Here is a 61485-nt window from a genome sequence, read left to right on the forward strand (position 1 = left end):
CTGTCTGAGAAGCTATTCATATGCTATAATCCTCAATTTGGTTGGAATAAAATTTTCCATTTAATTCTTAGATGAACTGATTAATTTTTTCATGGACAGATAAAAAGAATAAAATCTGGATTTCAAGATGAAATGTACTCTTGAGAGATGCTCTTTTTTGAGAAGAAAACTGACAAATGCAAGTTCTGATTTGGACAATCTGCTCCTCTCCTGTTTCAGATTCTAAGTATACTTAGCTCACCTTTTTACAGAGACAGGAATAAATCCTGAATAACCCCTCAAGGGTTCGGGGCCAGTTCATTCTGCTGATCTGTCTGTAACATTTTGAACAAGAAAAGCTTTTTCTGGCCTAAACTGAGTGGCACTGAAAACACCTGCGCTATAATGTTGACCTAATTCAGAAATCTTAAATGCATACATCTAGAAGAATGACGTTAATAAAGTCCACAGAACAAGAGAAGAAAACTGTCACTTTAAACACACGGTCAGTAAGGTCATTGTTTACTTGATCAGCCTACTCTAGGAAGCAGAATGACATATAAGTTCTACCTGGTGCAGAATTTCTCTGTCACAGCCCTTGGAAGAGTTACTGATCTAGGGACTTTATGAAGATGACAGATGAGCTGAGGATGACTGACCCGTATAAAACTGCTCTGGTACAGTTTTGCTTTCACATGACCCTTCCAAGAGCCAAAGAAGAAACAGCTTAGTGAAAGTCATTTTATTTGTTACGGGGATATACTTGAAGAAACTGCTCACCACATAACATGGGAAACTCAAATTTCAGTACCAAAACCAATTGGTTTCCCCTAAATACTTAATAAATTCTATAGACTCAAGTCACTACCTCATTCTTTGTATGGAGCCTAAGGAATTTCAATGCAAATCTTGAAGTCCACTGTTTATGTAGGCAGTCTTTGGTTTGATTTTATATCTCAGATTCACATTTTTAATTTCCCTTGATTTCTGTATTTGCTTGTTTTGGTCTTGTAACCTAGGATGTAACAGAGGGTAAAAGTGAAAGTGTTAGTCACTCAGCTGTGTCTGACTCTTTTGTGACCCCATGGACAGTAGTGTGCCAGGCTCTTCTGTCCATGGGATTCTCCAGGCAAGAATACTGGCGTGGGGAGCCATTCCCTTCTCCAGGGGGTCTTCCTGACTCATGGATTGAACCTGGGTCTTCTGCATTGCAGGCAGATTCTTTACCATCAGAGTCACCAGGGAAGCCCCCACAGAGTGTAAATATTTCCCCAACTGCAGCATCTTAAGCAAATAGGTCTGTAGTTCTAGTCCAGATTCTCTCCCAAGCAGCAAACATAAACAGACATAAACATCCATCTACATTGTGGACTTCACATGGATTTTCTGTGAGTCAAATGCATATCCAGTTCCCCAAACCTAATTCTTCTATATTCCATAATCTGTTTTGATAAGTGCCCCATGTACTTGGCCACCCAAGTCAGAATCCTGAGTACCATACTGGATTCTTCTTTCTTCCTATACAATTTGCTTCCAGTTGACCTCCAATTCTTATTATCTTGACTTCCAAAGATCTCTTGAGTCTATTCCTTTCTTTCTTTCCCCACACTGGTAACTAATTCAGGCCCTCCATCTCCCTTGCCTAAACATATGATAATCCTTAACAGCTTCCCAGCTCTCTCCTCTAACTCCCCTCCAGTCAACAGCACACACTCCTGCAGGAGGGATCTCTTTCAACACTCAAATCTGATTATGTCCCTGCCTGGTGCCATTTCTTCCCTCAATGGCTCCCTTGTTGAGATAAAACAAAATCCTTTAGAATGACTTGTAAATGGCCTTTTATCATCTGAACTTTTAAGCCATGACCTCTCTGCTCCTTAAGCACTTGTGTGTTCCAAACATGTCAAACTCTCTTATTTTGTATTTCTATGCACTTGGCTTCCTCAGTGGCTCAGCGGTTAAAAACTCTGTCTGCAATGCAGGAGATGCAGCAGGAGCTACAGATTCAATCCCTGGGTCGGGAAGATCCCCTGGGGAAGAAAATGGCAACCCACTCCAGTATTCTTGCCTGGGAAATCCCATGGACAGAGGACTGCCTGGCGGCCTACAGTCCATGGGGTCACAAAGAGTCAGGCATGACTTAGCAACTAAACCCATTTCTATGCACACTGTTTCCTTAAATTCCCTTCCCTTAAATATCCTTCCCTCATTGCTGAGCCAGGGATTCTTCTGTTCATCCTCAGGTCCCAGCATAAGCCTTGCTTTTGAGAAATCTTTCCTTGGAATTCTTTTCTGTGTGTTCCTACAGAATCTGTTAAATATATTTATTATCATGCTGCTTGGAAATTACTTCCTTATATATAATCTCTCCTCAAGACAATGACTTCCCTATATGTTCAATCACTATGGCTCACTTTCCTTTGTATCCCAGAACCTAGCATAGAACATACTCAGTTAACTAAATTTATTCGTGAAAAGTGAAAGTATTAAGTTGCTCAGTCAGGTGGACTCGTGGACTCTTTGTAACCCCATGGACAGTAGCCCGCCAGGCTCCTCTGTAGGCAAGGATACTGGAGTGGGTTGCCATTCCCTTCTCCAGGGCGTCTTCCTAACCCAGGGATCAAACCTGGGTGTCCTGCATTGCAGGCAAATTGTTCACTATCTGAGCCACCAGGGGAGACTCTTTATCAGAGAAAGGTAGATAGAATTGCTATGATTAATGACATCAGATGCTAACTTCAGAAGACTGTACTTTTAAAACCACAGACTAGAGCAGGGATCAGTAAACTATGGCCAAGGTCAAATCTGACCCGTAGCCTGTTTTAAAAAACAATGTTTCATTGAGAAACAATGACACCTGTTTGTTTACATACTGTTTAGGCTGCTTTCATGCTCCAACATCAGAGTTGAGTAGGTTGGCAGAGACTGTATGACCTTCAAAGGCTAAAATATTTACTATCTGTCCCTGTACAGAATATGTTTGCTCATCTCTGAACTAGAGACACACTTACGGGCCAGATTCGGGGACCCTGGAGTGTGTCCTGCTGTACTTCAATGCCAATAATACTCCACATACAACTTTCCTTTCCTATTCCAACATACCTGGCTTCTATAATCTGAATTCAGATTATCCCTTGAATTCTGCATAACCTATCCAAGCTCACTTATTGAAGACCTTCTGCCTGTCTGACTATGGTATCTAACTAAGAGTGCAGAGACTGACTGTTCCTCAGTTTGCAGTTCTCTCTTCTCCCTGTTAGTATGCTACTATTATGCCCCTAATTAGTTACTAGTATGTCCCTAAGCTCTGACTGGGCACAGGACTGCCTGCTTAGAGACAGTGGTGCCCAGGCTCTCTTGAAGCTAGTATGGCCAACTGATGATGCGCTGGCAAATGGAATGTGAGCAGAGCGAGGTGTGAAATTCAGTTTCTGCTCTAGAAACTCAGTGATTTTAAAACTCAGTGATCTCACTTCCTCTACCCACCCTCCACTGGGTTGGAATATGGATGGGCCAACTTGGATCACACAGACAAGGAAAATGTGTGTGGGAGCAAAAGTACAAAAGGAACCTGGGCCACATTTTCAACCTCATAAAGCACCCCTCTCCTCGTGGACTGCTTTCAACTCAGACTTCTCTGGGAAAGAAGTAAACCCTCCATATTTTTCACACTACTATTATTTAAAGCAGTCAGTCCAACACCAGCACAGTTAAACTCGGCTTTTCTCCATGTCTTGCTTTTCCTGAATACTCAGCTTAGATTTCCTCTTTCAGAATCTGCCCTCAGCCAATCTCTATTCATCTCCAATCACTTGCCCTAAACCCTAAGTGCTACTCTGAAACTTCACCCTTTTGAAAGAACTTCATCTTTCCACTCTCTCCCCGCTTCTTTCCATCTCTGTTTTTTTTTTCTCCTTTTCCACAAAAGAAAAACACTTTTCCAGCCCTTCTGATGCATTCCTTTTTCTCCATTTTCTAATTTTCTTTTTTTGTTGTCCCAATAAGGAATTAAGCTATTGAGGACACAGTATTTCTCAGGGGACAGAAGAAAGTGAGAAGCAGAGTTTAAAAAGACTTATTTCTCTTTAGTGTGAAAGCAGGTGAGTCCATAAATACAGCTATTAATGTTTAACAGTTTCACAATTGCAAGAGTTAAGAATCTGAAATATGATGTATGTAATACATAAAAGTGCTATTAGCTCACCATGAGGGCCACTGAGCAGTAAGTGGTGAGTTGAGGGGAAGTATTCAGGATGTAGAAAACCACTGAATTGCATGGTTTTGACTCAAAGTCAAGAGACCAGCTGTTATTGTTTAGTTGCTAAGTCGTGTCTGACCCTTTGCAACCCCATGGACTGTAGCCCACCAGGATATTCTGTCCATGAGATTTCCCAGGCAAGAATACTAGAGCAGGTTGCCACTTCCTTCTCCAGGGGGCCTTCCCAACCGAGGGATCGAACCTGCATCTCCTGCATTCACAGGGAATTCTTTCCCACTGAGCCATGTGGAGAGCCCAAGAGGCCAGTTTGGAGGTGAGAAATCCCCAGTCTAGGGTGATAATGACAATAAAAACCAAGGGAGCATATTCACCAATGTTTTTTTAATACATATTTTAAAATTTTAATACAAAATTTTAAAGAGTATTTTCCATATACAGTTAGAAAATATTGGCTATACTTCCCATGTTGTACAATATATCCTCAAGCCTCCACCAGATGTCTAAAGGAAGAAAAGTTTTGATGGCAGATTGGATACAGAAGCTCCAGAGTTGTCAACATTTTCCTCAATATTTAGTCAGCAACACTACCAAAGGACTGTAGAGGGGGAAAGAAATTTAAAAGAAGAAAGAATAGAAATAAATAAATATATTCCCAGAGTGCAGCACAGTAAAATATATGCAAATGAAATCACAAGTATGCAAATAAGTGAACCTGGATGAAATGTCACAGCTTACATAAAATGGTTAACACAGTTTCCAAAGGGCACGTCAGGTACATGCTGATGAATCAAAGTCTGTTCTAGCATGAACAGCTTCGGATATGGGGCACTTCAGTGAATAGGTTAAGTTTAGCCTGCTTTTAGTTTCTGCAATCCTCTCTAAGCTCTTCTCCATGACACCAGGCCCTCAATTATTATTAAATCAATATAATGAAATAAAAGCCTTTCCTCATCCTGCTAATATTATGTGAATCATCCCTAACCTTTTGTCTCCTAGAAGCTTTCTTCATGATCCAGCATAGTTGAAACCAGAATCCTCACAATTTAAAAAGAAAATATATATATTTTTTTACTCTATTTCTGCAAACACATGTTCAAACCCTGGGTTGGGAAGATTCCCTGGAGTAGAAAATGGCAACCCATTCTAATATTCTTGCCCGGAAAATTTCATGGACAGAGGAGCCTGGCATGCTACAGTACATGCGATAGCACACAACTGAGCGACTAACACTTTCTGCACATTGAGTCTTACTTATAAACAAAAGCAGTGTGGATTGGTGGATAGGATGCTGGCCCTGCATCAGAAGACCTGAGTTAAGTCTGGTCCCACCATCTGCCAGCCATATGTAATCCAAATATCACCAGGTCCTGTGTGCTCAGGGCTGCAGAAAAGCCAAAACACTGCACACAATCCCAGTCTTCACTCAATCTCATCAGAAAATTTTTAAAGTCTTAGTATATTCTTAAGGTAAATTTAAACATCACAGTCCTTTTCAGACATCTGTCTCCAGTCTGCGTGGAGAATAACAGAAAGTCTCTGCTTCTTCACATCACTGCCTCTTACCCATGCCTTCTCCCCTAAGTGGAGCTCAGCCCTTCCATGAATGGCCCTTCTCACTGCTATTCTAGAGAATCAGCCCTCGAACTCCACTCCGCACACCAGATGGAATTCAAACCCCGGTCCTTGCTCTCCAAAGCCAGGCTGCCTCCACCGTGTCTTCAGACTTCCTGAGTTTAAATCTTGGCTTTGTCATTTACTTGCTGAGCTCAAATCCCCCATTATGTAAGCTCTCTAACATCCATTTTCTCATCAGTGAAATGAGGCTAACAGCACAGAACTTTCAGAGTTGTTGTGAGGATGTGATTACAAAATGCTTGTAAACAACTCAGCAGAGTAGCTAGCACACAGTAAGCCTCAATAAACATTACCATCACTTTTTAAACAGTATTTATTTGTCTACCTCAGGTCTTAGTTGCAACATGTGGTATCTTTCCTTGCGGAACATGGACTCTCTAGTTGAGGATAGTGGGCTCAGTAGTTGCAGCACAGAGGCTTAGTGGCCCCACGGCATGTGGGATCTGTTTCCCAACCAGGGACCAAACCTGTGTCCCCTGCATTGCAAGGCAGATTCTTAACCCCTAGGCCACCAGGGAAGTCCCGCTACTATTGCTTTTTACTAATACGTCCAGTACTACAGTCTGTCTTGTCTGTCTGTACACCCACTCCCCGGGCAGGCTCACCTACATGTTGTTTCCATTAGCATCTACACATGAAAAAGCCCCTCTCTCTACACCCAGTCTAGATGTCTCACCAAATGCTTGACCAGCCACTGACTGGACTTCCTCTGTGTGATAACCCATGTAACCCCTCACATTCAATAAACTCATGGCACATTTCCTCATCCTCCTCCCCGAAACCAGCTTCTTCTCTGCATCCCCGAGGCTGGAGATGGACAGCGCTACACGAGCCATGAACCTGGGCTTTGTCCTTGACCCTCCTGCCGCACTCTTCGGCTCGTTTCACCAGCCATGTAATTCTTTCTCCTAAACAGCTTTTTGTCTCATTCAGCCTCACCTGGATGTTTTCCGTGTTGCTGCTAATTCTGTCTTTGATTTAAAGTTTGATATCTTGTTCACCAAGGATTTTCTGCACCCTATTAAAATATTATTGAGCTTGATTACTGGAGGCTTTGGTGCGCCTTACATTTTGCATCCAAGATAAGTGCCTAACACGCCTTACTCTGCTCCCATCTTCCTCCAGGGCAGCCTCCCACAGTGTCCTACCAGAATGATATTGCTAAAACACAGGTCTACTCACGGCACACTCCTGCTTAAGTGCCTTCAGGGGTGGCCAAGCCTCTCAGTTCCACACTCTCTCCACTCCCGCCCCCGTGGACCCTGTGATTTACCAATACAAATCCATTTCTTTTCCCTACTTGCACATTTCTGTGCCTTTGGAAATGTGGCTGGTGACCTTTCTGGCAATGCTTTAGTTAACCTAGGATGGTTAGGAACTTGTTATACTTGCAAATAGCTGGATATTTATGCATTTGCTGATAAAACTTAAATTTCAAGTATATTTTATTAAAATCCTTCTAAAATTTATTATACTTCTCTGCAGTCTACCATATAATATATTCATAATTTAAGATATTCTCAATGGCTCAGCCTTATCATTCTAAGCACCAGTTGTGGCACTGTGCTATGATCCAGTGATGCCAACCTCAGGAGGCATTGAAATTTATATGTCATCTTGCCCTGAAACTCAATGCTCACATATAATTCACTCTTTTCCTTAAACTGTTGCAGTCTTCAATTTGGAGTGCCTTCTTGCTCCTCCCGATCTTTGCTCTCTGCTGTCACTAGTTCTGCTTCTTGTGATTCATTCCTAGTTACTTAGCCTTATTCCATTTCCCTTGTCCCCCCTCACTTTAACCTTGCTCTGTGCCATCGTCTCCACTAATTCTGCTTTCCCATTACTTCTTGGACTTGGCACTCACGGAGCTTGATAATTATAACATTTGCCAGTCTACGACTATCCTCTTCTCTTCTGCTCTGCTAACTGACTCACCCATTTTACTCTTTTAATCTTTCATCTCTTTTTATGTCCTTTTACTCCTGAGTATGCCATTATTCTGGTGGAGAGGTGCTGAATATATATCTGATGGTGGCTATGCAATTCAGGGGTTAACTCTCAAGCTATTTCTGCTATGGCATTTCTCCACAGACAGGATCACAGGCAGAGATTAAGAAAGAATTCTAATCCTGAGCATCTTCAGAACTTGACATCCTCAGTCCTAGCCCTGTGTCTCGTGCTCATCAGAGAACCCCAATGTTGAATTTTGTAGGTGGGGTGGGACGAAAAGACATGGAACTAACATGTGCAACCGAAGTGTGTGATTACTGAAGGGAATATTGAATCAATGGATCTTACGCATGTTTGAATAAATTCAGTATAAATCCTTTTGGTTCCTTGCTAAAACAGGAGAAGGCAGGGGATTACTCAGAACACCGATTACCCTCTATTTGGGGTGTATTAAAGGGTTCCATTGCTTCACTGGTGGCTCAGTGGGAAAGAATCTGCCTGCCAATGCAGGAAACACGGATTCGATCCCTGGTTCAGGAAGATCCTGTGGAGAAGGGAATGGCAACCCACTCCAGTACTCCTGCCTGAAGAATCCCATGGACAGAGGAGCCTGACAAGATACAGTCCATGGGACTGCAAAGAGCCAGACATGGCCTAGCAACTAAACAACAACAAAGGGTTCCAGCAGGTGACGAGTTAATTCTTACTACTGAGTTCACTTGTAATAATGAAATTATAAAACACAGAACACAGCCATACTACTGAACAAATGGTAGAAACACTGAGCTCCTCAGCAATCTGCACTGAGACAGAAACTAGTCAGAACACGATTTTTAAGTGAATCCTTTCCTAGTGACAGAGATATTGGAGAAAAACAGACGTGGAGCCCAACCTGAAAGGTACTGTGATTGCTCATTCTCCTGGTCATCATCTTCTTTAAAAAATAAAGCTGGGGCCATCGCAGAAGGTACAGGTCTTCTTAGATACTGAACACAAATAAGTCTTTTTGTCTGTTTCTACAGTATTCCCCACCCCGACTCTCTCTGTCTTTGTAAAGAAATGTGGCATGATGGAAATAACAAGAGCTTAGGAGGCAGAAAGATCCAGTGTGACCTCAGACTCATCATTTATTCTCTGGGTGGCTTGAGGCATGTCACTTTAACATAGCAAGTCAACAAAGGGTTCCTAAAGGGCACGCCAGAGGATGACTTTGGGGACTGAAGGAGAGAACGTGCTTGGGACCTTTAGCTCAGTGCCTGGCACACGATGGAAACTCAGAGAACATCGGATCCCCTCACAACTTCCTCCTCTTCACTTTCACATCGCCTCTGTCAGGGGCCAGAGTCTGGTGTCAAGGTAGTTACATCCATCCCGTACTAACACTTGCCCTCAAGGATGGAACTAAGGAATGTTTCGTGTTTCTTCACGACATCAAAATAATGGCCCAGTGAAAGAAAGAAACTTATAAGATCTCAATGGTATGGGATGACTATCAGGTCCAGATACTTGGAGTAGCTTCTTTTGAAAATTTTATTTATTAATATTAGCAGTTTTTTTTCCCCCCTGTTAGTTTCAGATAGGACTGGGATGTTTTGGGGAGCAGTGAGGCATTTAGCTGGCACAGACTTACCCATGGGGACATAAGGAGATGTCAGACTGAAATGCAATGGAGGCCATTTGAGGAAGACCTGAAACTAAGCAGAGAAATCTGTTACACTTTGGGAGATGAGGAGTAAGCAGCCACGTGTGTAAGAGGGAGAGGGTGTTCAGAGCCATACTGCAGGGCCGTTCCTCCCACTGTGATGTGTGTGTGATAATGAGGCGCGTTTGCCAACCTTGGCCTCAATGTCTCTGAAAGCAAGGAGCAGGAGCCAACCAACGAGGCTTGTGGCTGCCTGGGTGCTGTGCTGCGCTTAGTCACTCAGTCGTGTCCCACTCTCTGCGACCCCATGACTGTAGCCCACCAGGTTCCTCTGTCCACGGGGATTCTCCAGGCGAGAGTACTGGAGTGGGTTGCCATGCCCTCCTCCAGGGCATCTTCCCAACCCAAGAATCAAACCGGGGTCTCCTGCTTTGCAGGTGGATTGTTTAACAGCTGAGACACCAGAGAAGCCCCCAGCTGCCTGGATGCAGAGGTATACATCAAGGGCAGTTTACACATCAAAAATACCTGGGGCTTTGAAACCTTTCAGTGCTCCAAGTCACCTTCTTCACCCCAGGATGGACTCACCATTGTGCAGAGCTCAGTTCTCTTCTTCCTGGCACGAAGTCCAAGATCCAGCTTGTCTGGGAGGGTGCCCATTGCCCGGAGGCATTCGTGGTGTTCATTCATCTACTCCTGGATCAGTATCTAGATCCAGAGACTTCCCTCCTTTCAAAATTGTTTAAGGGAAAAACTGGAAGGAAGGAGCAGGAAGAGTCCATGGCAAACATGTGGTTAAACTCTCTCTGAAGAAACAGCAAGGCTATGTGCTCGGAACATACCTGCAGTGTTCTTCAAAGGCAGGCCAGTCAGGCCATAAATAATGGTCTATGCCCTTGTCCCATGGATGGGAAGGAGGGGGTCTTAGCACCCTGTGTGGTGGCTTCCTCAGCAAGAGCCCATGAAACCTTGCTGTTACCGTACATGACTGGCCCACTTGTCTAAGGCAGCCCCATACGCGTTTTATTATCCTTCTTTGAATCTCTTCCAATACTTTGAAGTCCTTGAAGTTAAAAACCTAAAAACTGCACACAGTGCAGCATGCACACAAAATACCTTTAGAAATTTCTAGTTTCCAAGGAACGTGGGCAAAGCCAAATCTCTCCACATGATTCTGACTATGTTCCTCTCATAGGATTTGTCCTGGTCATGTTATTGGACAAGTAATTACTACCATCATCATCTCCTCAGTTTTAAGAATTATAATAGCTAGAAAGTTAGCTTATTGTTTTTTGAGACAAGAAGTTTTGCTATCTAAAATAAATTGTGAAAACAAATCAGCTTATTAAAAAGTATAAGCATAGCCAATACGTAGTACTAAACCATTTCCTCAATGGGTTTTTTTTGGATGTATTTTTTTGAGCCAGGATCCTTTTTGAGCATCCACTGATTCTACAGGGCATCCTTGACAAGCAGACAATGTGGTCCCTCCCCTGGATTGCTATGACAGCCCTCTACACGCTGTGGCGGCGCGCAGCTGAAAAATTGGACAGGGTGGCTGAGTCTCTGAAAGGTGGATGGGTCAACCTTTTTAATTTAGTGAGTCACTGTGATTTAGGTCCTCGCTGAGTACAGCTTGTTCTATAATGGGAAGAAGCTCTGGAATTTCTTGCCTCTGCTCTGCCACTACTTTGGGGGGTAGCTACAGGTATTAGTGAGATAAACTAAAGTCAGATCCTTCAAATTGGGACATAAAGAATGTTCTGGAGGGTGTCACAGATAGTTCCCTGGGGGCAGGGTTCATCTCTACAGTAATGCTGAATTTAATTTTTAAGATGGCTTTCTTAAAAACATGTCTAAAGGATACCAAAACAACAAGCATGCATTATGCACTGAAATACCCACCACGTCTAGAGGTAAATTTATATACTCACACACACACACACGATTCTGTTCTCATAATCGCACTCCCAGCTGCTTGGTTGTCACTCATGGACAGACACTTCCAGGGAGAACATCTGGCAGCCTCCGTCCAGTGAGCTTTTTCTCCACAAGACTCCTCACACCTTTGTTCTCACGATGATTAAATTTTCAGTTACCGAAGAGGTCAAGCTCTCTTTCCATTCCAAACCTGCCTCAAATGGCCTGCACTACCTGAAATGCCTGCTCTGCCCGGATTGCTCCTTAACCTCGCTAGCTCTCCCCGTCTGCTGCTGAGAGCTCCGGTGACTTCTTCCTGCCCCCTCCCCCAGCTCTCTCTCTCACACACACATACACACAGCGTCTATGCACTGGACTAGCACCTCGATGCTTGCTTCTCCTGTAGCACTGAATACCCTTTATTGAGTGATCTGGTTACTTATCTGTCCTCTACCACCACTGGAATCAATCAGACCCCTATGGGGCCTTCCAAGGACAGACCCCCACCCCACCCCCCATGTCCTCTGCCTGCCTCTTGTCTATAGAAAAATTTAAGCCTACTAGGCCTTCCCAGAGTGCCAAAGAATAAGTTTAATCAGAGAAGTGAGAAAATGCAGAAACAAAGGAAAACAGTCAGGTAAGACAAAATAACAATAGTTTTAGCCATTAAAATCAAGGACTTTTAGTACCTCCTCGAGGGCTAGAGATAGTATTCTGAGCCATGTCCTTTAAGCTGTTTTGCAGATATCTACTGAAACCCCCACAGGGTGGAAGAAGTTAACTATACGCTGACCACAAGCACAGAGATCCCAAACTGCTTGGAACCAGAAGGTTGTTGAAGTGGGCTCTTGGTTATCTCAGAAGAATGTGCAAGAGTCGATCATGCACACCACAGTCCTCTCCACCTTGTCTTTAAAAACCTTTCCCTGAAAGCCATTAGGGAATTCAGGTTTTCTGAGCACTAGCTTCCCAGACTCCTGGCTTGGCACCAGCAATAAATGCTGTACTTTCCTTCACTACAACCTGGTGTCAGTGCATTGGTTCTACTACGGTGGGCAAGGAGACCCAAGTTTGTTTGTAATACCACCCCCGTCTCAGAGTATCAGCTCCACCAGGACAAAGCTGGTGTCCTTTTCACAGGGTGCTCCCATTCCTAACATGGTGCCTGAAAGATGGGTAAGTAAATACTGAGTAAATGAGTGAATGAACTCAATGAATGGGTGAATGAATTCTTGCTCTGACCCTTTAGTGAAAAGTTACCTCATATACCACTTCTAATCCCATCCCACCCTGAATTCTGGAATTGAAGGCTGGTGGGTGGAGAATTTGGTCTCCATATTCCCAGGGCAACATGCCATCCACAGTCCACCAGGATGAGAAAAAGCACCTCGGTGGGTAGTTTTTCTTTTCCTAGAGGCTTTCATCACAGTTTGTGGCTCATTTTATCAAGTCTAGGCACTTTTTTTTTTTCATGTGCTGTGGAGTCTCAATCCCTATGACACAAATCATTAGTCTTTCTGGTGGAATTTGATAGGGGTCATATAAAATCCTTCTCCTCATCTGCTAATAGTAATTTATGGACACTTACTTTGAGCAATATACATTGCAAAAGACTAGAAAACTCACCCTCTGGTTATGATTCAGCACTGTAACGCAATAGCTGGGAAACTAGACTGATAGTTTAATCAGTGGTATGTGATCCTTATTTGTGGTTGGCTGCCTCATCAATTTTCATTTGGGAGTTGAAATGGACTCTGAGGCAGATATGGCATTAATTACGGGGGAAATTGGTTGCAATATGCCTCGAGGTAAAACCCTTCTGATGGGAATCTGAGATTGAAAGAAAGCCAAATTATAAAAGGATGATTTACTGGAAAAGGCAAATGTATGCATTACCATCACTGCTTAGCAAAGAAAAAGGAGCTGATAAACCAGAAAGATTGTGGAATGACTGAAAAGTGAAAAAAAAATTCCTGGGTCTAACTCACTCAAAAAAAGATTTATTCTTTTGCTGAATGCATTATATTTCCCCAGATACACACGACATTTTCCAAGAGTGTGCTTCAATTAAAAGGCAAGTGAGCATTAATAACAGTTGGCATGGACCCTATTTTCTTCTAGATTGAAAATATATTTTACTAAGAACTGGATAGGGAGCATACAGGGACATCAAAGTTAAAATTCATTTTACCATTTATGGTATCTGCTGTGCATCAATTTTCTTCTTATAATATCACACAGGTTTTTTTTTTTTTCCTGAAGCTTCCAACACCTTCTTAGATAATGCCTTCTTTCTCATATCACCAAATATTGATGAAGGACATAGAGGCAAAATCACAGTTGAATGACTATCCCCTATTTAATATGAGAAAACTAAGATATGAGGACCTTAAGTTAATGCAGTTTTCAAAGCAACATATTGTTTTTCACTAGGTATATAACAGTGGGTTAGAAAGAAAAATTTTGGGAATTAATATTTCTTCCCTCATTGTCTACAGGCTTCCATGTGTGGCTCAGTGGAAAGAACCTGCCTACCAATGCAGTAGACTGGGTTCGATCCCGGGGTCAGGAAATATCGATCCCTGGAGAAGGAAATGGCAACCCACTCCAGTATTCTTACCTGGGAAATCCCATGGACAGAAGAGTCTGGCAGGCTACAGTCCATGGGGTTGCAAAAGAGTTGGTCACAACTTAGCAATTAGACAATATTAATAACCTTCATTGTACCCCAGAAAAGAAGAGCAGCACTTTATTTTTTAAAGCTGGGGTGTGTTTACTCATACCTAGGGGTGAGAAGAAGTGTGGAGCCTCTGTGTCACAGACCAAGAGCAACACAGTAGAGCAGTCAGGGACAGGGACCGAAGCCAGGCCATCCACACCCAAATTCTGCCTCTGCTGCTTACCAGCCGGCGACTTGAGCCCTGGCCTCCCTGCCTCTGTTTCCTCAGCTGTATGACGGGATAGCACAGAAGAGTTTATTACTCTAAGTATTCAGCTGGGTGCCCTCTTTAAATGGAGGAGTTGCAGGAACCACTTGAACTGGACAGCACAGAAGTTTCTGGACCCCCAGAGAAGTGCAGGAGTTCTGAGACCAAGAGTAGAGGTAGGGTTTCACAGGTTTCCGCTGGAGCAGGGAGACCAGGTAGTGCGCAGGTGGGAGACTGAAGGACCCCGAATCTGAAGCTCAGCACCTTGGCCAGGAGACCAGGGACCAAGAATTCCATGGCAAGTCTGTGGTCATGGTGGGTATCTCTAAGTCAGCCTGGAGTTGAGTGCCCACCAACACATTTGAAGCTAAAGGGAGTTTCCTGTCTCCATACAGTGCCTGGAAGATAGGTAAATTAAGTACAGAGCAGCATGGGCTGCTCCTCTAAGGAGGGTGCTTGAAGACATAACTGAAGAATCTTTTTTTGTTTGTTTTTAGAATGTAGCACAGCAAGAAAAGGAGATAGAAGTAGGGAAGAAAGAGGGGATCAGAGACATGGAGGGCAGATTGAAAAAATGTCTACAACATATTTAATTGGCATTTCAAAAGAAGCAGAAATGAATTTGAAAGAGGCAATAGTTGAAGAAATAATGAATGAGAACTTTCTAGAATTAATGAAATACATAGATTCTTAAATTCAAGAAATATTACTAATCCTGTACAGAACAGGAAAAAAAAAAGAAATCTACACTTAGACTAATCAGAGTTAAAAACTGCTAATTGTCAGAGACAAAGGAAACAATTTTAAAAGTAGTCAACGAGAAGACAAATCATCTACATAGGCACAACAATTAATCTGGCAGCTGACTTCTCAACAGCAAGGATGGAAACCAGAAGACAAATCGATAATACCATCAAAGTACCAAAAACAAAAATCTGTCAGCTAAATATGGTACCTAGCTAAGCAAACATTTTCTTTAAATCAAAATAAATCATTTCCAGCTCCCCAAAAAACTTGAGAGAGAGAGAGAGAGAACTTACTACCACTATAGACTCTATAAAGGACATTCTGAAGATTATACTTAGGAACAAGAAATATGGCCCTAGGGGTGAGGTCTCCTACTCAAAAGAAATGCTGGCAAAATAAGTGTATGAATGAATCTAAACAATTATTAATTATGCAAAATAATAGGGAAGTGGCTAACAGAGTTAAACTTTTAAATTCAATATTGGATAGCAACAACTTTTAAGTAGAGAAACACCAGCTTGACTCTCTCTAATGATTCTATTCTATGATCATCATATTCTATTCTCTCTGATCATCTATTCTATGATTCCTATTCTATGGCATTAGGCTTGCGCTATACATACACGAAACTTGACAACTACTAACTTCTTTATGATACATCATTTTCCTCTCTAAGAATACTGCATACCTTTTGAGTTGTTTAAGTCACCGTTTTTATGTCCCTCAAGGGTCTTACAAAGTTTTCTTTGTATGGAAATTATACACTTCTTGAGTTCATTCTTGGAAATTTATATTGAATGAGATCTTCCATTATTATCTAATTGGTTTTTGTCTGTAGATATCAAAGTTAATTATTTAAGTATATAACTCTGTAGCTGTCGTCTTTCTGAATTATCTTGTTGTTTGTAGTAATTTTTCCATTGATCACTGGTTTCAGAGGTTTACAAATCACATTGTATGCAAAGATTTTACTTCCTCTTTTTTCCACGTGTATCTCCTTTGCCTATTTGCATTATCTATTACATCAGTCTAAACAGTGTTAAACAATAATGGTGCTTGTGGACATTCTCTCATTTTTTACTTTAATGGAAATGTTATCTCTAGTGTTTATCCACTAAGTATGATGCTGTTTTGTGAATTGAGATGGGCACTTTTTTACCATATTAAAGAAGAATCTATACATTCCTATTTAATTAATTTTAATAGATCTCAAACTTTATCAAATGCCTTTTTAGTATTCATAAAAATTATCATAGTATTTTTCCTATGTACAACTATTAGAATGATGAAATCCATTATGACATATTTTTATACCATGTGTCCATGCATGCTTAGTCATGTCCAACTCTTTGTGACCCCATGGACTGTGGCCCACCAGGCTCTGGGATTTCCCAGGCAAGAATAGTGAAGTGGATTGCTGTTTCCTTCTTCAGGGGATCTTCCTGACCCAGGGATGAAATCTGCATCTCCTGCATTGGTAGGCAGGTTCTTTTCCACTTTGCCAACTGGGAAGTGCATTTTTATATCAAATTAACTATATAGCCTCCAAATACATTCACAAGGATGGTGTATTATCTTCTAAGGTGCTACTGGATTCTGTGTAAGTTTTATTTTATTTAGGGTACTTGTCTCACTATTAAAGTAAAAATCTGTGACTCTGTTTTAGTGCAATTTTTTCAGTATTTGGTGACAATGCTTTATTTGCTTCATTAAAAAAAAATTCCTTTGGAGAATTTCTTTTCTATGTCCTATAAAGTTGAAAATGCATAGCAATTATCCTCAATGCCAGATAACAACTTTTTTAATGAAGAAAGAACTTTCTTACCCCTTATTTCTTTTTTCTGCCAACTACAATTCTGGAAGAGAGTAAGTGGTAGAGTGAAGCAGGTGTGTGAAGATTAAACACAAATGGAAAATATAGAAGTTGATATCCTCTCTTCTCCTCTACTTAGCTTCCCATCCCAAAGCAGCAGTAGTAAGTTGGGAGAGGGGGAAATCTCAAACTTTAAATGAAGTTCAGAGTTTTTATTATTAAATTGGGCTGCACCTTTAAATTGCTGAACTGAGATTTTTCTTATGACTTGCAGTGATTGAGAACTTTTGATAGCCTAAGAGTTACTAGAAAAATCTAGGAGACTTAAGCAAGCACAATGAGTTGGTCTGAAGAGCCACAGGAGGAATGACCATACCCTGTGAAGTCCATCTTTTGCTATGTGACAGTTACATCTGCCTAGGACACTATAAAGAATGATGAATAAAAGCAGCTGAGGCTGTTTAAAGGAATACAAAAATGAAACAACAAAAAAAAACAACTTGATTTCCTCCCAGTGACTATCCAACATGGAGTTCTTTCCTTTTCTTTCCATTTAAAAGTTTTTAAACCCTACCTAGAAGAGACTCTTCTATTTCAAAAAGATTTTTGGCTAATGGAACATCATCTCGGTCAAAACAGACAGCCATCCAGGCTCCCAGGAGTTGGAAAGAAATGGCTGGTGGAGGTAACATATTGGTCAAAGTGGTGTCACTGTGCAGTCTAGGAGTGGAGACAGCCCTCCAAGAGTGGCTTAATGTAAAAGCAAAACAACTTGGCTCTTTCTTCTCTTGCTCTCTGATATTTATAATTCAGTTGTATCTCCCGAGGAACAACCAGAGCCACAAAGCAATAATTCTCTGACTGCTGCAATTACTAAGGAGGAGAGATTTGATAATTCAATATCTACAAGTATCCAGGAGAGTTACTGTGCAATATTGACAAAGCGCATGCTTTTACCTCCTTCAGGAGTTTGCTCAAATGTTACTTTTTCAAAAAAGCTTCATCAGAACACCCTAAAACTCTCAGCCCCCAATAGTTCATATCTCTTTTCACTGCTATATTTTTTATCTATCTATAATATTGTATACTTTACCTATTTATCTTGTCTATTTTCTCCAGTAGACTCCACAAGGGTAGGAATTTTTGCCTAGTTTATTCACTGTTGAATCCCTAGTACCTAGACCAGTGTGTGGTAGATGGTAGGCATTCAAAAAAAAAAAAAAATACTTGCTCAATGAATAAGTGAATGAACTGAAGAACTGAAAACATAGTAAGTCTATTAATGGTGATTTTTTTTTCCAAAATAAATTATGGTAGATCCGTAAGAGGGAAGTATAGAACAAGGACTCTAAAATCAGATTACCTCAGGACTTCGCTGAGGCGGTCTGGTGGTTAAGACTCCAAGCTCCCAATGCAGGGGGCATGGGTTTGACCCCTGGTTGGGGAACCAAGAGCCCAGATGCCATACCACCCACCAAAAAAAAAAAAAAATCAGATTATCAGGAATAAAATTTTGTTTCCGACACTTGTTATCTTTGTGTTATTGAGAAATTTACCTAACCTCTTAATGTCTCAGTATTCTCATCTCCAAAATGGGGATTATAAACATACCTACCCTTAGGAGTGGCATAACTATTAAGAAAGTCATATTAAGATATTTAGCACAGTTCTTGACATACAGAAAATATGTAAATAATGTTAACTATTATTACAGTGGAATACCATGCAACTGTGAAAACCATGAGGCTGATTTACATATATGGACATGGCAAGATTATAGATGTTAAAGAAAAAAAGGTACCCCAAAACAAATACATATAGTATGATCTTACTTAAGTGGGTTTTTTGGGGTTGGTTTTTTTTTATTTTTATTTTTTTTAGCTTTATTAATTTATTTTTTAATTTTTGACTTTGCCTCGAGGCATGTGGGATCTTAGTTCCCCCACCAGGGATTGAGCCAGTGGCCCCTGCCCTGGAAGCACAGAGTCCCATCCACTGGACCATCAGGGAAGTCCTGCACTTAGCATTTAAAAAAAAATCCCTCTATGTGTTATGCACATAGATTGAAATATATGAAAGAAATAAAACCAGACTTTTATCAGTGGCTGCCTATAATGAAAATGATATGGGTGTCTGTGAAGGGGACTTTAACTTTCTGCTCTATGGGACCAACATTTCTGCACTGTTTGAATTGTGTGACCAAATTATTTACAACAGGCACAAATTTATTCAGAGTTTCTGGTATATAAAACTTCAAAAATGGGGTGAAAAATTCCTTCTTGGCCTGTCTGCTGAGCCTGCCTCTGAAACAACTGCCCAGATCTGTGAGGTATGGTTTTAAGGGTGTTACAAAAGACTTCCAGCTTGACTTTTTATCCAAGTGTATTAATCTTTTAAAATCTGTTCCCCAGTTGATATGCAAATATTTAAGTTCCTTTCCATGAGTTGTATCTTTCCCAAGCATAAAATCAGATTTGTGTGAGAGTGAAGAATTTTAGATTTTTTTTCAAACTATACTCACAGTCTCCCTTCTCTCCAAGGTTCTGAGTCATTCTCTTAGATGCCACGGCCCTTGGTTTCTCTTCCTAACATGCGACCTAGTTACAATCAATGCAGCTGATTAATGAACTTAAACCAGTCCCAGTTTTTCTCATTTTCACCTCAATGTCACAAACACCTGATCAATGAGAGCAGAACATTTTCTTGAAGGGAACAGCTCTGTTGTGACCATCTCTTCTGTTGATAATGAATAACTCTCCTCTGAGAACCCAATCTTTTTCTGATTCTTCTTTCCTTTCTTTTCTCACATTCAATCCATCTACACTTGTTGAAAACTTATCGTGTGCCCAGCACAGACCTTGGGGCTGTAGGGACACAACAGTCAATGGCTGTTGTCTTTGATGTGCTCACAGTCTAGTGGGGAAATAGCTCGTGTGTGCATGCTAAGTTGCTTCAGTCCTGTTCGACTCTTTGCAACCCTATGGACTGTAGCCCACCAGGCCCCTCTGTCCAGGGGATTCTCCAGGCAAGAATACTAGAGTGTTTTGCCAGGCCCTCTTCCAGGGGATCCTCCTGACCCAGGGATCGAACCTGAGTCTCTTATGTCTCCTGCACTGGCTGGTGGGTTCTTTACCACGAGCGCCACCTGGGAAGCCCAGGGAAATAGAACTGAAAGCAAACAACACATTCTACAAAGAAGATCAGCCACTTTGCCCTGATAACATCTCTTGTATGCATTCCTTCTGCTGCCTCGCTTATCAAAGCCCTTCACCAGCAACATTCCCTAACTCATCTCTCTATTTTCAGTATCTCCCATTCTAACCCATCCTATGCAAGGCAGTTCAAGGAATCTTCTCAGATCATCATTTTGAGTTCACTCTATGATTTTACATGTTCTTACTTTACTCCAATGCTCAAAAATCTTTGTTTCTCATTACCAACATGGCAACATGCAAAATACATTACTTCAGGGTCTCAATAAGTAGCTGTGTCCTCTCAATAGGCAGCTGATGAACAAATAAATGCTGAATGAGTGAATCTGGACTGAAACTCCTATTCAGACATTTATTGTACAATTGTATGGCTCTAATCATACTACTCTATCCACATGGATATAAATCCTGTTCCCAAAGGCACATCACATTTCTGCCTCTGTCCCTTGCTAGTCCCACTTTTTCTGGGTTCTGGGAAGCACTTTCCAAGGCCCTCCTATCTGCCAGCACTCTCAAACTCAGCTCTGGACTCACCTCTCCCCCAAACACCACTCTCTTCCAAAACTTGTCTGAGCCACTCATTTGCTGCTTTGGAAGATGCTACTGGGAATTGTTATCTTTTGATAAATATGTCCTGTCTCTCCAAATGGGATCCCCATAATTTATCAGCATCTCTAAAACTGGAACTACAACTGTTAGCTCTCATATAATAATTACTTAGAGGGCTGCAAGAACACACTTGGAAGAGAAAACACCATTTATTCCCAGTAGATGCGAATGACACATTTCTGTGTCTACCGCAATTGCAGACTGAACAAGGGATCTGACAGGAAATCACGAGGCAGCAGTCCGCGTGAGCATGATAATGAACTGGGAACGTACTGATCAACATCTTCTTTCCCATCAACACGACAGAATTACAAATCTATTTCCAGGGACAGCTCCATCAAATCCACCAGCTGTCGCTGGACATTTCATCATTTATTTGGTTTGATTATTAAAGATTCAGCCGTGTTTAAATTGGGAAGTAGGAGAAAAGGAAAAAGAGCCCTCCTGGGCTCTGTGCTAAATTGAAAAGCATCTCCCAGATACAACTCTCTGTGACCTTCAAGCTTTGGAAAAGAATCAAGCAGAAAAATCCACATTTGTATCTCATTCCATAACATCGTTATCTATTCCACTCCAAAACTCAGGAGCCACCGGGCATAGAAATGGCCTATTTAATGCGTAACTACCAAGCAACTGAGAGGGGTCGGACCCACAGGCAAGTTGAGTTTTCCCAACGCCTCCACCCATGCAGACGCGAAGCCCTCCCTGGCCAACTCCATGTCCACTCTGCACCACAGCACTCTGGGCTCTTTGTAGCGGGACACCTAACAGAACGGGCTCATACCGTATACACCTGCGTACCCCAAATGGAACTGCTCAGGCGTGGAATTCCTCAAGATCTGGGCTTTAGCTTTGTAATCTCAGTCCTCAGAAGAGTGTCCAGCACAGAGCAGACTTGTAACGTCTGATCTGAACAAAAACTAGTGGCTTCTTATGATTTTCCACTTCCAACTGTCCTAACCCCATCTCAGAAAACACAGGCTGCGAGCTACATCTTCCCACAGGAGAGCAGGATGCATGCTGCAGCTGTACTAGTCTAAATAGAATTCTGAAGATCTCTCTTGTCAATTATCATATAACACACTGAATTAATCCTCACTGTAACCTGTGAGTTAGGTACCATTATTTCCATTTTACAAGTGAAATGACTGGGACTAATATTCATTGGAAGGACTGAAGCTGAAGCTGAAGCTCCAATATTCTGGCCACCTGAAGCAAAGAGCCGACTCACTGGAAAAGACCCTGATGCTGGGAAAGATTGAGGGCAAGGGGGAGAAGGGGGCGACAGAGGATGAGATGGTTGGATGGCGTCACTGACTTGGTGGACGTGAGTCTGAACAGACTGTGGGAAACAGTGAAGGACAGGAAAGCCTGGTGTACTGTAGTTCATGGGGTCGCAAAGAGTCAGATACAACCTAGCAACTGAACAACAAGAGAAGTCTGGTAGGCAGAATAATAACCTTCCAAAGATATCAATTCCTCATCCCTGGAACCTATAAATGTTAACTTATAAGGACAAAGGATCTTTGCAGATACCATTAAATTAAGGATTGTGAGATGGAGAGATTATCCTGGGTTTTCCAGTAGCCCTTAAATGTAATCAGAAGGGTCCTCATGAGACAGAAGCAGAGTGTGATTACACAAACACACACACACACATACATACACATACATATATATACACAAACACACACACACACACAATGTTCAATCTCCTTCCCACATCAACTCTCCCCTCCCCAGAATTTCTCCGAAGGTTCCACAAGGTGTCTCTTCTGACTCAAGCAAGGTGCTATGAACCACCTCAGGAGTATTAAGGGGCTCCCCAGGTGCTAAGAGGGAAAGAATCTGCCTGCAGTGCTGGACAGGCAGGAGGCATGGGTTGGATCCCTGGGTCAGGAAGATGCCCTGGAGGCGGGCATGGCAACCCACTCCAGTGTTCTTCCCTGGAAAATCCCATGGCTAGAGGAGCCTGGCGGGCCACGGTCCATGGGTTCGCAGAGAGTCAGACACGGCTGAGTGAGTGAGCACAGCACACGCAGGAGTATTAAAGCCGAGGGGAGAGGGTGGAGTCAAGCGTCCTTCTCTTGTTTGACAAGCTAAGGTACAGGTCCCAGGTGACACAAACTAGGGAGAATAGAGGATCTTTGGTCCTTATGCCATCAGTGCAGTAAACGATTTCCTGGCTGGGGAGGAGAAAGGCAAGATCTCATGGACGGGAAGCGAGGGCCACTGAGAGGCTACCCAGCTCTGACCCCCAGGAGCTTCGTGACAGCCGAGCCAACGCTCAGGCTGCAGCGGTCTGGGTGCTCCCCCTCCACTGGCAAGCTGAGTTAAACTCACGTGGCCCTTTCTCCATCCCCTCAGAGCCATCTCATGTGCAGTCACCTCCCCTCCCCTCCCCTTCCACGGCGTGGGCCACTCACACGAGTAACTGTGACCCCTGGAGAGGAGGATGGGGTGCTGACATCCGGAGGGAGAGGGCGATGGGGCAGGGAGAGCCCCGGGGCCTGAACCCGGGTGCCTGGTGGTCCTCCCCTAGAGTCCCTGACTCCTCTCACCCCCAGCCCCTCCCCTGTGGCAATCAGCAACCAATCCACTGAACAAAGAGGGCGTCCGGCGGACTCATCGCTCGCCATGAGCTGCGGAGGAACCTGACCCAATGGGAGCCCTCTGCGGGGAATCTGTCACAGGAGGTGATGCTGGTTTGTGGTCAGTGTCTTCTACTTCTCTAAGGTACCCGGAGATTCCGACATTCGGTCTGTTACACACAGTACTCTGGGGCTCCTTGGGTCATGCTGCAGCTGTCTCTCCACCTTTCATTCCTCTCTGACAAATGATTCATCAGCAAACCAATCACAGCATGGACTAACACACGCTTTCAGCTGCCCTTCCATTTACTCCACGAATGACACAGGTCCCTTCCACTTAGCCCAGTGCCAGGCCTTGCAACAATCTCAGAACTGGAAAGGGCAAAGTACCAATTACAGCGCCTACGGCTTGGGCTGCTGGGTGAGGAGGAAATAGCAAGTTTGACCTTTTAGACTTATGCTAACATCTAGGTCACCAGGGTCCACTTAGTCAAAGACCTTTTCTGAACCATCTCAAATTAATATTGCCTACCATAAGCAAACACCAATCTTTTTTTCAATCTACAAAACCAGACCCAAATAATTTATATATTTATTTCTAAAATGCTAAAAAAGATTGTATTTAATGGAGAAATTTGAGCGCCTCCAAAAAAAAGGTAAATAGCATAATATTCTACAAGAGGAAAACATGGAGATACCTATTGATCAGTCGACTGATTAATAGACATTTACATTTATATATATGTGTGTATATATAGAGCCAGATTCCCAGGTGGCTCTGACGGTAAAGAACCCAGCTGCCAAAGCAGGAGACATAAGAGACATGGGTTCGATCCCTGGATCAGGAAGATCCGCTAGAGAAGGGCACGGCAACCCACTCCAGTATTCTTGCCTGGAAAATCCCATGGATTGAGGAGTCTGGCGGCGGACTATGGTCCATGGGCTCGAAAAGAGTCAGCCACGACTGAAGCAACTTAGCATCCAAAGCATACATATATATACTGTGTATGTATAGTATATATATATAACCAAACCCCCAGTTTGGTTAGTGTGGCATGGTGTTCACAACATATTCTTTTATTTACCACACCTCGCAAATATCTTGACCAATTTTCTATTGTATATGTTCAGCCCCAGACCAAGTACCAAGGAGAATATAATTTGTGTCACTGACTTTCTAGTAGAAACTGGCTCTCATTCTAATGCCCACCCAAGGGGCATTTGCTCTGCCAGAGTCACTCATATCTTCTTTTTAGATATTCCTGGAGCATTGGATCATTCCAGCTCTCAGACAAAACTCCTAAAGTGCTCCGTTTCTGCCCTCTGGGATGGCACAGCTTAAAGCACATGGGAATCACTAGAGTTTCTCAAGGAATGCTGAGAAGAAACCATGAGCAACAAACAGCAGTCAGCCTTCACATTACTCCTCTCCTGCTCCCACCATGAGAATGCTCTTGCTCCTCTTTAAAACCCTCCCAGCTGGCTTTCAAAAAGCCCCTTCTACAGTCCTTTGGGTGAATCGCTCTTGTAGTTCTTATCATTATTTAATATTTACTAAGTGTCCATACTATATGAGGTCATGAAGTTGCTTGACATGTATTAACATATGTTTAGCAGAGATATGCCAAGTATATTTAGTCATTGCCAATGTTCTTTCTGAGTTGGAAATACGGCTGAGGAAATATGTACTTGACCTGAACTCTCTAGTGTCGATTCTTTTAAGTAAGTGTAAACGGAGCAGAAATCTTCCATCAGAGAAGCAATTGCAAAAGGGGACTAAGAAAGAACGCAAGCAGCAGATGGGGCTTGAGAGCCATGAATGAGAAGCCCAGGACGCGTCCAAAGTCTGTAAATCATTACTGACTGAGCTCCGTGCCGTCTTAATGACTTTTACTACCTCTTGGTTCCAATTCGAAGTGCATATTAAAGCAAGCAACGCTGCAAGGACCAGAGGGGCTAGGACAGTAAACTACTTGTAGCTTAGTAATTGTTATGCATTAATTATTCAGGAGCTAGAGCCACTCTTTGCAAACATTAAAACCAGTGACAGCAAAGAAATATGCCTTCCGTTGGGAGGATAGAAAAGAGTAGTGCTATTTGGGGTTGATGCTGGCACGATATTTAGCAGAGCATGACAGGTTTAGTAGATAAATAACGTGATGTAGTATCATGCAAACTGTTAGCAATGTATTGGAAGGCCCAAGTATTCCCTGTAGGGCATTTACATTGGATTTGCTATGATTGCAATATCTGCACAGTGATGCATTACGTGTTTTATTCTCTTTATTATATGTTTTCATTACTTTGTGTGTTAGAATGCAATAAAGAAAGCTGAAGCAATAAAGGCTGATTGATAATAATAATTCTGCAAAGATGCAACTTCCTTTCTAAAGCAGTTCCAGAGTCAGAAGAACCAATCGCACCCAGTCATCTGTTCCTTTGTGAAGATTTTATCCTCCTTGCTGATGAAGGAATGGTAATTGCTTTGGAAGCAGCTTTTGGTGACAGCTGGCCCTGTGTGGTAAAGGGGGGAGGAAGGTAGGGAAGACTGTGTTCCATTTAGATGCTGAATCCCGCATGCGCCTCAGTTCTCTGCTTCTCTCTTTTTCTTTCATATTCTTCAACTTAAATATTAGATGTCCTCTTTGAAAGAAAAAAACTGTAATTTTTCAGTAATCTATGCTGTTGCATTCTTTTACTCTGACAGCTTATCCTACCTTCTAAAGTTTGTTTCAACCTCTTCTCAAGGATCTCTCTGTAGCAGCTCTAAAACTGGGATACTGGAGTCAGGAACTTAACAGATGTGTGTGTTGGGTAGGGGAAGAGTCTCCACCTACGTGTATAATTTCTTTTTTATATATAATTTTATTTATTCTTGGCTGTGCTGGGTCTTTGTTGCTGCGCAGGCTTTTCCCCAGTTGCAGCGAGTGGGGACTACTCTCCAGTTGCAGTGCGCAGGGTTTTCATTGTGGTGGCATCTCCTGATGCAGAGCACGGGCTCTAGAGCATGCAGGCTTCAGCAACTGTGGCACATGGGCTCACATGGTCCCAGGCTTAGTTGCTCTGTGGCATGTGGGATCTTCCCAGATCAGGGATCAAACCCATGTCTCTTGCATCGGCAGGTGGACTCCTCACCACTGAGCCCCCAGGGAAGCTCCCCACTTAAGTATAAAATGAGCTTCAGAGATTCAGATATAGCTGAGCATGTGTGATGACCTGGTGAACGGGTCTATAAGGAGTAGACTTTAACAGTGGCCTTGTTTGGGGAATGCAGTTTATTTGTGGGCATCCAATGAAGTGATCGAGGAGGGCATGGTACCCCACTCCAGTATTCTTGCCTGAAGAATCCGATGGACAGAGGAGACTGGTGGGCTACAGTCCATGGGGTTGCAAAGAGTCAGACATGACTGAAGAGACTTGGCATGCATGCAAAAGGAAGTGATCTGATTGGGAAAAAAAAAAAAATACAGTGTTTGGGTCGCTGGAGAAAGGAGCTGCTCACAGAAACTGAATGAAAAGGACTTTGGAGACTCTGGAGAATAACAGTGTTGCTTGGATGGAAAAATTATAACAGAGTCAGAGCAAATAGCATCCTCGTACCTGTATACCGAGCACAGAATGGCTCTGACCTGGTCAGGATGTCTGAGAACACAGCTCTGCCCCTGGCTCCTCAAGTGTCTGTGGCTCCGTGCAGACGCAGAGCCTCAATGACTCCGAAAGCAAAACACCTCAGCCAGCAGCACGGCGCAGAGAAGCAGGGCTGACGGCACCTGGGAGGCTCCTCCCCACACCTCCCAGAAACACTCGAGGAAAATTCTGCAGGAAATTACGGTCTTGCATTATGTCGGTACGGGCATGAGTCAGTGAAATTTGGGTTATAAACATTAAGTGGCTTTATTTGTACCCACAAACAGATGAGGCTTTGGGGAAACCTAGGTTATATATGAAGTAAAGGGGAAATTACATTTGTGATTGCAAAGGGCAGGCAGGCACTCTCAGAATTTTCTGAAAGGCCCGAGCAATACAAACAACCTGGGCTTCCCTGGTGGCTCAGAGGTAAAGAATCCGCCTGCCAGTGCAGGAGACACGGGTTCAGTGCCTGGGTCAGGAAAATCGTCTGGAGAAGGAAATGGCAATCTACTCCAGTATTCTTGCCTGGAAAATCCCATGGATAGAGGAGCCTGGAGGGCTGCAGTTCATGGGGTAGCAAAGAGTTGGACATTAGTGACTAAACAATAGCAATATAAAGAGTCCACAGTTAACCACACTCACGGAACAGAGCAGGAAGCCCTCACAGGTCACTGCAGAGGACGTCAGGGAGGATGGGCACGCCTGGGGTCACATCCAACCTAGAGCAGTACCTACAAAATATTAAAGAGAAAGTCTGTTAAAACGCAGACGGAGGGCCCCACTCCCCAGAGGTCCTGGCTCAGTCAACTCAGATATTAAACAAACTCCCCTCCCAAGGTCATCCTGACAGAAGTGGTCTTCAAACAACTCTTGGATAAACAGCATGGCAGAGGTGTCTGTCAAAGCCATACAGTCTGCATTGCAAACTTAGAGGTACCACTGTCAACACAATCACCAAGACTGTACCCAGAAGGGATAGAACTCTGTGTAAGGAAGAGAGTAAAGTGAAGGAGAGAGCACGGAATGCTGTGGCCAGGCACAGAGCCAGAAAACAGGAAGCCAAGAGAAGCAGAGAGAAGACGGGAGTGCGGGACAAGGCCACGGATGGAGCACTGGAGGTTACAGCTTTTACATGGTGCCCCTGGCCCACTGTCAGACGGCCTCATGTTGGGCTAGACAGTGGCGGATAACTATATACTCCAGTGGCAATATGTGTATAAAACTGTACAGAACAAGAATAGAAGTGAGCAGACAGTTAAAAGCCTACTGCAATATCCTTTAACCATTGATAAAGCTCATGGACTCTTTCCCTACTAATACAAAGCAGAGGTGATCTTACAAGAGAAGAAAAGGAACATCAAAAATCAGCATCCTGCTGTAGTAACATAGATGGTCAGTGAATCAAAGTGAAACTCAGCCTTTGTTTATGTGTAAACTGCATTTAAGATCCAGAACTGTACTATACATACTACTGTATAGAAAATGGATAACCAATAAGGACCTTCTGTATAGCACAAGGAACTATACTATGTATTTTATAATAACCTATAAGGGAAAAGAATTTGAAAAAATAGATACATATGTATGTAACTGAAATGCTTTGCTATACACCTGAAACTAACACAACACTGTAAATCAACTAGACTTCAATTAAATCAGTAAATCTTTTTTGAAAAGATCTAGAACAGCAGAATCAGATCACTTAGGAGGTATTTTACTTTTAAAATATGTATATTTCATTTGAAACAGATTTTTAAGCTTATTTTATCAAAGATGTTAGTCACCTAGAACTATAAAACCAGGATCCTGAAGCTAGCTTCAAAGTGATTCTCACCATATGTTCAAGCTCTTATCAAAAGCTCTGCATCACAATAAAGGGGTTACAATTTAGACAAAGGGACATAGCGCTGGATGTACAAAGCTGCTGCTGTAACCTAAGAAATGATTACCTTGAAATTTCATAGAATCCATTAACAAAATCAGATTGTTTACATTTATAGATTCTTCAATCCTCCAACCCCCCACCAGGGCTTCCCTGGTGACTCAGATGGTAAAGAATCTGCCTGCAATGCAGGAGACCCAGGTTTGATCCCTGAGTCAGGAAGATCCCCTGGAGAAGGAAATGGCAACCCATTCCAGTATGCTTGCCTGGAGAATTCCATGGACAGAGGAGGCTGGTAGGCTATAGTCCACGGGTCATAGAGTTGGACACAACTGAATGACTAACACACTTTCAATCCCCCAAAATAGTTGCAATTGTCTCCCAAGCCCTTAATCACACAGTCTCTGTATTTTTAGATAATTAATGGACAAATTTTCATTCAAGCAAATCATTGCTTGCCTTTAAATCCTAAACTTATTACCAAAATTAGCTTCAGTGACCTTGAGAAAAATTCTCAAGAAATTCTTTCCAACTGAATATTTAACAATAAAACAGAATACTTTAGACAGAGAGAAATTTTACGTTGATCTCTTTGTGGATCATTGAAATGGACCTGGGCTCAGGTCTTCTCATTGTCAGGCTCTATTTATCAAGAAAACTGACCAAACCACCATCCATTTCTATTCCAAATTATAGTTTTATGAAACTTTCATTTCATCATGATGGAAATACCATGACTAATCAAAAAATGACTCTGTGATTAAACGGTGCTTATACTGTAGCTAACTTCATCACTTTCTGATGAGTAAATTTCATCAAAGACATAAGAACAAAGTAAAACGTTGTTTACTTTCAAAACTCTAATCAATTCTTTTTTAAAGACAATAAAAGCTCTAACCTCAGCATTCTTTACTGGTTTTTCCTGAAGTCTTTTTCTTCCTTTGATCTTCTTTGTTACCTTCAGCTCCACCACAGATGCCAAAAATCTCCTGAAAACAAGATCTGTCTGTTAGTTGCTCAGTCGTGTCTGACTCTTTGTGACCCCATGAACTGTAGTCTACCAGGCTTCTCTGTCCATGGAACTCTCCAGGCAAGAACACTGGAGTGTATTGCCATTCCCTTCTCCAGAGGATCTTCCCGACCCAGGGAGCAAACCCTGGTCTCCTGCATTGCAGGCAGATTCTTTACCATTTGAGCTACAGGGAAGCAGGGAAACCAGGATGGAAGCATGAAAAGATAATGGACTTGGACCCCAATTCCAAAAGATCTTGGTTCAAATCTAATCTTTGCCACACATAGCAAAATTTGAGGGAATGCAGTTAGGTTTCTATAGCAGCTTGATTCAGAGCTGCCAAAACTGGAAAGTAACCAATATATTCTTCAGTAGGTAAATTGGTAAATAAACTATGGTATATACAGACAGTAGAACATTCTTCAACACTAAAGAAAAATGAGCTATCAAGTCATTAATAGACAATGAGGAGTCTTACATCAGGATCTTATAGTTTTCCGAGTATAGGTCTTTTGTCTCCTTAAATAGGTTTATTCCTAGGTTTTTTGTGTTTTTTTTTCCTTTTTGATGGGATGGTAAATGGAATAGCTTCTTGAATTTCTCTTTCTGATCTTTCATTGTTAGTGTATAGAAATGCATCCGATTTCTGTGTATTAATTTTGTAACCTGCAACTTTACCAAATTCATTGATGAATTATGATAATTTCATAGATGCAAAAATATTCAACAAAATATTAGCAATACATATCCAACAATTCAGCAAAAAGATCATACACCATGATCAAGTGCAATTCACCCCAGGGATGCAAGGGTTTTTCATCATCCACAAATCAATCAATGTGATACAACACATCAACAAATTGAAGAATAAAAACCATATGATCATTTCTGTAGACACAGAAAAAGCTTCTGACAAAACTCAGCACCCATTTATGATAAAAACTCTCTAGAATGTGGGCATAAAGGGTAGATATCTCAACATAATGAAGGGCATATATGACAAACCTACACCTACCATCATACTCAGTTGTGAAAACCTGAAAGCATTCCCTCTAAGATCAGGAACAGGACAAGGATGTCCACTCTTGCCACTTTTATTCAACATAGTTTTGGAAGTCCTAGCTATACAAGTAAAGGGAATCCAAATTGGAAAAGAAGCTAAACTGTCACTGCCTGCAGATGACACAATGCTCTACATAGAAGATCCTCGACATGGATGCGTCTAAATGCATATTACTAAGTCCCCTAGAGGAAAAAACTGCAACCCACTCCAGTATTCTTGCCAGAGAATCCCATGGACAGAGAAACCTGGTGGGTTATAGTCCATAGGGTCACAAAGAGTCGGACATGACTGAGCACGCAGGCACACAAAACTAGATGTAGACAATTTGAAAAGGCTCTATAACACGTGATGTCAGTCATATGACAACTCTGACAAAGGCAAAACTAGGGAGACAGTAAAAAGATCAGTCATTGCCAGGAGCTGCAGGGAGGGCAATGTGAAGAGATGAATAGGAGATTAGAGAGGATTTTTAGGGCAGTGAAAATGCTATATATGATACCATAGTAATGGACACGTATTATTAGACATTTGTCCAAACCCACAGAATGCACAAAACCAAGAGTGAACCCGACTGTAAACTATGGACTGTGAGGAATAACGACGTGTCCATGTAGGTTTATCAATTGTAACAAATATATCAGCCTGGAGGGGGATGTTGACAATGTACATGGGTTGGGGATGTTGAAAATGTGTGAGGGTTGGGAGGCAGGTTTTCATAACACATGGGAAATCTGTGTGTCTTTTTCTCAATTTTTCTGTACACTTAAAAGCAATCTAGAAAAATTAAGTGATTTTTTTTTAAGTCATAGACACTAATCAGACCATGAGACTGAATTTTTCTCACAGAAGGGAAAGCTGTCTCTCTTATCAAAATGAAGATATGTGCCGAGAAGAGTCAGTTGTATGCACTTGGATAAGCCACTTATTCTCTCTCTAATCCTGTTTCCTATGATTTAAAATGAGGGTAATAAGTCACAAGAATTAATTATGTTCAAAATCTCTTTTCTTCTTAGTAGGAACCTAATAGTCAGCTGAATCCAATTAAACAAAGGTGAGGCTGTCTCCAGCATACAGAATACCAGAGTCATTCTAGCTGTCATGTTGCTGTTTAAGTCACTCAGTCGTATCCAACTCTTTGCAATCCCATGGACTGCAGCCTGCCAGGTTCCTCTGTCCATGTGGATTCTCCAGGCAAGAATACTGGAGTGGGTTGTCACGCCCTCCTTCGGGGGATCTTCCCAACCCAGGAATCAAACCCAGGTCTCCCACTCTGCAAGCGGATTCTGTACACCATCTGTGCCACCAGGGAAGCCCAAGAATCCTGGAATTGCTAGCTTATCCCTTCTCCAGGGGATTGTCCAGACCCAGGAATCGAACTAGGGTCTCCTGCATTACAGGCAGATTCTTTACCAGCTGAGCTACCAGGGAAACCCAGCTTTCATGTTAGGTTAGTCCTACAGGTACAGGGTCATAAGGAAAGTCTCCTGTACTTTGGGACATGCTGTACACAGACGCTACTGGCTAGATTTCCTCTATGTCAAGATCAACTACTGTCAAATGCCTCCGAATGTTCAGAAAAGCTAGAATTTTTCAGAACCTTGTAGCCTAGTCAGTGAAATCTGCTCACCCCCAGTGCAGAGTGCAAATGCGTCCTCTATACCACCACCTCTTTGGGGCCAGCTCACATCGGGAGCACCCAGACCACAGAAGGATCTAGCTTATTGCTGAACATTTCCAAGACAGAGAGTCTTAGTGACCGTATATAAACAAAGGACAACAACAAAAGGGGGAAACAGAATCAAAAAGAAAATACGGGAGAAACTGATTTGCACACACACAGAGAAATTTTTCAAGCCTTTAGGGTTTGATCACCATCTCGGCTACAAAAGCTATTTCTGAATTGAGCACTTCCTCCAATGTTGATTAGAGGCAGATAGTACGTCTCCTCTTCTGCATATGCCAAGGGCAATGTCAGTACTCAAAACCAAGAAAGAAAAATGATAATGAAAACATGAGGCTAAAATCCCATGCAACCCTTGGCCAGCTCCTGCTTCTGAAATTCTAAATTACAGGCTGAACCATATGGTTCCACATACCTGGCTGACTAGTGGCTTCTCTCTTGGGAAATGACTCAATCATGCGTTTGTCTTCCTGGGGATGGCTGAGTTTTCTAAACGCCCTCTGTCCTCATAAGCCTACATACTTTTTGTTGATGGGAAATCTTGTGAAAAGCAGAACATTCAAGAGTCATTAATAGTCATACTCAGAAGCTTTCATACTTATCCCACAAAACCCTCCGAGCAGGCCTCCCTGTGGTTACTAAATTTTTCCTCTTGCTGAGATTTCCCAGCATGCTCTGGGATTATCAAGTAAAGCCAAATACTAAGAGGGAAATCTTGAAAGTCCTTCAGTGCCTGGGGTGGAATCAAATCAGACATGCCCTCCACTCTGGCACCAGCCAGCTGAGCTACAAACACTGACCCAGCCCATGCTGAGGAGACTCATCGTGAGTGGAAACCCATAATGTTGCTAGGATACGTTGTCATTTCTCAAAAGCGGGGGAAATGAAGTATATAAAACAGTGAGAAAGTTTGCAGAAATAAGTTAATATTTACTTCAGGCATTCATCTGGACATGGCAATGTTGAAATGTTTTTCCTTCAGCATTTCTTTCTGCCCTCAAGGCCTTATATTGGATAAGATTCTGAATTCCTTAATCATAGCAGCTATGCACCATGTCTCAATTTGCAACTAAATGTAGTTTTTGCCAAAGTGAATACTGGAGTCAGAGAACAGTTAACATTAAAAATGAAGGGGAAAAAAAGCCAATCTGGAGACAAAAACATGGAAGCTCATATTCCTGGTCAAATGAATTTTATTATGCTACATTTTAGTGTCTTCTTTATGTATTCTACTTGGTTGCTCAGATTGTGAAAATTACAAAATAAAAATTAAGTGGCTGTGTAATACCTGACTTGTCAGTTTTTCCACCTGGCATTTCTTTCTCTTGCAGCATTAACTCTGTCTCAAGGAGAGGATGCATGAAATATGAAAAGCCACCTGTCTCATTTAGTGAAATGGGAAGGGTAGTAGGCTGGAAGCAAGAGGGCCTGATTCCTAATCCACATCTGCTGCTTTATGCTATGTGTCCTTCAGCAAATCCCTGGAACTCCCTGGGCTCTACCTGTGTTCAGGCTTTTACAGGAAATATCATTCTCAGTCAAGGAAAAAGAATCTCTTAAGATTGTTGTCTTTAAACGAAAATCTTTGTGCATGAAGGGGCATGTCTGCTCAATACCCCAGTCTGAATAATCTGAATAACCAGAGTCTGTCTGTCAAATTTTTAAAAATGGTGTTCATGAAAAAAAGCTGCTAGTTCAGCTCAAAAGTCAACCACAAAATGCCTTTTTTTGTTCTTTTCTATGTAATAGTAAGACTTTATTTGTACTCCCCATATCATCACATAGGCTATAAAGACATCTACATCCAAGGATCGTGATTTAATAAAATTAATAATCCTGCTGCTTCATCAACGTCATTCCTAAGTGAAACTCTTTGTTTTGCTTTCTGGCAGTGCATGCAGATGAAGAATAAAATGTCTACTAGTGCAGCTGGTGGTGCTGTCTTGATTTGTGCTAAGATGTCAGCAGTTTTATCTACCTTTGCTTCTGTACTATCACTGCAAATGTCAACAGAATGAAAAAAGCAAAACTGAGAATAGTTTTGACCTCACAGACTCCTTGGAAGTGTCTCGGGATCACTAAGCAGCCAAAGACAATGCTTGGATAATCAGTGTGTTCACAGTGATATAAAGACGTGATGGTAACACGTGTGGCTACTGGAGAGAGGAGAGAAATAAGGCGAGAACAAAGGAGGATTCATTTCATAAAATAATTCATCAGACATGAAATAATCAGACATCTGGTTCTACAGTATGGATATCACGTATTTTTCCTTTGGTATTATCAACTCTGTTTAAAATCAGAATGTGTGCAAGTTGACCAGTCATGTCCAACTCTCTGTGACCCCATGGACTGTAGCCTACCAGGATCCTCTGTCCATGGAATTCTCTAGGCAAGAACACTGGAGTGGTAGCCATTCGCTTCTCCAGGGGATCTTCCCAACCCAGAGATTGAACCTGGGCCTCCTGCTTTGCAGGCAGATTCTTTACTATCTGAGGAACCAGGGAAGCCCCAAATAGAGTACACTGGCTAATAAAGGGCTTCCCAGGTGACTCAGTGAGTAAAGAATCCGTGTGCAATGCAGGAGACAAAGGACATGCGGGTTCTATTCCTGGGTGGGGAATATCCCCAGGAGGAGGGCTTGGCAACCACTCCAGTATTCTTGTCTGGAGAATCCCATGAACAGAGGAGTCTGGCAGCTTACAGTCCATGGGGTCAACTCAGCAACTAAAAACAAGAGCACTTATAATACCTAACACAATGTAAATGATATGTAAATAGTTGTAAATACAATGTAAATGCCATGTAAATAGTTGCCAAAGCATCACAAATTCAAGTTTTGGTGTTTGGTACTTTCTGGAATTCTTTCTTTTTCCCAACATTTTTTATCCACTGTTGGTTCAATCTGCTGATATGGAACATATAGACGATATGGAGGACTGACTGTATGCCCAAGAAACTATCATCACAATCAAGTAAATATATCCATCACCCCCCACATTTTCCATGTGCTCCTTTCTAATAAGACAGAGCATACTGCTATGACCATAAATCCCCCTTCTATGTGTAGAACCAACAGAAATTAACACATATGTTCAGTGAAGGCATGTATTAGAAGGCTGATAGCAACATTATTTTAATAGCCCCACACTGGAAATTATCCAAACACTCATAAACAGAAGATAAATACATGAATTGTAGTAGAAGCACACAGTAGAACCTCATATGACAATTAGAAAGAATGACCTCCAATTACACATATTCATATGGTTGAATCTCATAAATGATGAGAGAAACAAGCCAGATGCAAAAGAGTATATACTATACTATTTCATTTATATAAGTCCAAAGCCAGCCAAAAGTAATCTGTGCTTTTAAAAGGATCAGGATAATGGTTGTCCTCAGTGGTAGAAGGAGAGCTACTGAAAGGAACATAACAAGGCTTTAGGGGTGCTTATAATGAACTATTTATTGATCCAAATGGTGACTATATGAATGTGTTCAATTTGTAGAAATTTATCAAGCTCTTCCTTATGTGTAATTTTCTGCAATGTACTACCATAATTTTTTTCGGTAAAGTTGATAAGCTTTATCAAAAGTTTTAAGAGTGTTACCAAGATCTTTCTCTTTTATGTAGATACTGAGAAGACAGCTAGTTGGCAGAGTTAGTACAGTGCGGTGAATTCACAATAAACTAGAAAGCCAGGGTTATATAGCATGGTGCATCAGGGGACCGTTGTAACCAGCCAGGAATGGTTATTGCTAGTCACAGAGCCGAAAGCTCTCAATAAATTTTGTTTCCTCCATTGCACACTGTCTGATGATTGGCAAAGAAATAAAATATAGGATCAAGAAAGCCAGAATGCCCTCTGCAAGAATAAAACATACTGCCAGTATGGCACACAGCTGCACCTCCAGCCAAAGCTGTATGGAGCTGACGAGAGGCCCAAGCTGCTTCATGACTTGGAGAGCTCGTATGCATCCCTTTGCCAGAAGCACAGTTAGAAAAAGCAAACAGAAAATATGCTTCTGCTGAGATCCCTGAGGGAAGGAAGGAAAACTCCTCTCCAAGCAAGAGAGGGAAGCAAAAGAGAGTATCAACTTCTTGTCTTTTTAATGATGAACTCTAGGAAGCAGAGGAGAAATTCTTTATCTACCTGAACAAGTGTTATTTTCCTTTAGTCCTCACATAATGCCCAAGAACTACCAGAGTTTATATTAAAAATTTCAACTCTTTTTATGTTGGTTTTCAATCTTACAATTTCTGTTAATGACACAAGGACCATAGCAAGCTTCTTATACAGTTTTCTTGTATCTTCTATATGGCTTTAAATTCAAAGAAAAAACCTGACAAAACTGGGGGAAAAGTGAATGCCAGCAATGGACAATGGTTAAACACATCATGGCATGCCATGGAGTATCACAGAGTCATTAAAAAATTCAATCAATTTACTTCTAGAACCAAGATGGTGGTCTCTAAATAGCATTTTCCAATAAAACAGAACATTCTTCCTTGGAGAAATGACTCAACCCAGATTTGGTATAGAAAATATACTAAGTCTAGTATACTTTATTGTGCCAGAAAGCATGGAAAACATCATGAATTACTCGGGTTTTATTAAAAGAAAACAAAAGGAGAAAATCTGAGGCATTTCCACTGGCCAAGGATCAACCAATTTGGACATCCAACAAAGTAATAGCTGCAAATAAAATATATAGATATGAAAATCTATGAGTCCAGAGATGTAACTGACCATCACTAGGGGTTGTTAAAACACCAACTCATTTTTTAAAAAATTGACAAATAAACAGAATAAAGCCTTTATTCTGCCTTTCCTAATACCCTGGGGGATTACCAATGATTGACAAAGGAGAGGTCCTCATAGAAGAATCCCAGAAAATAAAAGCTGAAACATACCAATAGATTTAGAAAATCATTCTTCAACTCTGAGTGAAATAAAGAATATAACTAATGCTCACTTCTGAGTGCTAAAACCATTCAGTTCAGTCGCTTCGTCGTGTCCAACTCTTGTGACCCCATGGATTGCAGCACGCCAGGCTTCCATGTCCATCACCAACACCCGTAAATTGCACAAACTCATGTCCATCAAGTTGGTGATCCCATCTAACCATCTCATCCTTTGTTGTCCCCTTTCCTCCTGCCTCCAATCATTCCCAGCATCAGGCTCTTTTCCAATGAGTCAGTTCTTTGTATTACGTGGCCAAAGTTTGGAGTTTCAGCTTCATCTTCAGTATCAGTCCTTCCAAAGAATATTCAGGACTGATTTCCTTGAGGATGGACTGGTTAGATCTCCTCGCAGTCCACAGGACTATCAAGAGTCTTCTCCAACACCACAGTTCAAAAGCGTCAGTCCTTTGGTGCTCAGCTATCTTTACAGTCCAACTCTCACACCCATTCATGACACTAGAAAAACCATAGCTTTGACTAGATGGACCATTTTGGCAAAATAATGTCTCTGTTTTTTAATATGCTGTCTAGGTTGGTCATAGCTGCTCTTCCAAGAAGCAAGGGTCTTTTAATTTCATGGCTGCAGCCACCATCTGTTGTGATTTTGGAGCCCAAGAAAATGAAGTCTGTCACTGTTTCCACTGTTTCCCCATCTATTTGCCATGAAGTGATGGGACTGGATTCCAGGATCTTAGTTTTCTGAATGTTGAGTTTTAAGCCAACTTTTTCACTCTCCTCTTTCACTTTCATCAAGAGGCCCTTTAGTTCGTTTTCACTTTCTGCCATAAGGGTGGTATCATCTGCATATCTGAGGTTATTGATATTTCTCCCGGCAATCTTGATTCCAGCTTGTGCTTCATCCAGCCCGGCATTTTGCATGATGTACTCTTCATATAAGTTAAATAAGCAGGGTGACAACATAAAGCCTTGACATACTCCTTTCCCAATTTGGAACCAGTCTATTGTTCCATGTCCAGTGCTAACTGGTGCTTCCTGACCTGCAAACAGATTTCTCGGGAGGCAGGTCAGCTGGTCTCGTATTCCCATCTCTTTCAGAATTTTCCACAGTTTGTGGTGATCCACACAGTCAAAGGTTTTGGCATAGTTAATAAAGCAGAAAAACATGTTTTTCTGGAACTCTCTTGCTTTTTTTGATCCAGTAGATGTTGCTAATTTGATCACTGATTCCTCTGCCTTTTCTAAAAGCAGTTTGAACATCTGGAAGTTCACGGTTCACGTACTGTTGAAGCCTGGCTTGGAGAATTTTCAGCATTACTTTACTAGCATGTGAGATGAGTGCAATTGTGCAGTAGTTTGATCATTCTTTGGCATTGCCTTTCTTTGGGATTGGAATGAAACTGACCTTTTCCAGTCCTGTAGCCACTGCTGCATTTTCCAAATTTGCTGGCATATTGAGTGCAGCACTTTCACAGCATCATCTTTTAGGATTGTAAATAGCTCAAATGGAATTCCATCACCTCCACTAGCTTTGTTCATAGTGATGATTCCTAAGGCCCACTTGACTTCACATTCCAGGATGTCTGGCTCTAGGTGAGTGATCACAGCATTGTGATTATCTGGGTCATGAAGATCTTTTTTGTATAGTTCTGTGTATTCTTGCCACCTCTTCTTAATATCTTCTGCTTCTGTTAGGTCCATACCATTTCTGTCCTTTATTGAGCCCATCTTTGCATGAAATGTTCCCTTGGTATCTCTAATTTTCTTGAAGAGATCTCCAGTCTTTCCCATTCTATTGTTTTCCTCTATTTCTTTGCACTGTTCACTGCAGAAGGCTTTCTTATCTCTCCTTGCTATTCTTTGGAACTCTGCATTCAGATGGGTAAAGCTTTCCTTTTCTCCTTTGCCTTTAGCTTCTCTTCTTTTATCAGCTATTTGTAAGACCTCCTTAGACAACCATATGCCTTTTTGTATTTCTTTTTCTTGGGGATGGTCTTGATCACTGCCTCCTGTACAATATCATGAATCTCCATCCACAGTTCTTCAGGAACTCTGTCTATCAGATCTAATCCCTTGAATCTATTTGTCACTTCTACTGTATAATCGTAAGGGATTTGATTTAGGTCATACCTGAATGATCTAGTGGTTTTCCCTACTTTCTTCAATTTCAGTCTGAATTTGGTAAGAAGGAGTTCATGATCTGAACCACAGTCAGCTCCCAGTCTTGTTTTTGCTGACTGTATAGAGCTTCTCCATCTTTGGCTGCAAAGAATATAATTAGTCTAATTTTGGTGTTGACCATCTGCTGATGTCCATGTGTAGTCTTCTCTTGTGTTGTTGGAAGAGGGTGTTTGCTATGACCAGTGTGTTCTCATGGCAAAATACTTAGCCTTTGCCCTGCTTCATTCTGTTCTCCAAGGCCAAATTTGCCTGTTACTCCAGGTATTTCTTGACATTCTATTTGCATTCCAGTCCCCTATAATGAAAAGGACATCTTTTTTGGGTGTTAGTTCTAGAAGGTCTTGCAGTTCTTCATAGAATCGATCACCTTCAGCTTCTTCAGCATTACTGGTTGGGCCATAGACTTGAATTACTGTGGTATTGAATGGTTTGCCTTGGAAATGAACAGAGATCATTCTATTTCTGAGACTGTACCCAAGAACTACATTTCAGACACTTTTGTTGACTATGAGGTCTACTCCATTTCTTCTAAGGGATTCTTGCCCACGGTAGTAGATATAATGATCATCTGAGTTAAATTCACCAATTTCAGTCCATTTTAGTTCACTGATTCCTAAAATGTCAATGTTCACCCTTGCCATCTCCTGTTTGACCACTTCCAATTTACCTTGATTCATGGACCTAACATTCCAGGTTCCTATGCAGTATTGTTCTTTATAGCATCGGACTTTACTTCCATCACCAGTCACATCAGCAGCTGGGCGTTGTTTTTGCTTTGGCTCCATTTCTTCATTTTTTCTTGAGTTATTTCTCCCCTGATCTCCAGTAGCATATTGGGCACCTACCGACCTGGGGAGTTCATCTTTCAGTATCCTATATTTTTGCCTTTTCATACTGTCGTGGGGTTCTCAAGGCAAGGATACTGAAGTGGTTTGCCATTGCCTTCTCCAGTGGACCACATTTCCACCCATCCGTCTTGGGTGGCCCCACACTGTATGTCTCAGTTTCACTGAGTTAGATGAGGCTGTGGTTCATGTGATCGGTTTGATTAGTTTTCTGTGACTGTGGTTTTCAGTCTGCCTGCCTTCTGATGCACAGGAATAAGAGGCTTATGGAAGCTTCTTGATGGGAGAGACTGACTGAGGGGGAAACTGGGTCTTGTTCTGATGGGCAGGGCCATGCTCAGTAAATTTTTAGTCCAATTTTCTATTGATGGGCAGGGCTGTGTTCCCTCCCTGTTGTTTGACCTGAGACCAAACTATGGTGGAGGTAATGAAGATAACGGCAGCCTCCTTCAAAAAGTTCTGGGCACGCACTGCTACACTCAGTGTCCCCGATCCTGCAACAGGCCTCTGCTGGGGACTCTGGTGGAGGTGGGGGTGGAGTTTGTGCCAGAGGGACCCTCACCCGGTGAGTCACAGAGAGCAAGGGCCGCCAAAGCCATCAGGAAAGGTTAATAAGCAAGTTTATATCGGCAAAAGGGAGATGACCACACATGAACCCACTGATCAATGCTGATGTCACTTAAAGAGGGCCGGCCAACATTCTGTTCTTCCTGATGCTGATGAAAGAGGAAGCATGGGTGTCACCAGCTATTAAGTTTTCTTGCTAAAGAAACTAAACCTGAATCTCATCAAGTCTCTATATACAATTAAGGAATGACATAGTAGATGAATGTAAGTGCCATCATAGAATAAAATAAGCCAAATCTAGAAAACGGGAAATTCTATGAGGAAAATAACCTAGTTTCTTCAATAATTGGGGCATTAAAGGGGGGGGAGAAATGGAAAACTGTCATAAATTTAAAAAATATTCATAAGACATATCAGGAAAATGCAGTGTTTGGCATTTGAATCCTCATTCAAACAAATCAACTGTTAAAGAAAAGCTTTTTTGAGGCAATCAAAGGGATTTGAACATGAACTGGATATGAGTTTAAAGCCTGTTATAAATTTTAAGTGAGAATAGTATGGTTATTTTTTTAAAAAGCATCTATGTTAGTGAAACATACAGAAGTGTTTACTGGACAAAAATAACCAAGTGTAGGTTTGTGCAAAAGGATTTCAGCAAAAAATAAATGAAAACATTTTAAAGTCAAGCAGAATAGATGAAATAAGACTGTCAAAATGCCAAGAGTTGTTGAAGAAAGCTGATAGGCAATGAGAATTCATCATGTGGTTTTCCTTTATATGTGTCTTAAATTTTCAATTTTGAATTTTAAGATAATGAAAGAATTACTAGAGTTCTGACAGTAGTCCTGGAGCATTTTCCATGATCTTTTGTTGAAAGAAAAAAACCAGATGGCCCCACTGGGCCATATCAAGAAAGGAAAAACTGAAGCCAGAGTTCCCATCAAACCTTGCCCTTAAACTGGTCACAGAGAGTAGGAAGGATCTCACAACAGATTTGAAGAGCAGCTCCAATGATCTCCAGGTCACTGAGTGTGGATTTCTTCAGCAAGAAACGATGCAAGTCCAGCTCTCGGGCTCTCAGGCCTGCGAGCTTCCGGTTCCCCAGGGCATCTACACTCCAGCAACATTCTTAGTGAAGATACATGGGAAACTCAGACAGCTACTGCAATGCTTCCAGTGCAGTGATGTTGTTAGATGTGTATTCATGCTACACAAAGGTCTGAAACACAGTTTGTAAAACAGTCACAGAAAGGAGGATTTTAATTGTATAATAATGGTGGGAAAGCAATCTGACAATGGATGTTGAAGTCTTTAAAATGATCATAACTTTTACCTAAATAGCTCAGCTTTTAGGACTCAAATCCATGTAAATAATCTGAAACAACAAAAACAAGCTTCAGTCACAAAGATCTTCATCACAACCTTATTTATTTTTTTTGTTGTTTTTGTTTTTTTTGACATATAAAATAATTTTTTATTTTAAAATGTAGTAAACACCAACAAAATCCTAAATGTCTGAAAATAGGAAAACAGTAAGAAAGTCAGAGTGAAAAATAGCCATGTAAATAATATAATATTATGGAGCCATAATCAATTATGTTTCAAATCAGTCCAATTCAACAAACAATTATTGCTGCTTCAAATTTCTAGCACCATTCTAGCAGTTCATAGTCTAGTGGACAGATAAATACAAAAGAATACTTGAAACAGGTTGTGGTTAAGTGCCATAAAAGCATGGAGAAGCCTCAGCTATCTCAGGAGAGGAGAATGAGGGCTGAAGAGGCAAAAAGGAGAATCAGGAATGCCTTAATTTGGTCATTTCATGTGATTTGGCAGATTATTATGGGGAAGTTTGATATGCATAGAAGAGGCTTCTAATCAACTCCTAGAAGAATGATGAAGATGAAACATAAGTAATGAGTAGCAGTTAGCAACAAAACAGGAGAAAGTAGGGGAAAATGTGTTCTAGCCAGCAGGACTGGCCTGAGCAGAGGCCCAGAGGGGGAAGAGGGGATGAGGTGTCTGGGGCGGCACAGGGTTTGTGGGTGGTACAGAAGTAGCGATGACAAGAGAAGCAACCCTTTCAAGAGTTTATCTGGAAGAAGGGTGAGAGCTAAGGCAGCAGCTGCAAAGACTGTGCTGTCAGTGGGATGCTTTTATTTTCACTATATGTAGGAAGACACTAGTATTTAATGATTGGATGCCGATTAGAGATTAAAGAGTTAAGGATAAAAATATGAGAAAGATAAAATAAGCAGGGGCTACAGAAACAGACTGGAGAAAGGAGACTTTTTTGTTGGACATTTATTCCAAAAAGGAAGGGATGGGGTGGATGTAGGATAGTTAGTAGGTTTGAAATTTGGAAGCTGGGGTATGAAAGGTGTCTGATAGATTCTATTTTCAATTAGGGGGAGGGGTGAGGCACCTGTCAAGAGTGGAAACGAGGACTTCCCTGGTGGTCCAGTGGCTAAGACTCTGTGCTCCCAGTGCAAGGGGCCCAGGTTCAACCCCTGGTCAGGGAACTAGATCCCACGGAGCACAATTAAGAGCTCATTGCCAAATAAATAAATATTTTTTTTAAAAAAGAGTGGAAACGAGGAGGTGGGGCAAGAGGTTTAAAAAAAGAAAGAAAAAAGCAAGATAATGCACAGTGTAAATAAGAAAATAATATGAACCCATTTTTTGTGAAACAATAATGTATTTTGTAAAACACACATATATAAATATATTATACATATACATGTATGTATGTTTACATGTGACTTTACAAGCTGAGCCCTGAGAATGATCTGGAAGGGCACATGATAAGATTATACACATGGGCTAGCTAGGGGTGGAAGCTGACACAGGTCAGGAAAGGGTTTGGTTCAGTTCAGTTCAGTCACTCAGTCGTGTTCGACTCTCTGCGACCCCATGAATTGCAGCATGCCAGGCCTCCCTGTCCATCACCAACTCCCGGAGTTTACTCAAACTCATGCCCATCGAGTTGGTGATGCCATCCAGCCACCTCATCCTCTGTCGTCCCCTTCTCCTCCTGCCCCCAATCCCTCCCAGCATCAGGGTCTTTTCCAATGAGTCAACTCTTCACATGAGGTGGCCAAAGTACTGGAGTTTCAGCTTCAGCATCAGTCCTTCCAATGAACACCCAGGACTGATCTCCTTCAGGATGGACTGGTTGGATCTCCTTGCAGTCCAAGGGTAGGTAAGGGCAAATAAAGAAAAAATGTTTCTCTTAAAAAAAGGTATTATGATATGACCCAATGCATAGATTTTATGAAATGATTCAAATGCTTGTATTTCTGCATGTATAAAGAAAATTGTTTTTAGTCTTAAAAATCAGCAAAAGCAGCTCACATTTCTGAAACTGGACTGCTTTCCTACTACTGGAGTCCTGGGAGCTACAGAAAGCCCTGCAAGGCCGCCGGCACAGTGAACAGGAGCGAACGAGGGCCCTGAGTAACAACGTACGTGAGCTGAGGCGAGGCAAGTGGAGCCAGCTGTGTGGCAGGGTCTGGGAGGCGCGGGGCTGGCTGGAAACCAGGGTGTCCGAAGTGCACTGAGCCCCGTGGGGTGGTCAAGGACGGCAAAGAAACAAAAGGAAATGTCAGTTAGCATACAGGAGAGAACGGGTATCTTTTTTAGACCCCAGGTATCAGGCAAAATGTACACAAGCACCAGGCAGTCGTGGGGCAGAGGAAAAGTGCTGATCCGGAATCAGAGGTCTGTGTACCAACCTCGGCCACCTACCAACTGTACGCATGATCTTGGAAAAGAAACATGACCTCCTGGCCTCCGTTTCTACAATGTAAAAAGGGTAAGAAAAAAATAACATCTCACTTATGATGATCAGGTGGGTAATACACATAGATTTTACCATGTGCTTTAAAAAGCACTTTATTTTCAAAATGCTGCACATATGAAAATGTCAAAAAAGATCACTGACTGCCCCCCACACATACATGCACACCTTACCATTCACATATACATTCATACATGGAAATATATACCATTAACATATAGAAATGCTGTATATATGCAAGTATACAACTCTTCTCCCAAATTATAGATGAGAAAACCAAGCCTTAAAGATCTTAAAAAGCTAATCCACACTGTAATCCATTATAATTATTTTGAGATCCAGCAAAGACAGGTATTTTTAAAGTCTTACTCATAGCTGATAAATAATATTTCTGATCTGGAACGGGATTTGTAATCCCTGATCTGGAAAACTTCTAAAACCAGGTGTTATGGCTGAATTATGTCCCACTGGAATTCATATGTTGAAGCCCTAACCTCCACGTGATGACACCTGGAGACAGCGCCTTTGGGAGGTGATCAGGTTTGGATGAGGTCATGAGCAAGAGGCCCGCATGGTGGGATCGTGCCCTTAGAGGAAGAGGCATGAGAGCGGCTGCCCTTTCTCTCCTACGTGAGGACACGAGAAGGCAGGCATCTACAAGCCAGAGGAGAACGCGCCCACTGGAAAACAAACTCTGGCCAAGCCTGATCCTGGACTGTCCAGCTGTCCCAGAACTTTGAGAAAATGAATCTCTGTTGTTTAACAACCACCCCTCAACCTATGCTGTTCTGTTATGGCAGCCTGAACAGACTAAGACATCAGGTCAGGAGCCTTTACATCATATCTTTACAATATCCTAAACTCCCTATATCTTGGACTTCCTGGTGGCTCAGTGGTAAAGAATTCGCCTGCCAATGCAGGAGATGCAAATTCGATTCCTGGGTCAGGAAGATTCCCTGGAGAAGGAAATGGCAACCCATTCCAGTATTCTTGCCTGGGAAATCCCAGGGACAGAGAAGGCTGGCAAGCTAGTCCATGGGGTCGCAAAAGAGTCCAACATGACTTAGTGACTAAAAAACAACAACAAACCCTGTATCTCATCACTTTGGATTATTAGTGCCACTTCTGGCCATATGACCTTGGATAAGTTTAGGACTTTCCTACATCTCAGTATAATGTTAAGTGATTTAATATATGACCTCACCGAGAATAACACCTGGCAAATAGTAAACATCTAATAAGTATGAAAAACTGATTTTGTCACTCATTGTATTGTCATGGGACTACCTGGCTAAATTATAAACTCCATAAGGGCCTATGGACTTTGATTATGCCTAAGAATGAACATAGTAACACAGCACATAAATAAGTATTTGCGAAATGAATGGCCAGATGATGAGAAAGGAGAGAGTGATTAGGAGAGAGGAAACATTTTCAGGAGGTATATACCACATCTATAAATAGAAACAAGAGCTATTTTCTCAGAGATTTTAAGCAGAAATTTATAAGTTGCAATTTAATTGATTCAAGACACAGCCAAAAAGATGAGGAAAGAATAGTATAATACTCTCAGAACAACTGTCTTGTGCATAATAAAATACCCACTGTAGAACTGTTGAAGGTGTGCTCTATTCTAAAACCCATTAAGGCTGCTGGAACAACCATTGTGAAGGTTTTGGTTTTTCATTTAATTTTAATAAAATATTTTATTGGAGGAAAGTTTGGGGTGTGATAGCAATGAAGTGTGTCTACTGCTTTAGGTGACATGTCATTTCTGGACACCTGTGGAGATGAATACACTAATCCCAATGCCTGGGAATTTTGGTTGCTGGTAATCCAAAAATGAAATGTCATGTAATTTATTTTTTATTGTTTAATATCCAGCTGTCTGCCCAGCAAATCAGAATGACAACAAAATAAATAAAATATTTCTGCGGCCTACATGCATTACAGAAAATACATCTCATTTGGAACTTCAGTCCTATTCTTGATGAAAGATCTATGAAACATGAACTTTAAAATATTCCTCATTACCCCCTGAATAAGGGTGATTATGATCCTTTAATTTTGTTTTGACTGAAAGTAAAAAGCAAAAACACGGCTATATTGCACAGTTGCAGCCATACCATATGCATAAACAATCCATATCTCTAGGCAAACCTTTTATAGCCTAAATAAGTCTAGAAGACAATGAGAGCAGTAAGTTAGATTTAAACGCAAGATGTTGATCTGTAGCTCAAGGAAGCCAGAGCAGACAGAGAGCCTGTTCATTCCAGCATAATTCCCATCTTGAACTAAATTGTCTGAACAAATTTAGCATTACTCTGCTCCTCTGAAGACCAAATAAGTTGCATAATTGCATAATTTAATGTCCCCAAAACAAGAAAAGAAGAAAATTCTCTTTTGGTCCATTCTCCAGCCTTCAGGGATAATGCCAAGATAAAGCTTCCCAGAGATTTCTAACCTAACTGTTTGTGTTGGATAAAACCCATGAGTCCTCTCTGTCAGAATACCCCACATCAATCCCTATGGAAAAGAAGGAAAGAATCAATATTCATGAAATCCTTGTGTACATTTGTTTGGGAAGGTCACATCATGTTTGGAGAGAGAGTCAAGAAAATCTCTTTCTCCTCCTTTGGAAATCTACAGAGACCATCACTGCTTCCATGCACCAAACTACCCACTGACAAGAGCAAGAGGTAAGCTAATTTTAAAAAGTTTGGAACATCCTGCTTAATTTCTTCACGAAAAGGACCTCCCTTGTTTTGTGTATTCTTGTTCAAAGGAGTTACCTTGCAGCTCTGACTACGTCACATTGGTAACTGCTTCAAAGATGTATTTCTTTCTCTTGTCTAATGACTCTTCACTCTTGCCCTGGGCACTAGCATCTGGTCATGTGATTTTCAGTATTATTTGTATGCTGATGATGCCCAAGCTTATATCGCCATCCCTGATTTTTGTTTGAGTTTCAGACTTTTATATGCAACTTCCCACTTCATGTATTCATTAGGATGAAGAATAGAAATCTCAAACATAAACCTTTTAATCATAACTCAATTTCCATCCCATACCTATGTCTCTCACAGGCATCTGCTCACTTGCTCAAACCCCAGATCTAGGATTCATCCTTGATTATTTCTTTCCTTCTTCATCAGCATCTCCTGTCAGACTGGCCTCAAAAATAAATAATGAACAAGTATAAACTTAAATTAATTAACATAGTGATAAGTGTCATGAAGACTATGAATCAGGATGATATGAGAGGAAGGAGTGGGGATGTATTTTTGGTAGGGTCGTCAGGGTAGGCCTTTTTAGGAAGGTGGCAATTCTGTCATCTGGACATCTGGATGGAAACATTTCCAGGCAGAAACAACTACTCTTAAGAAAAAGAAAGAAGGCTGTCTTGACTGAAGGAGGAAGTACCATGATCTCTGGCTGCAAAGGGAGATAGGGGTCAACTCATATAGGACACTTTAAGCCAAAATAAGGACTTCGAAGTATTTACCCAAGCACAATAGCAAGTCATCAGCAGGTTTTAACCTGGGGATAACAAGATATATTTTATTTTTAGAAGATCACTGAAGATCAAGATCCTCGGGCAACAGGAACTGAATTCAGTTGCATCCTTCTACTACCATTGCCGCCACACAGAGATACTATTGATCCAACTGAATACAACAGGAATGCTGGGTAAAAGCACAGAGCAATAAAATAGAATACATACTCAATTCAGAAGAAGGGAAGGAGGGAGAGGAGGAAAGAAGGGAGAAAGGGAGAGAAAAACCTTAAACCAAGATGAAAAAAGAACTCAAACACTGTGTGGTAATGCTGACACCTGTTGAGAGAGAAACCCAAGGTGGCCTGGGTATGCGTATCAGCCTTGGATGCTAGAGTGGGGAGCAGGGTGGGGGTGGGGGTTGGTGGGGTGGTGTATTCTACCTTGCAGGTGGAAAAAGGGGGTAGGGCTTGGGGGCAGTGTGAGGCAGGAGAAGAATCCTGCAGAGGATGAAGTTCCTGAAAGGATTTCCCTGTCTAGATAAAGAAGATTAGAAAAAGCTTACCCATCAACTCGGGGAAGAGGAAAGGAAGGCTTGCAAATTGCTGGGAATCTGAGTGGAAAACAAAGCCTTTCATGAAATTGAAACCCTATAACAGAAATGGCATCAGAAGTTACAATGCCCAGGGAGTGTAATAAACTCAAGTCAAGAGGATATTACGAAAACTTTTCTAGCATTAGTGAATCCCTGAAGTCCAAGCAAAAGTAAAAGCAAAATTGAGCACCAGGGAGTGTCTGATTTACACAGAGAAAACAACAAGAGCTCACAACAAAAAAATTGCAAAACACACAAGAAATGAAACCATCTGAAGGAGAAGAGCAGATACAACCATTAATAAATGTAATACCAATATTCTACAGCAGTTGACAAAATCTGAAAGAGATTATAAAATAAGAATGGAAACTAAAATCAAGTACACTAAGGAAAAAGAAGACACAAGTTGAAAACAAAAACAAAACACATATTGCTTTAAACAAAAAAAGTATTTATTCCAAAACAATCTTAAGAACAAAGCTGGATGCCTCACACTTCCAGACTTCAAAACATGCTACAAACTACAGTAATTGAAACAGTATGGTCCTGATAGAAAGACAGACATATAAACAGATGGAACAGACAGCTCAGAAATAAACCTATGCATATATGGTCAAATATGCATTTACCCTTTGACAAGGGTGCCAAGACTACACAATGAGGAAAGGATAAGTTTCATCAACAAATGTGCCTGGGGACTTCCCTGATGGTCCAATGGCTAAGACTCTGCACTCCCAATGCATGGGGCCTAGGTTCAATCCCTGGTCAGCGAACTAGATCCCACCGGCCACGGCTAAAGATCCCACCGGCCACAACAAAGATTGAAGATCCTATGTGCTGCAACTAAAATCCAGCACAGTCAAATATTTTTAAAGGACCAAAAAACAAAAACCCCCCAAAACCCACAAATGTGCCTGGAAAACTAAATATCCATGGGCAAAAGAATGAACCTGGACACTTATTCTATGTCATGCCCCAAAATAAATTCAAAATAGAATAAAGATTTAAACGCATGACCCCAAAGTATAAAACTCTTGGAATAAAACAAGGGGAAGGCTTCATAACATTGGTCTTGGCAATGATTTCTTGGATACGGTAACAAAAGGAAAAATAGACAAGTGGAACTACATAACTAAAAAGCTTTTGTGCCGCAAAGAACTATCAACAGAGTATACAAAACAATCCACAGAATGAGAGAAAATATTTGTAAGCTATATATCTGAGGAGTTAATATCCAAAAATATATAAGAACTCCTACAAGTCAATAACAAAAAAATTTTTTAATGAGCAAGGGACTTAAATAGACGTGTCTCCAAAGAACACACATGTGTACCCATAGGTACATAAAAAGATATTCAACATCACTCATCATCAAGGAAATGCAGATCAAAACCACAATGTAGTATCATCTGACACCTGCTTGTGTGGCCTTCCTCAAAAAACAAAACAACCAAAAAATTTCAAGTCTTGGTGAGAATGTGGAGAGAAGCTGAAATGTTGTGCACTGTTGGAGGAAATGTAAATTGGAGCGGCCACTAGGGAAAACAGAATGGAAGTTCCTCAAGAAATTAAAATACAACAGCACATGATCAAGAAATCCCACTTTAGGATATCTGTCCAAAAAAAAAAAATGAAATTAGGATCTCAAAGAAGCATCTGCACTCCCAAGTTAACAGCAATTATTCACAATAGCCAAGAGGTAGTATCAACCTAAGTGTCTATGAACAAATGGATGAATAAAGAAAATATGGTATATATATACAATGGAGTATTAGACTTTAAAAAGAAAGAAATCTTATCATGTGCTACAACATGGATGAACTTTGAGGATATAATTTTAAAGTCACTGGTGTTTTAACATAATGTTAAAGCCTTTTGGGGACATAATGAAAAAGCCAATCAGCATGAAGGCAAATACTGCATAATTCCAATCATATGACATATCTGAAGTAGTCAAACTCATGGAAGCAGAAAGTAGAATGGTGGTTGCCAGTGGTTTGGAGTGGGAAGGAGAGAAATGAGGAGTTATTGTTCAGTGGGCATAGAGTTTCAGTCTATAAGAAAGTTGAAAGATGAAAACGTTCTAGAGATCTACTGTATAACATTGTACATAACACTAAAATACTGTGCTGTACACTTAAAAATTTGCTGAGGAGATTTCATATCATGTGTTTTTTTAGCACAATAAAATATATGAGGGGTATATCTTAATGAAGTATTTTATATTCAAGAAATTATTCATTAAATTTTTAAAACTCAATGAATATAGCAGATGAGAACCAGCTCAAGACAAAATTAGTTGACTCCAAATATATTTGAGGAAATTACACGAAACGCAGCACAAATACAAAGGAATATGCAATCTGTAGGAGGGAGTAAGAAATGTAAAGACGAAGAAAAGTTTCAACATATATCCACTAGGATAATAATAAAGAATAGTGGAAAAGCAATATTCAGGTCGGGGTCATCACAGGACTCTAATCACCTGGGCATAAAGTTTGATCCAAGGGCGAACCTATGTTCAAACATGCCCAAATAGAATACCTCTTTACAACAGATAAATGATGTTGAGAGATTTAATAACTTGCCACTGGGTTGCAAGATATAATGTCAGAAGCAGTGTACTATGCTTTGGGTGGTGGACTTAGACATGGGATGGGGTAGCATGAGCTGGAAGACTTTTACAGTTCCTGAACTTTATTCCATACCTATTTTATTCTTTCTTTACACCAGCTACATCTGGGGTGGGGGGGACCGTAAAAACAAAGGCACACTTCTGAGCATACACTGTGAACCCCACACTTTCCTAGGCAGTGGGAATGAGCAAGATCCGATCCATGGAGAACCAGAACGCCTGGGGCTGGAAGGGACAGAAGGCAGCCTCCTTGTGTCACGTCCAGAGCTCCTCTGCTGTGTCTTCCTGTGCACCAGGCAAGATAATGACAGAGAGCTAAATAAAGGTGCTTTAACCTCCTCTCGACCCTGGTCTGAGTTCATAATGAAACAAAATGCCCCAGCCTCCCTCACTCTTGCCACACTCGGGCAGAAGCATCTCATTTGAAACAGCTTGGGCTCCCTGGGCTCTTTAAAAGGATTGGTGGGGATGAATTTCGATGTTTGACAATTGTTGTGAAAAATCCTCTGCTCACAGCCTGAGGGAGAGCAAGGCCATGCGTAGAGTGGGGACCAAATCACCGGGCACCAGGCACGCTGGAACCTGAAACCAGATGACTCCAGATGGCAGTGGGGTCTGCTGAGTGATCAGGATGGGGAAGCAGGTATGACCAAACAGGGGCTGCCGAAAATGAGGTAAGATACCGCAAACTAAAGAAGCACTGCGATACTACACTCTAGCCAAAATGGATTAAATAATCAATGTAAATCCTTTTCCATTTGAGCGAAAATCCGAGTGAAAATTCCAGTAAGTCAGCTCAAAAGATTTCTGAATCAGCAGCTTACCTTCAAGGTGGTTAAAGGCAGTTTTCACTTATATCTATTATGTCAGGTTTATCTCTTTCAGCATTGGTTCAGGATTTTTTTTAACAAAGTATTATTATTATTATTATTATTATTATTATTATTGGGCTTCCCCTGTGGCTCAGCTGTAAAGAATCCGCCTGCAATGTGGGAGACTTGGGTTTGATCCCTGGGTTGGGAAGATCCCCAGGAGAAGGAAAAGGCTCCAGTACTCTGGCCTGGAGAATTCCGTGGACCGTATAGGCCATGGGGTCGCAAAGAGTTACTAGTGGTAGTAGTAGTATCACTCTAATTATTATTCGCATTAAAGTCAGCCAGGGCTCAGTACACTTGCAGTGAGATGCTCTAATGTGTCCCTCAGAATTCCTGGGTGTGCTAAGTTGTTTCAGTCGTATCTGACTCTGTGCAACTCTACGGACTGTAGCCTACCAGGCTCCTCTGTCCATGCGATTCTCCAGGCAAGAATACTGGTGTGAATTGCCATGCCCACCTCCAGGGGATCTTCCCAACCCAGGGATTGAACCTGCATCTCCTGTGGCTCCTGCATTGCAGGCTGATTTTTTACCACTGAACCACTGAGCCCAGGACACTTATGCCCAATGGCTGATTTATGTGAAAGTATAAATGTCTGGTCCCCTCCACTAACTTCAGAGCTCCTTATGGGGCTGGTCTATGCTGAAGCTATCTCCCAAGCCAGCTTCTCCTCTGCCTAATCCTTCTGTCTTTTAGCGGGAGCTATGAATCCCAAGAACACTCCCTCACAAGCTGCGGCACACTGATCTCCATCTCAGCAGGCCATGGCCTCTGGCAATCACCATCTGGTGCTTTCACATCCTACCATGGACTTGTCCAGTAGTGTATGAGATATAGATAGAGTGTTCTCACTCTGATGAGATCAAAGGATGCCGATATAAACTATCTCACTTTGCCCGATCTTATTCAGACACAACATCTGGTGGACAAAGTGATGCCTGGATGCCTCTTCAAAGAAGGGCTTGTTGCCCAGCTGTGGGCACTGCAGTGAGCAAGGTGGCCTCGAGCTGTCACCCTCTTCGGGGTGTGCCTCAACTGCAGAGAGTGGCCCCAGCAAACATCATGCCCCTTCTAGGACAGCCCAGACCTGGTGACCAGGTGATCTAGTGACCAGGTGAGTTTTAGTTGCTCAGTCTTGTCTGACTCTTTGTGACCCCATGGACTGTAGCCTGCCAGGCTCCTCTGTCCATGGGATTCTCCAGGCAAGAAAGCTGGAGTGGGTAGCCGTTCCTTTCTCCAGGGGATGTTCCCAACCCACGGATCGAACCCAGGTCTCTTGCACTGCAGACAGATTCTTTACCATCAGAGCCGCCAGGGAAGTCCGACCAGGTGAGGTGTGCATATAAATATCCAGCCCACTTGGACCCAATAGGGACACTCTGATGGGCCACACTTGTTCCAGAACTCCCAATCAGGTGGTCCAAGGCCTTGGCAAGCCTGCATCCTGGCTGGACAGCTCCCTCTACTGAGTCCTGCTTTCCCCTCGTCCTCTCATGGGTGCTGTTCCCAAATAAACATCTTGAGCCCCAAACTTCCTCTCAGCAGCTGCTTCTGTATAATACAACCTGCCATACAGCTTAACATTTCTCTTTCCAGGACAGCTTATGAGGTGTTCACTTAACAACAACAACAGAAAGTGTGTTAGGGAACTGGCAGATAGGAACAGCTCCTTCTCATCTAGGAAATGGAGAAATAATTGATGTTGCTGCCTCCCCTGGCCCCATGGGACACCAGCCAGTTGTGAGGTGACCTTTGTCTGAATTTGAGAGATGCCAGCTGTCAGCAGGCGACCATTTGTGCAGTCAGTGGAAAACAAGGCCAGGTGTATGTGAAATATTTATGGAAAATAAAGACTGAGTGGTCCTCTGTCACAGAGAAAACAGAAAGGACTCTAACTGCTCTTGCTATGGTGTTTTTATCAATAACATTAATGATACCCTGCATAAATCCACAACTATTATGTGTTTACATGGTAATACTTTTAAAATTGGCAAAAAATATGTTGCTATTAATGGGCTCAAAAAATGAAAAGGATTGCTTAATCAAAAATCAAATACTTCATTCATGAGAAAGTTGATGACAAACTTATAAATTTCAAAATATTTATCAAAACCACCTCCCATGGGGATTATATGATACCATTGATCCCACAAAAATCAGAAGGTGCAAATATGCTAAGGCATCAATATCAACTCCCAAAGATTTTGCCTGAAGACAATGACCCAACATATACAGTTGGGCAATGTATGCAGCAAAACAAGAATTTTAGGTGAAATAACTGCTCCTCTACATTAACTCTCTAACATTAACTTTCTTCCATTTTTCTCATGCACATACCTAAAGTGAAGGTAGCTATTAATGCTCTGGCTCCAATGCAGAAAAATGTTTCAAACAATTAAATGATGTCATTTTTACATGAGTATAATCAGATGCTATGGGGCTTCCCAGGTGGCTCAGTGATAAAGAATCTGCCTGCCAGTGCAGGAGACCAGGGTTCCATCCCTGGGTTGGGAAAATCCCCTAGAGAAGGAAATGGCAACCCACTCCAGTATTCTTGCCTGGAAAATCCCATGGACAGAGGAGCCTGATGGGCTACAGTGCACAGGGTGATCAAAGAGTCAGACACAACTTAGCAACTAAACAACAATCAAACACTATATACTGGAAAATGACTGTTTTTTAATAATGATTTAATTTTCAAATGGAATTCACAGTACCAAAGTAAAACATTCGGAATTTCACCCTGTTGAGAGTAAAACATTTGACATTACTAGAGCAAGATGCCATTATAAACTCAGTTAAATGAATCACTGCTACTGTAAATTCAGTGTTTAAAAAGTTCACACTAACATTATCCTCACATAATAATATAAAACAGATTTTGATGGAGAACAATGCCATGGCAAAACCATGTTCTTTCTAAAGAAATTTGTGGAGTAGAAATGTGCTTGGAATTAGGTGTGGTACAACATAATTTATCCTGCACTCAAGTTGTCAAACGGAAGCAGTAGCTCTAGAAATTTATAAATATTATATAATATACATAGTAAGAATAACTGAACCACACTTTTTTGTGAAAAATCTGATTTTGAATACAAAGCAGTATGTGTTTTTCTCCTTTCTGGCAGCCATAAGTAGGATTTTAGACATATTTAAGCCTCTGAAGAAATATTTTGTAAATCAATCTAAGTGCATGACAATGGTATTAAATTCTTTATAAGTGAGCCTTCTAAATTTGGTCCATATTTTTTCAAAAAGTTTTAGAAAATTTATCAACATCATCAATGAATGGAAAATCAAAAAGTTTCAGTTTTTCAGACTTCCAATTATTGATAACAAGGTATAAAGACAGCAAGACACTAAAATTTGTCCCCACAAAAGAACTAAACAAATTAAATGATTTGTTCTGAACAAATCAAATGATGCACAAGATTTAACTTTGAAATTATATAACTGCACTTCAGGATATCTCAAATTGCAGACACTTTTATTTAATAAAGCTCCTATTTTTTCTGTTTCAGAATAGAGTAAAATTGAGAACTGGAATTCGCAAAATATAAACTTGGCAAAATAAAGAGAACTAATTTGACACGCTTTGCCTTATAAAAATACTCTCTGAAGAAATGCACTCAAAATGGAGGCAAAAAGTAGCCTTGAAAATACCTAAGAATTGAGAATATCATCCACTTAGAATTTGTCTTGATCCTATTAAGTATGCTAGAGACAGTACATTCTGCAACATAGTATGGTCTTTAGAGAAGCTCAATTAAAGGTTCATTTCAAATTTATTAGCCTTAAAATGCAACTTTAAAGAAAATTTCAAGTAATTTTCTTCAAAAAATAACACAGCAAGACCACATGGGGGAAAAACATATTCTTCAGAAAAATACAGTAGCATGTTATTTGAGATACATGTGTTTTAAGAAACTGATTAAAGGGGGTGAGTTTAAGGGTTAGGGGTAAGAGTCTTTCAGTTCTGATAGGGATTCTGACAGGGCTTCCCTACTGGCTCACCAGCAAAGAATCTGCTGCAATGCAGGAGGCTCAGGAGACCTGGGTTTGATCCCTGGGTCAGGAAGATCCCCTGGAGAAGGAAGGAATGTCAACCCACTCCAGTATTCTTGCCTCAAGAATCCCACGCACAGAGGAGCCTGGTGGGCTACAGTCTACACAGTGGCAAAGAGTCAGACACAACTGAAGCAACTAGCTATTACTCTGATTCTTTTCTCATGTTTACTTTTCGCTATAAAGAGTATTTTTTAATTAACTTTATTATAGTTGCTTTACAATGTTGTGTTGGTTTCTGCAGTAGAGAAAAGTGAATCAGCTATTTGTTTACATACATCCCCTTTTTTTCGTTTTGGATTTCCTTCCCATTTAGGCCACCATAGATCATTAGGTACAGTTCCTTGTGCTACGCAGTAGGTTCTCATTAGTTATCTTTCTGACTTCACTCTGTACGACAGACTCTAGGTCCATCTACATCCTCAGATGACCCAACTTTTTTCCCTTTTATGGCTGAGGAATATTCCACTGTATATATGTGCCACGTCTTTATCTGTTCACCTCTTGATGGACATATAGGTGGCTTCCGTTCCCTGGCTACCCTGAAGAGTGCTGCAATTAGCACTGGTGGTGGGGGGCGGTGGGGGGAGCATGTATCTTTTTGAATTACTGTTTTTTTCTGGGTATATATATTTCCTAACAGGATTGCTGGATTATTGCAATTTTTAACTTTACCTTGAAGTCCATGGATGGATGGAGTCGAAGTGATGTCCCACCAGAAAGGCCTAGGCCACGTCAGAGGACAGACACAACCCTGAGGCTAACCGGGCCGCTCTTTCTCTGCGCGGGGCCAGATTCTCGCGTCTCGCGACCCCGACCCTCCCCAGGGTCCTCGGACACAGCGGACACTCTCGCGAGGCCTAGTCAGCATGTGTCTCGCGAGAAATCCTCCGCGAAGTGGGCTTTGGGGCTGGAGGTTACTTTGGTGCGTGAGCACGTCCCAGCTGGCCCTGGGCGGTGACTGGGAGCGCTCCACGTCCGTCCTGAGGGGCTTGAGGCCGAGTAGGGCGTTGTCTTCAGTTCCCAGCGAGGAGCCCCTCAAGTCCCCACGGCCACGATGCTTCCGGTGAGCAAGCTCTCTCAGGAGTCGAGAAGGTAAGGGAAGCGCGGCCGTCCCCTCGGGGTGGGGGCAGGGGTTAGTCGCCTCATCGGGGTGGTCCTCACTGACTCTAGAGAGGGAGGGCGGCCTGAGTATGAGAGCCCCCACCTGCCTAGGTGAGGTAGCTGAGGAGACTCGTGTGCATGTTTTCTCCAGAATCCGGCACTGTCATCCTTCAGAACCAGCGACTTCGGCGCACTTGCAAGCCGCTGCCAGGCTCCAGAAATCCTAGAAGGATGCAGTCGCTTCCCCCCCAAGACCCCCGCCGCTCCCATGCTACAGTGGAAGTGAGGTGCAGGAGACAGGAGGACCAGACAGTTCTCTGTCACAGTGGTCTCTTTAAAACACACCGAGGGGCCAGGTCAGCTGTGTGGCAATAATTTGAAAGTGGGTGATTGCTCGAGACATGGTGGAAGTCGAATTGGTTAAGTCTTGGCAATGAGTTATGCCTGGATGAGGGAGAGGGGGAAAGACTCGCGAGTCCTGTAAGAGTCCGTGGTATCTGTAAGTCAAGGGTATCCTGTAGAATGGTGATAAAGTAAGGGAGGAAGAAGACTGAAAGACTGAACCTTGAAAGCCTCTTTATAGTTAACACTAATTTAGCACCTGCCATTCCCTCACCTTATCCCCTTATGTACCTTTTAAGAGCCCACCCAGGTTGTGCAGAGACTATCCTGTGAAGTAGATATGGAGCTAAGACACTTGTCCAACATTAGCAGCTGACACAGCTAGACTCTCAGGTCTCCTGCAGCCCAGCAGTCCTCCTTTCTTTTTCCAGATGCTTCAGCTCATGGCTAATGATCTGTATGTAGACATTAAAAGACTGGCATCACCAGCAACCTTGCTGAATTACAAATAGACAAAGCCAGCACTGCATTGTGCCAGCAGCTGCCAGTGGCAGGGGCTGAACTGACTAGCTTAGTCTGATAGCCTGGTCCCAAGAATCTTTCCAAACTTTTGACTGCCACACCTGGGGTTGGTCAGTTAGCTATGAGACATCCCAAAATATCAAAAGAAACTCTCTTGAGAAGTTTTCTTCTCTCCTCATTCTGATCTTCCCACTTCCTTTCACACTGAGCAACAACTGTATGAACCCCCAAGGTAGCTCCCCTACTCCCTCTCTCTGCACCCAATCCTCCACAAACCCCCATGATACTTATTTCTCTTAATCTCTAAAAATCCTACTCCTCCATCAAATCCATTCATCTACCAAATATTCTCCCTGTTATGTGCTAGGCACCTTTCAAGGCACTGGGAATACAGCACTAAACAAGACAAAGTCCCTGAGCTCACCAAGTTTAAATCTACAGTCTTTAAAACTCTTTATTGACTACATCAGGGCTCCCCATCTTCTGAAATACCACATATTTTCTCTCTGTGGTTACATCACTACCAACACATTTACCCAGGCTAGAAATATGTTCTTGGGTGGGAGATGAGCTCCATGTCCTCTTACTCTGCCATCTTCATCTCTCCTTAACTAGAGACCCAGGCTACAGATACAAAACTCATCTCTCACTTGTCATTCTCCTTCTACATTCAAGTCACTCACAAAGTGCTGGTTTTTTAAAAATTACAGATGCCTATCCTGTGCTCCCCATCTCTAGTCAGTGCTCTGGCTTAGGATTTTAATTATGGATCATTTGGACTCTAACTGATTGCTCTGCCTCTGGTCTTGCCTCCCTCAAATCTATCTTCCATGAGATCTCTCATGATTTATTTAAAACAAAGTCGAATCAGGTCCATCCCCTGCTCATAACCCTTCAAAAGCCTGAACTACTCGATATGGTACACAAAGCCCTCTGATATCCATCATGTCTTACACTTCTTGCCTCATTGCTTTACATAGTTGTAACTCATTTTTTTCTAAGTTCTCTGTGTGTGTGTGTCTGTATCTTTGTACATTTTGTAGTTTCCATACCCAGCACAGTGCTTGGCATATAGTAGTCCCTTAATCAATTTTGAACTGGACAAGGCTTCTGCTATCATTTTGCATTTATATGTATGTCTTAAGTTTTTATGGCTTCCCTGGTGGCTCAGAGGTTAAAGTGTCTGCCTGCAGTGTGGGAGACCTGGGTTCGATCCCTGGGTTAGGAAGATCCCCTGGAAAAGAAAATGGCAACCCACTCCAGTATTCTTGCCTGGAGAATCTCATGGACAAAGGAGCCTGGTGGGCTACAATCCACAGGGTCACAAATCTTACAGTGCATTTTGAGGGGTAGTCATTAGAATTATTTACAATGTTCCTGTTCCTTTCCTCCTTCTGGGAATATTGCAGAATTATATTTCCCACTCCCTTAAAAGTTGGGCATAGTCATGTGATTTGTTCTCGCCAATAACATATGAGCAGTAATAGCATGCACCATTTCCTGACAAAGCATTTAATTATCCATGCAAGACTCTGCTACTGTCTCGTTCCCTTACATGAGGAAATGGAAGCTTCATCAGCTTGGCTCCTTGAGGGACAGAGGTGAGCAGAGCCTCCTGCTGACCTATGCTTGAAATATAACGTAGTCAAGAAACAGATATTACCAGTTCACTAAGATGTGGGGATTTACTATGGTCACATAACCTTGTCTGTCCTCACCACTTCATTCCCTCAGGACAGGAACAGTACCATTTATCTTTGGGTCTTCATGGTGCCGTAGTCAAATCAGACTAGAATATAAGTATTGTATTTAAACTCTGATTTCTGATTTTTTCCTAATTCACAGTATCCCATTTCAAAGATTCCTCTCTCATCTGTTTCTGCTGTCTCATTACTTTAGTACTTTCTGCTCCATTTTAGCACCATTCTGGCTTCTAAAATGCAAAAGTTAAAAACTCTATAATCAGTTCATAATTCGGTGTTGATCACCATGTAACATCTTGTAGAGAATAAGATGGCCACCCTCTGATGACTGAGTGAACAGTTTCTCCAGCTTGGCCGTAGCAGTGCTCTTCGGGGAAGGACAGGAGTCTGGCGCACTGGCGTGCAGCTCTGAGGGATGAAAGTCATCAGCTTACAAGGGGATGTGAATGTTACAGCACAGGTCGCCCGGTATCCTCTGCCCAAGCAGATGGCACAATGACATGGTGATACCGGTAATAAAAGTTTTCCTCCATTTGCCTTTGTATGCCTTTAAAAACCCTCAGCTTTGAGTATATGATTCTGTGAGAGAAAAAAAAAAATCCTCGTCCTATGATCCTTTTTAAATGCCACTGTTAAACAATGGACTATCCAAAAAGAAAAGGGTTCTGACACAGACAGTCTCTACCCGAAAGGAATGCCTAACGTTTACTTATTCTCTCTGTAATCCTTACAGTAACTTAAAAGGCATATTTTTTCTTGCTCATGTAAGTGTATTATACATTACTCCAGTCATTTCCTGGACATCAGTACGGAGCTGCCTACTATATGCATTAGTTCATAGGGTTAAAAGCAAAAGACCCACAGCCTTCTTAATATTTTCTTCTATCTATTAACAGTTCTAACACAGTATCTATTACCTCCTCCAGCCTCCACAGCTCCAAACATGCCCTTTCATAGGAGAAGGTCCAGCTCATCACAGCCCATCTGTTGAATATTCTGGAAGTTAAAATTAAGCCTGTAGGCACTGTCTGTATGATTTATGTTTCCTAAAGTCAATTACAAATTTTCAGCCAGAGGTATCAAAACTTTGAATTTAACTTGAAGTTTTCATTTTTACAAATGCCAACTGCTTTATTTTAGAGGGAAATATTTCTATGTTTACTAAAACTATTCAGTTCAGTCGCTCAGTCGTGTCCGACTCTTTGCGACCCCATGAATCGCAGCATGCTAGGCCTCCCTGTCCAACACCAAAACTAAAACTATTAATATAATGTAATTTCCTATAGATACTTTCTGAAAGACAAACAAATTTCAGGT

General features: G+C 41.7%; 2 long non-coding RNA genes across 2 annotated transcripts; one reads left to right on the forward strand and one right to left on the reverse strand.

The window, feature by feature from the left end:
- Positions 1-27520: 27520 nt before the first annotated feature.
- Positions 27521-57288, reverse strand: LOC139036210 (uncharacterized). Its single transcript, XR_011488912.1, has 3 exons — positions 57173-57288; positions 29655-29745; positions 27521-27605 (listed from the first exon to the last, which is right to left on the reverse strand). It is a non-coding gene; the product is annotated as an uncharacterized lncRNA (long non-coding RNA).
- A 125-nt stretch (positions 57289-57413) lies between these two features.
- LOC110134823 (uncharacterized) lies at positions 57414-60700 on the forward strand. Its single transcript, XR_002313176.2, has 3 exons — positions 57414-57592; positions 57753-57957; positions 60471-60700. It is a non-coding gene; the product is annotated as an uncharacterized lncRNA (long non-coding RNA).
- Positions 60701-61485: the final 785 nt, after the last annotated feature.

This window comes from Odocoileus virginianus, chromosome 8, assembly GCF_023699985.2.
Source record: "Odocoileus virginianus isolate 20LAN1187 ecotype Illinois chromosome 8, Ovbor_1.2, whole genome shotgun sequence".
NCBI lineage: Eukaryota > Metazoa > Chordata > Mammalia > Artiodactyla > Cervidae > Odocoileus > Odocoileus virginianus.